A 70,804-nucleotide genomic window follows, 5' to 3' on the forward strand; every position below is an offset into this window, starting at 1 on the left:
TTGGGAATGCTAAAGTCACAGAGAAGACTAGTGGGCAGAAGAATGTTAAAACGCAAAGGACTGGGCTGGGAGAAAACCACTTACGGAGGAAGCGTGAGGATCCAAGTTCAAATCCCCAGCACCTGTGTAAAAAGTCTGCCATGGCTGTGCACATGCTTGTGATGCCAGCACTGTGGGACTAGACACAGGAGCATCATCGGGACCCACTGGCCGTCAACCTATTTCCAGCTTCAATGAGAGACTTTGTCTCCAGGGAATAATGTTGTGGAATGTTATTGTAACTAGGTAAAAATGTGTAACATTTGTTTATGCTGCTGCAGAATGTTACTTTAACTGTGTAAAGGTCTGTTACTCTTGTTTATTCTCCATTTGTTTAACGATGTAAGGATGTGTGTTAATTATGTAAAGATGTGCTGTGTCTGTTTCATCTTGCCTGCCTAAGGCCCCTGATTGGTCTAATAAAAAGCTGAGCAGCCAGTAGCTAGGCAGGAGAAAGGATAGGCGGGGCTCCCAGGCAGAGAGAATAAATAGGAGGAGAAATCTAAGTTCAAGAGGAAGAGAAAAGGGAAATGAGAGGAGAGGATTGAGAGAAGAAGGAGGAGAGAACGGGGACAAGCCCAGGGCAAGAGACCAGGCAGCAGCCAGCCAGCCAGACACAGAGAAGCAGTGAAAGTGAGATATCAGAAGTAAGAAAGGTAACAAGCCCCTAGGCAAAGGGTAGATATAGAGAACCAGGTCAATTTAAGTAAAAAGAGCTAGCCAGAAAAGAGCTAAGCTAAGGCCAAGCATTCAAAACTAGTAAGTCTCTGTGACGTGATTTGGGAGCTGGTTGGTAGCCCAGAAGAAAAGGCTGGGTACAGAATAAGGCATGGGGTGATAGAGAGGAACACCCAGTGGTCTTCTCTGGCCTCTGCGCACATGCACTGGTATGCACCCACACCCACACATGCACACAAACCACAGATTCACATTCTCACAAAACGCAAAGAATTGATTTATTCTCAAAAAGATCTGTATTTTCACAAAAATTATTGATTTTCAGCCTTGTGATTAATATTAAGTTGGTGTGTATGAGATGCCAGGTTTACCAGAAACACGGAGAACTGAACTGAGAGAGACCAGGCTAAAATCAGTGGGTGCATGTGCAGGTGTTTGTCAAGGGTGGGTGAGATATGGACCATTGGTGGTATCAAAAGATGCCAACAGACTTGGCAAGACTAGCTCTTAAGCTCATAATAGAATACTGATATAGGGGACGGCTCAGTGGTTAAGAGTGCATATTGGTCTTGCAGAGGACTGGAGTTCCATTCCCAGCACCCACAGCAGAGAATCTTCTGCCCTCTTCTGGTCTCATGTGGTACTGCATGCATGTATTCATAACCCATAAACAAGGTAATTATTTGTCAATTAAAATACCAACAAAATTGTCTCTAGAATTAAAATCCAAGACACTAACTTCAAAAGGACAGAGGATATAAAATGTTCCCACCACGCCAGCAAGAAGAAAAATAGAAGGAAGAGTAAAGAATGGAAGAAATACAAAGAATATGAAGTTAAGAAGTAAGCAGCAGTTTATCAACTGGGGATTTTTAAATGGTGTGATACCCATGGTGCACAAAACCCACGTATGTTACCTACAAGGTAAATCCGCCCCCCCAAAGCTGACTCTAAAAGGCTGATGATCCAACTTGGTTCTCATCACCTGAGATTCCCTTTGTAAATCTGGTGTTTTGCATTTCCATGTACATTTTAGCATCAGCTTGTCGGTTCCTGAAACAGTAATCATGCCAGAGTTTTACTTAGGATCCAGGTGAACCCACACATCAGTTGGAGAGAATGTAGCTTTTTCTAGTCCCTGGAGATGATATGCCCCTCCTGGTTTGCCCCTTTACATGTAAAGATCGCACACATGGCCACGGCTAGCTTTAACGGTCAACTCGACACAGTCTAGAGTCACCTGGGAAGGATGTTTCATGGAGGAGCTGTCTAGAACAGGCCCTGGGCGTGTCTACGGAGGAGTGTCTTGATGACTGTGAAGAATGCCCCAGTGAGAGTGTCCGTTCCCTGGGCGGGGGATCCTGGCTTTTTTAAGAAGGGAGAGCGCACACTTGGCACAGGCGTGCGTTCATTTATAGCTTTCTGCTTCTTGGCTGTGGTTTCATGTGTCATCTTCTTCAAGTTCCTGTCCCGTGACTTCCCTCCTACGGTGGACGTCTTGGGACTCTGAGCTGACATAAGCGCTTTCTCTCTTCAGTTGCTTTTGTGTGAGTGTTGTGCAACAGCAACAGAAAAGATATTCAGATACTTCTCAATTTTTGAGATTAGTAGATCATTTCCCCTTTCCCTTTCCTCTCTCCAGAATCTGCCACATACTCCTCCTCACTCACTTTCAAGTTCATGGTCTCTCTTTTTAATTCATTGTTGTTTCATACATATTTGTATATGCATTTGTGTTCCTAAATACATAAGTACAACATACTCAGTCTGTATAGTGTTACTTGTATGCGTGTTTTCAAGACTGACCATTTGGTATTGGGTAACCAATTGTGTGGTGGTATTGTGTTCCCTAAAATATTGTGCATCCTAATAAACTTATCTGGGGTCAGAGAACAGAACAGCCACTAAATATAGAGGCCAGAAAATTGGGGCACACACACCTTTAATCTTAGCATTCTAAAGGCAGAGATCTGTCTGGATCTCTGTGAGTGCAAGGCCACACTGGAAACAGCCAGGCATGGTAACTCATGCCTTTAATCCCAGGAAGTGATGGCAGGAAGCAGAAAGGTATATAAGGCATGAGGACCAGGAACTAGGCCTGGTTAAGCTCTTAGGCTTTTGAGCAGCAGTTCAGCTAAGATTCATTCAGATGAGAACTCAGAGGCTTCCAGTTTGAGGAAATAGGATCAGCTGAGGAACTGGCAAAGTGAGCAAGCTGTGGCTTGTTCTGCTTCTCTGATCTTTCAGCGTTCACCCCATACCTGGCTCTGAGTTTGTTTTTATTGATAAGACCTTTTAAGATTTATGCTACACAATTGGTATTGCTCTTCCCTGGGGAAGACTATTTCTTCTGCTCTCAGTATTCCTTAGTTCCTGTAGTTCTTTGTGTAGGGCTGAAGCCTGGTACATAGTTTTTTAAGGTTTGTTTTTAATTATGTGTATGTGAAAGCGAGTGCAGTAGTCCAGGAGTCCTGAGAAGTCTGATCTCCCTGGAGGAGGAACCACAGGCAGCCATAAGCCACCTGACATGGGTGCTGGAAGCCAAACTCTGGTCTTCTGTAAGAGCAGTGTGCTCTTTCAATCACTGAGCCATGTCTCCAGCTCAAGGCACACATTTTGATATATGTATTTCTAGGTGTTCTATTTTTATGCTAATTTCAGTGTGTTTTTACTAAGGTCATACTTTGACAATTTTATATATGTATATAGTGCATTCAGGTTATTCTTTCCCCATACTCTCTCATCTCCCACATACCCCTATCACATCCCCCCACACCCCTACCACATCCCCCCACACACTAGTCCCTTTAACAGATTCATGGCTTTAATTTTGTTGTAGAACCCATTTAGTGTTAGACATTTAAGCTTCACATTCTCCTTCTTTACCATTTGTTTATAGAAATTGTTGAGGTCTGGATGAGAATGTCCCCCCAGCCCCCATAGGCTCATATATTTGAATGCTTGGGCGCCAGTTGGTGGAGATGTTTGGGAAGGATTAGGAAGTGTGGCTTTGTTGGAGAAAGTGTGTCACTGGGGGTAGGATTTGAGGTTTTAAAAGCCCAAGACATTCCCAGTTAGCTCTCTTTGCCTTCTACTTGAGAAACAAGTAGTTTCTCAGCTATTGCTCCAGCACCATACCTGCCTGCCTGCTGCTCTGCTCTCCACCATGATGGTCATGAACTCTACCCCTCTGCAACTGTGAGCCCCAAATCAAGCATTTTATTTTACAAGTTACCTTGGTCATTTTGTTTTGTCATGGTGTGGTGGTTTGAAAGAAAATGGTCCCCCAAACAAAGTGGCACTATTAGGAAGTGTGGCCTTGTTGGAGGAAGTGTGACACTGTGGGGTTGGCTTTGAAGTCTCCTTGGCTCAAGCTTCCCTCAGTGTGACACTCAGACCACTTCCTGTTGTCTTTGAGTCAATGTGTTGAAGCTCCTTCTCCAACACTGTGCCTGCCTGCACGCTGCCATGCTCCCCACCTTGGTGCTAATGGACTAAACTTCTGAAACTGTAAGCCACCACCTCAATTAAATGTTTTCCTTTATAAGAGTTGCCTTGGTCATGGTGTCTCTTCACAGACATAGAAACCCTAACTAAGACACATGGTAATAGAGTGGTAACTAAGACAGAAGTTGGTACCAGGAGTGGGGCATTGCTGTGACAGGCCTGACCATGCTGCTTTCTGGAGGATTGTGGGAGACCTTTGGACTTTGGACTGGAAAAGTGGCTGGATGCTGTTAGTGGGTCCTAATGGGAGATCCTGATAGGAGCTTGGAGGACATTAGTGATGACAGCGTGGTGCACTACAGAGACACAGCTTAGGGTTTCAGAGGGAAACACATTAGCAACTGGGCTAGAGACCAGGGGCATATTTTGGCAAAGAATTTGGCTTTTGTCCTTATCTTAATAATCTGGCTGAGACTAAATTGAAGAGTGTTGGACTAATTTCATTGGCATAAAAGATTTAAAGAGCCTCACATTGACTCTGTCATGTGGTTATTAGTGATCACTCTTGTGCAGCTTTACAATGAGAAAAGATTAATAGTCAACTTTGCCCATAAGCCATGTTGCTGGTCCTGTTCTATAATTCTTGAATCAATAAATAGGCCAAGGATAAAAGGATGTAAGATATGACAGTAGACATGAAAAAATATCTGATACTCATTTCTATATTTTAAGAAAGCTTCTAGAACAAGGCTGAGAATGTCATTTTCTTAATAATCAAATAGCTTATTAAAAATCAATAAAGTATATTTAACAATGAAAAAAATGGAGTACTTTTATTAAAATCAAGAGAAGAAAGTGTCTACTCTACCATCACTAGTAGATTCATCATTGATCTGAAACTTTTAGATGGTAGTATTAGATAAGAAAAACATGGTGGAGATGGCTCAGTGGTTAAGAACACTGGCTGTTCTTCCAGAGTACCCAGGTTCAATTCCCAGCACCAATACGGCAACCCACAATTGTCTGTAATTCCATTTCCAGGGGATCTGACACCTTCACACCAATGCACATAAAATAAAGTTAAATAAGTTATTTTTTAAAAAAGAAATAAATTTAAAAAGAAAAAACAACATGGCACTGTATGTCATGAAGAGGAGAGTGGTTTATTATCCGTCTGAAGAGCACAAGGGAATCAATCCATTAAAATTACTTAGTAATGAATTTCAGATTAGTCTGGTAACTAATCAAATACTCAGAAACTAATAACTTTCTAACATGGCAGCAATAACTATTAAAGTGGAAAAACTACATGTTTTCCTTTTTCTTGAAGATCTAAATACAACATAGGCATTTATTTTATAATATGTATAATTACAGAACTTATCATCAACATGATGTATATTAACAGCAGTCACTTCTCGGCTTGATAATTACTTTAAATACAGCAGTGTTTGACTGCATACAAACTTCCTTCACTCTCTGACTCTAGCTCACTAGAACAGACTGGACATTCACCCTCTGAAGCACTTCTTTAGGCATGCAAAAGATAGGACTAACAGGTTTAATCTGCTCCTCTCCCAGAAGTGACAATCCACCAAAGCCAAATAGGTATGAAAAGGATCCACTGTATCTCCTGGCCTCTCTGCCAAACCTTCAGTCTTGCCATCTTGAAAAAAAACACACGCCTTTCCTCCATCAATCCAATGCAGCTTCCCAATTGTCTTCAGGGAAGCCAAACCCCACCATGGATAGCATGGATCTGGTAACTTTTCTGGTCTTCCATTGAATCCACCTGGGGCAACTGTCATTCACAAAGCTACTAACCACGTAAGTCAGAATTCGCTTGATGCAACTGACTAATTATTATTGCCAGGAATCTTATGCAACAAAAGATCTTCCCAGTATGAGATTCAGAGCCCGGTCTGCACCTAAATCCATCATCAAAGTTATATAGGACAAAACAAATTCAATTGCCTTCCCCACACTCATAGCTTCAAGCTTGACCAAGAGAGCCAAAGTTACCACTGTAGAAAATGAGAATCTTGTATCACTTTCTCCCCAAATGTCTCCAGCAAAAGAATGATTTCCTTTCTGTGGACTTTGAACATCCACCACAACTTTATTTACATCAATAACATTAACGCTTTGGTACACAGTAAGAGTCAGGACAACACTAAGAGTGTACAGAAGAAGTGGATCATGTCCAATTTCAGCACTTACTCCCTAACACTCATGTTGGCATGACTTGATAAATACCAGTATTTCTTCTCAGTTCATGCAATGAAGCTGTCCATTAGACCCATCACAGTCAGCAGACAGTGGTGGTACATGTCTTTAATCCCAGCACTCAGGAGGCAGAGGCAGGCAGATGTGTGAGTTCGAGGCCAGCCTGGTCAACAAAGTGAGTTCCAGGATAGTCAGAGCTACACACAGAGAAACGATGTCTCAAAAAACAAAAACCGACCAAACAAAAAGATCCATCATGGTCAGGGCCCAATAAATGCCACTAGTTTTCAAATACTCAGATGCACAGTATTCATAATCAGCTTTCTTTTTTTAAGGTATAGGAGGCAAAATAATCAGCATGCTTCTCCAGGAACACCCTTCTGCAGTGTGCCCATGCCTACCTGCCAAAAGCCTATGTATTTTCAATAATAAAATTAGCAATACACTTAAGGAGAATGTGCAGTCACTGTGAAGTAATGGACATTATTGCAAGATAGTTTTTGAACAAGTGAAGACAATGTTCATTTCTGTAGTAGACTTACATTAATCCTTAGATACTCAGTTACAGTTAAACAAAATTAAGTTATAGATATTAAAATGTCATATAATCCAATATATTTTAATTTATAAAACTATTGGAATTTTGTTTTTGAACTTATATTAATAATATAAATATTATTAATTTTATAATTATATATTATTATATATAATATAATATTACATATTATATTTATTATAATTATATATTAATAATATATAGTTATATATTATATATAATATATAGTTATATATTATTAATATTATAAAATTTAATTAATATGACTATAGATAAAATTAGTATTAATTATTATAACATTATTGTGCATTCTATCTGGAATAACACACTTGCCAGGATGTATAATTTTAAAAGATAATGTTCAATTTTGGGGTTTTTCCAGTTAGTAAATATAGAAAAAAAGACTGATTTAAAATGTATTTTTCTGGTCAAGAAGTACATAAGCAAGTCACTGGGGCAGAACGGAACCTTCAAGCCCCATTCCATGTCCAGTAGAATTCACTATCACAACCTCGGTCACAAGAGAAATGTCGGGACAAATGGCTGACTCTTCAGAAAAATAAGATTTCCTTATATCTTCCATCTTGTTTTCCTTATGTTTCCACATGTTTTCCATCCAGTATAATTTAAATGCATTGAAGTTTTGAATGTAAGACACAAAAGCTGATGTTGGAAATGAACATGTGTCCTCAGCAGGTGAGGAGATGCTAAGTATGACTTAATGAGGAAAAGTGGTCCACGGATAGCCTCTCCCAACAACTCCTTCCCCTTAGGTCAACCTTCATTTTTAAAATACTTGAAAGCTGTCAGCATCAAAATGGATTACTTGTGTTGATTCAAACAGAAAACAAATAAAGCTGGGCGCTTGTGAAGGAAGGGCTCTTCTTGATTGTCTGAGAGCTAACACACCACTTGGTCACATGCAAAGCCTTACAGATGGCCCCAATCCTTACCCACAAACTGGCTGATCCCTGCTGGAAGGGCACCACCTTTGTGATTGATCCTTGCAATCAAGAATGATTGTTTCAAACTGTCTTGTGTAATCCTCGTTTTTCCTTGAAAAGCTTCCTCTTGACTGGACCGCTGAATATACAGGACACACAGGAAGCCTAGTCACACTGCAGCAGACCTCACCCATAAACTAAATTTGCATTTGGAGCGTGTGTCTTTGTGTAGCTGGAGAGTTTCTCTCCAGGTCCTGCCAAGCCCCCGCATTCCCACAGCCCAGTTATAAAATAAATACACAGACACTTATATTAATTTAACTATTTGGCCTAATGGCTCAGGCTTCTAGCTAGCTGTTCTTATATCTTAAATCAACCCATTTCTATTAATCTATAAGTTGCCGTGTGGCTTGTGGCTTACCAGTATCTTAACATCTCGTGGTGGCGGCTGGCAGCATCTCTCTGCCTCAGCCTTCCATTTCCCACACCTCTTTTCTCTCTTTGCCTCACCTATACTTCCTCTCTGGCTACTGGCTGATCAGCATTTTATTTATCAATCAATCACCCACAGCGCTTCCCCCCCCCTTTTTTTTTAAAAGGAAGGTTTTAACTTTAACATAGTAAAATTACATATAAAAAAACAATTATCAAGCAAGAATTACAGTTACAATATTTATTTAGTCTATTTATAATATCTAGTCTATTTGTATTTGGCAAAATTAAAGATGATAGCCTATCTATCTTATATTTGTGAGTCTAAGGTTTCATATCTAACTTATATTTTATCATAACTAAGGAAATTATAACTATCTAGTCTTCAACTACATCAAAGACCTGAGAAATAGGAGAAGGATGCAAGCAACTTTCGGGAGTCTTGCAAGAGTAGACAGAGAGACAGCTGGCAGCCTGGACAGTCATCCAAAGTTTCTCTGTAAAGTTGGGGCCTCTGTCTTCAGCCCACAGGCCTAGAGTCTCTCAGTCACTTCTCTCTGTGTCCTGTAGAATGTCTGGCAGTTTGCTCTGAGAAGCAGGAACCTGAAGGACCATTATGCCAAGCAAAGTTCAGTGGTCACCTTCCTATGGGTCTTGCATGTCCAGTCGATCAAGCAGTCCAGACAAGAACAGTTTCTTGCCCAAATGGCTATTTTTGCCAAGAAGAAGACAAACTCCATATAGAGTGTCTTTGATGGCCATCCTCCTCTCTGAAGTAAATCGGTGCTGCCAGGAGCAGACATGTCTCATTGTCCAGAAAGTCTAAATTTTTTAAAACATTTTAAATGCCATATTCTGTAGGTCTTTGAAGTATTTGAAGATTACCTATCTATCTGAAATATATCTATGTATACCTAGAAAACTTAACAGGACTATAAGTTTGACTATCATAGAAGACTAATTGTTCCATTACAATTTAAATGAGTTGTATAAACATAATACCTTAAACAAGAATAAAAGCATACATACAGTATAATAAAATTAACTTTAAATTTGTATCAATAAACTAAAATCCATAGCAATGTAAAACATTTTTAAACAAGTTGCTCTTTAAAAGTAGGTTCAACAATCTACCCTTTTATCCTGTCATATCTATATCCTATATATCTATATCATATTCCCCTTTCTTCTTTTAGAAAGACATTGTATTTATAGTTAACATGATTTAAATAAAAATATTGGTTTTTCTCTGTCCCACACCACAGGGCTCTTACGATATGGGACACAAGAATCTCTCAACCTTTTCTTTTAGGAATATGTTTGGGTTTAGAGAAGGAGTGAGCCAATTTTATCCCTAAAGCCAGCTTGGTATATTTGGGGATTTTGGGCGTAGTTTTTTATACTACTTCCTGCTGGATGGGGGTGCTGTATTCTTATGGGGACATAAAGAAAATTTTAGGATTTATGGAGTAGTCCATGAGGGTGTATTGTCTGAGCCAGTTGCCTTGAAACCATTTTGGATGTTGGATCATCTGGGCCATGGTGTCATTGGAAACCTTTCAGGGCGTCTTGGCTCGTCAAACCTGATGTATCTTAATCTGGAACAAATCCATAGCCTCTGGCTTCCTGTGGAAACAAAAGCTGAGCCTCCTTTCCAAAGCAACATATCCTTAGATTCAAATTTTGAAGTCAAGGTATCTTTAAAACATACATATTGGCTTAACTCAACAGCTTTCACAATCAAATGTCTTTCTGCAGTTAAGAATATCAAAGACAGGGGGCTGGGGAGATGGCTCAGAGGTTAAGAGCACTGGCTGCTCTTCCAGAGGTCCGGAGTTCAATTCCCAGCAACCACATGGTGGCTCACAACCATCTATAATGAGATCTGGTGCCCTCTTCTGGCCTGCAGGTGTACATGCAGGCAGAACATGGTATGCACAATAAATAAATAAATCTTTAAAAAAAAAAAAAAAAAAAAGAATATCAAAGACAACATAATCCTGTTGATTTTCTGTGTGATATCTATCTTTATGTGGCTTATTTTTTATATTAATTTTACTGTCTCTTTAAAGACTTTATTTTTTAAAACTATGTATTTTTTATATAACTGTATATATTACTTTTTTTGTCTCTTTCAAGCCTACACATATTTTACACACATTGTAAACCATTTAAAGTCTTGTTCCATCTCAATCTGCCTTATTGATTTAAACTGTAGCATTACTAGGGCTAAAATAGCAGCTTTGGCTGGTGGCTCCACCCACCTCAGCTTTCCAACATGAAGATGTTACATTTACCCCCATCTTAGGAGGAACCATGCTCACTGCTGGAGGCAGTGGGTCTATGACTGTATCAAAGCAGGGTGTAGTTTTTTTTGTTTTGTTTTTTTTTTTGTTTTTTTTTTTTTTTTGTACTAGCAAAGGCTAAATCCACCATGCAGTGTAATATGCCGCTTGCAAACGCCTCATTCCAGCCATACTGTAGGTCAAGTGTGCACACCAGGAACCCGCCATAGTAGCTCAAACCCGCAGGCTGCCGCTAACTTGAGAGAGACAACTAGGAACTGTTTTTAGCTCCATTTTAGAATCTTCTTTCTCAGGTTTTAGGTGGAAACGCTTGCCAACCCATTGGGCGCCATTTGTAGCTGGAGTTCTCTCCAGTTTTGCCCAGCCCCACAGACCACACAACTGCTTATAAAATTGTGGTGATATTATGTTCCCCAAAATATTGTGCACCCTAATAAACTTATCTGGGATCAGAGAACAGAACAGCCACTAGATATCAAGGCCAGAAAATGGTGGCACACACACCTTTAATCTTAGCATTCTGGAGGCAGAGATCCATCTGGATCTCTGTGAGTTCAAGGCCACACTGGAAACAGCCAGGCATGGTGACTCATGCCTTTAATCCCAGGAAGTGATGGCAGGAAGCAGAAAGGTATTTAAGGCATGAGGATGAGGAACTAGGATCTGATTAAGCTTTGAGGCTTTTGAGCAGGAGTTCAGCTGAGATCCATTTGGATGAGGGCACAGAAGCTTCCAATCTGAGGAAACAGGATCAGCTGAGGAATTGGTGAAGTGAGGTGGCTGTGGCTTGTTCTGCTTCTCTGATCTTCCAGTATTCACCCCAATACCTGGCCCTGGGTTTTTTTTTTATTAATAAGAACTTTTAAGATTCGTACTACATAAAATAATCACTCAGAAGCTCATATTAACTAAACTGCTTGGCCATTAGCACAGGCCTCCCATTGTCTAGCTCTTACACTTAAACTTGGCCCATTTCTGTTAATCTATATGTCACCATGTGTTCCATGGCTTTACCTGTTGTCTTTACTTGTTGCTCCCTGGATCGCAGGCTGGCATCTCCTCACTCAGGCTTCCACCTCCCAGCCTCTCTTCTTTCTGCTTGTCCTGCCTATCCTATACTTCCTGCCTAGCTACTGGCCAATCAGCATTTTATTTATCAATCAATCAATAGCAACATATATTCACAGCATACAGGACATCCCACAGCACTTCCCCTTTTCTGTTTTTCCAAAAAAAAAAAACCGTGAAGTTGCCTTAATATTTCAACCAATATCTTTGCTATCATTTAACTTGACAATACTAATCCATAAAACCTTTTATGTTTCATACCTACAGGCTGAGAACCATATGCACATTTATCCTCAGTTCTCTAGTAAAGCCAAGCAAAATCATAAAACAAAAGACAACCACAGTAAGTTAAAAGATGTTTTCCCCCAGAAATGGGCTCAAGTTGAGCATAATTTTTTTATTTTTCTCCCACGGAATTATACTGGATTTTAAACATCAGAAGAGTTTAGGTCATAAGGGGCTGCAGCTCAGATTTAATCCTGTCCAGTTTTTAAAAAATATTAACCAGTGGAATATAAATAATGTGCAAGTGTTGGCAACACTCACTTGAAGTTATTCTCAAATCTTGCATTCTGGATGGGCTTCTCCCAGGGCAGCACGCTGCATCCTCTGGGGGCTTTGCAGGTTCCATGCTTTCGGAATGGGCTTTCTCTCTCCCCTGAAATAATTTGTGAGCCACCCCAGGGTTTGTCCTTCATTGTTTAGACTGTCACTCATCAAGCCTTCATTAACTACTAGCTTGTCACAACATTTGTGCATACATTTCCTCCAGCACTCCAGGCTCACAAGCTCCTCCTTTGAAATGAGGTACAGGCGGCGAGGGTGGCTTTCTGTTCTCTGCCACAGCCTGTGCCTTCTGGCAGCCATGTGCCAGGGCCCGAATCTCTGAAATGTGCAAAGAGCATTTCCTGAAAAGAAATAGCTTCTATGGAGACAAAAAAAGAAAAACAACTCAGACACAGTTACTCTGTAACTTGATGATAAAACCAACCAATCAACAGACACATTGTTGTTGAAATGCACACATCCCGCTGCAAAAGAAGTAAGTGGATTTTAAATGGTGTTGCAGATGGAGCTGGAAACAACAAAAATGAAATGCATCTTTTTACTGTTTCCTTGAAAGCTTAAAACACATGGATTTGGTTTTCTTCCTCAGCAACCCAGTTCTGCCTACTGATTTGCACTTACTAACTGATCGTCATTTCAGATGTGTGAACACCTGCCCCTCTTCCAGGCTGGCCTCCATCTCATGGTGGGGTTAGCTCAGAGCCTGCCAGCCTTGCTTCCAGGGGGTATGCATTCAAGGGCTAAGGGCTCGAAGGGGTTTCTGGTCCCACAGTCTCAGCCTTTCCACATGAGTGTTGCCTCTCTTGCTCTACTTTAGGGCTTTATCCTAGCTTTTCTCTAGAACCCAACCACTGCTAGGGAACTTTCTGCTCTGGGACCACTCCTCGGGATGACTGTTGCAATCCCAGAAGGACCCTGTTCCCCGCCTCCATATGAATGACAAAGACAGAGAAGTACATGGGCAAATCCAAATCACGTGTTAATTGAGTGCAGGACCCAGAGGTGGGGCTGATGAAGGGCTCAGATTCCCACAGGCAAGGCTCTTGCTATGACAAAGCCTGGTAGTGCATGTTGTATATTCAGTAAGAAAGTGAAACATTAAATATTGCATTTATGACTTAAGTCATTTTTTAGGCAATAAAAGAATAAACTAATATAATTAAGGTAGCAACTGGAGTCCTAGCACTCATTTTCAAATCGTGTCAGTTGCTGTCATGGTGACCACAGATCTCTGTCTCCATTGTTTTAGGGGCATGTAACCAGGAGACCCTTATGAAGGCTTCAGAGATAGACCTGGGTCCAGAAGGCTTGGGCTGTACTGAGGACGGCAAAGACAGAGGCGAGGGGCATTCCCGTGGCTTGCATGGTGGGATGGCTGTGAGCATCTGATGCCACTAAATTCCAGACTCCAGCAAGTGGGTGTGTGGCTCTAACAAGGCTGGTCTGGAGCTTGAGAGCCAGATAGGGAGGGTCTCGGATGCTAGTTCATTCATTCAGTTGACACAAAACACAGCTCCTGCTCCAAAGGAGGTTGTCTGAGTCTAACATGAGGGACCCCAGCCTAGGAAGATAAGATGGCTTTTGTTGCTCTGAATGACATGTTCCTTTGTGGAAGAGCTTACATGAACATCTACAGTCGTAGAGCTATAGAACAAGAGAAAGCCATAATTAGCACATTCACTAGATCCATGGTGCAGACAAGACTCAGGACACTTCTTTCACACTTTTCAGATGTTAGGATATTCCTTCTTTGCTTTTGAGTTGGTGTGGGGTAGTGATCTGCTAAGGTAAAACATGTCCAAGTTTTACCCGATAGGCATAGATGTTAGGTCAGACAAAGAGAGGTTCATGCCAAGTGGCTAAGAAGGGAACTAACGATTGACTGTAATCTTCCATCTTTACATAATCATGATGTTCTTATCAGTGAATCAGCCTGCAGGACTGATTCCAGGATTTCTTTCTAGATGCGGCTTTCTCAGGGAACTTCAGATTGTAGTCAACAGAGACGTTTGGGGAGGGGGGGGGTCTCCTCCAGACTCTTGTTTGAGTTTGAACATGCAAGGACAGTGTTGGTTGGCAGTGTTCCTGCTACTGACCCCAGGTACAGGCAGCCGATGTAGAAACGGAGGTGAGTGAACTCAAAGAAAAGTTGCTGTAGGTCAGGACCACGGACAAAAAAGATGGCTTCCCAATGGCTTAGCTAGGCCAGATATTAGGTGTGAGTGGGACCAAAGGAGACTAGCAGCTCACAGGCAGGAAGGACAACACTGACGCCTTGCAGTGTGGAAGCAGGATGAAGAGAGGTGATGGCAAGTCCACACGCTGGAGAGGGGTCCACAGAGATGGCGAGTGTGGGGTCTGAGCAAAGACATTCTAGAAAGGGCTGCAGCCAGATGCTGGACCATGGACAGTGAGGAAGGAGCTGTGCAAACACATACCCACTCTGACAGGATGCAGGGTCCTTACATGGTACAAATGACAGCCTCGGCCAACAGGGCACTTCTCTGCTTCTAGTCTTTAGAAACTCTTGCTACAGAGAATTGGAAAAGAACCTGAGTTGGCTCACAGTCTCTTCACTGCCCACATTGTAGGCAGAGTGGAAACTCAGCACAGCCTTGAAGGATTTGCTTTGTTTGAGCTCACAGACACAGGCTTAGTGTTAGAGACCACTGGGGGTATCGGACTTGAGTCCTCATCTAACTTTCTGATGGAAAGTGCCACAGGGGTGGATTCCTGCCCTCCCTTGCTGGATACCCAGCACCTACCACATGGCAGAAACACCATGTGGATTTGTTGCCTGAATAATAAGTCATAGATGGATGAATTTATTTAAGATCAGATAATAATCCACAAAGACAAGGTGAGATTTTGAGTCTTATTTTTCCCCTTTTCCCCAAACAACTTGGGGTCAAAACATCCATTAATTTTAAATGCTTTTATGATAAAAGGCCACAGACCTGTTAATGGCTGTTTTTAAAGTTAGCCAGATTGAGGCATGAAAGACCAGTGAAGCACTGACTTGGAGCACTATTTGTGGATTAGGTCAGTGGAGAGACAGACAGCCACGGGGATGCAGTACTCGGTGGAGGTCTTTTATGTCAGGGAGAGCACTTCCTGCTGCTCCTTCTTGATCTCTGCCAGTGAATTGCACACCCCACCCCACATCATGGGGTTCACCGTGCTTCCCCGTGAGATGTGATCTGAGTGACATCACCACATCCCTGCGGCATCAGCAGGGCCTTTCCCTGACCACCACAGCCATGAGACTGAGACTGAGGAAGGCTGCTAATCTGGCCTCTGATCCCGAATGGAAGTATGTGGAGTGGAACCAGAGAGAAGAGCCACCATTCTGTGTCACGTTTTTCTGATCGGCCACCAAGACCTGGGGGTTGTTGCTCTTTACAGCAGAAATGAGCAAAAGCCAATTTATGAAGATATTCACATTTAGAGAACCTTAGTGACACAGTACAGGGATTTTGACTCATGAGATTCCTCCCAGTTGTGCTCCATCAAATACACTGACCACCCTCCAGAAAGGAACAACTCTTATGACAGGTGTCATCCACACGCCAGCCCACGTCCTACTCGGGTGTTTGTGTGTGTGTGTGTGTGTGTGTGTGTGTGTGTGTGTGTGTGTGTGTGTAGGAGGGGCTAGTGGAGAGCCCTTGGAAGCCACACCAACCCCTGTCCTTTTTTTGGGGGGTTGTCTTCCTGGCCATCTGACTAGATTACTGAGATATTAGAATACTGCTGTAAACCAGACCCCACATGCAGGTGAGGCCTAGAGCCCCTCTGTGGGATCGCCACCCTCCTAAAGGCGAGGATGCCTCTCAAAGCTAGACTGAACTCTGACAACTCGAGGCACAGGAGTGGCAGCAGCAGGTACCACTGTCCTCTCTTGGACGTTTGCCCGCACCATCCCTGTGTCACTTCTCTGCCGGGGGTCAGATGACATTTTTCCAGAGAGTGTCTATGAGGGAGGCCCTGAAATGAACAAAACTGACCGCTCTTCAAACCTTGGGTCCTGTGGTAGGGGGCACCACACATGTTCAATGTGCCTGCTCTCTATTGGCTTACCGGCCGTCCTTGGTGGCGCGTGGGCGCTGGCCACCATCGGTCCGATGACTAAGGTTAAAAAAGGAGGTGAAATTCTGAAGACCAATCCAGAAGGAAGGAGCCCTGCCGGCAACAGGCAGCCTGTGCCTGGACCAGAGAGAGTGCTAGTCATGGCCAAGCTTTTGCAGCATGCAGTGTCCCCTGGAACACCCCAGCAGGCAAGGCTTTGAGCCCAGCCTTGGTCTGTCTGTGTCTGGAGCTGGGGCGGGGCGGCGGGGGGGTGCCTCCCGGGCAGCCAGCAAGCTCGCCAGGCCTCTCTGTCATGAGGAAAGAATCTGCAGGTCTGTAAACTCGCTATTTTTAGGCCTTTGTGGGGCCGAGCCAGTTCCCCAGTGTGGTAGGACCCACATATTTTACTGAATAGAACCTCGAAAAGTTATAACACATGCCTCCGGCCGACTCAGAAACTTCAGGGGGTTGAAATGCTGTACAACTAATTCCTGAGGACAAAGGGGCAAGCCCCCAAGCCCCCAAGCCCCTTTGTTCTCTGGTTGCTCCCCTGGTCCACACCCACCTCAGTGTGCAGCTCACCCAGTGCCACCCACTAACTATGAGTCTTCCTGCATGTGCTCCTGACCAATCCTGGCCAGGCAACAATCCTTGCTCAATGCCAGCTCGTGTCAACTAGCTCAAGGTGCCTCCCACATAGGGGGCATTTCCTGCTCTCCCTGGTGTCCCCAAAAACAGGAAAACAGGACCTCCAGCCATTGTTAAACCCAGATCCCAGAAACTACTCTCTGCCCAACTCTTTCAAGAGACCTGGTGGCTCTCTTTAAGATGTATGCTGTCTGTGGTTACCTGTCCCCATTGCCACTCTACAGAGTCCTTCCCAGGGCTTGGCATGATCCCCAGCCTGCTCCTGTGCACGGAGTATACTGGATGGCCTTCTAGAGAAGGCCTTAAAGATTCAATCTAAGACCCTGGCTCAGAATTCTCCAGGCCTAATGTGTGACTGTGGGGTGAGAAAACCTAGTCTGGCACAGGTACTCAAGGTGGCTTCCCTCTAGAGGCTTACTTAGCTATTCCTGTCTCCCCTTGGTAAATGCCATGGATGAAGGTTAATAACTCAGCTGGATGTGGTGGCTCACACCTATAAACACACTTAGGAGGCAGAGGTAGGAGACTGTCCCAAGTCTGAGGCAAGTTTGGGCTGAGAGTGAACTCTAGGCCAGCCAAAGGGGTGGGCAGAGAATATAGAACAACTTGAGAAACAGAGATGAAGAGCAGCTCTCTATAGCTGGTGAAAGAGAACCAGCCTGATCCGAGAGTGGGAGGCAGGGTGTGGGTTCTTGTGTCGTCTTCCTACCTCACTTAGAGGAAAAGGCCCAGAGATGCCTGGAAGGCTTGGAGGAAATCCTAGCTTCTTACAGAATCTCAGAGTAGAGCTGCCTGTTTCCAGGGTCTGTGAATGGTCACCCTTGAAATCCAGCTGCAGTGTGAATCCCTTTAGTTTTCATATAATCCTAAGTGTAAGTGACCAGGGCCAACCACTCCTTCCTGAAGGTGCGGTGTGTGAGGTCAGAGGTTTACCAGATGGCCCAAGGCTGTACGACCAAGCACAGAGATGGCAGCTGGGAAACTAGGCCCATAGGCCTTGGTCTTCACTGAAACAGGAGAGGTTGTTTGACCTGTTTACAGTCTTGGTTCCCATAAAAGTTCTGCACATTTTCCCTGGGTTAGACAGGCTGGGTTTACTCACCTAGGCTTCCTACCTGGGTGGAGCCTCTACTTACTGACTGCTGGCCCCTGAGGTGGTGAGGTGTGGCGCTGGGTTGTCCTGAGACGTGACCTCAGCTAGGAAACACAGCCAACTTGGCTGTTTTGGCTGCAGGAAGTGTCCTAGGGTGGCCTGTGGTGTGCAACACTGGCACTCAGCAATCACTTCTTGTTGTCCCTTCAGACTACAACCGGGAGAGACAGAGAGGGGATGTGGAAGAAATACGGAAAAGCATGGATGGTCCTGTCTTACTTTTAAGTTATAGGTCTTCTGTACTATAGATTCTGGTCAGTTCCAAAAAAATAAAAGGAGCATCCTGTAAACTGAATACAAGCCAGAGACACCAGTGTTTAATGTCCAGTGCTCCACGGTGCTTCTGCCACCACCCATGTGGTCTTGCACCAGCGGCGGCTCCCGTGTCCACATCTGAGCCCCGCTGCCACAGTCTCTTCAGCAGGAACCCGTAGCTCTTGACACTTCTCTCTCCTGCTTCCACACACTAAGCCAGTCATGGGTCCTGTGACTTTACCTCCCCAACAGTTCACGGCAGAGTCAGCACTGCACACCTGCCAGTTCCAGTGCTCATGTTCCGGGCATGGCTAGACTAACTTCCAGCCTTTCTTGGGAAAGCATATCTGAGCTCTGCATGCAGAGGTACAGACCACCCCAGGCCTGGCCATTCAACCTCCTTCAGGACTTCCTCCATCTCCTGCTGGCTCTCCACAGGGAAGCAGAGGACTCTCAGGTCCAAGGAAATGGCAATGCTGGGAAGTCTCCTGGATGGCACTGAGCCACATCTCACACACTCAGTTCCCTATTGGCCAGCTGAGACCTCTTTGACCCCACCTGGATGGGGTCACAGATAGGAAAGAAGCTTTTCAAAGGCTAGTTTCTAGCACCTTTTGTTTCCTTCAGTACTTGACAGCAGCCGGTTGGTGCAACAGGCAGGAAGCAGGCAGCCCCCTCTGATGTTGCCATTCCCACACAAGCCTCAGGTCTTGGGACCCGTGGGCCTTGGACACAGCCGGTGTTAGAGCTGTCAGCCTTGGGTCTGAGCTCCTTGGACTTGGAAGATTTGGCAGTTCTCTGGAGGTCTTCTGGTGACTAGGGTCGCAAGCTCCCTTCTCTGGCAGTTTATAACCTGCTCTGTCATTGTCTTTCTATTTCCCATTGTCCTATGGTCTTGGCGTTCTTGAACTGTTCAGGTCTCTTTTAACTGTCAGCGGCTGCTGCTGGGACTCAACTTCACTCACCGTCTCTGCTGGAAAACATACCAGAGCCAGGATGCAGCGGAGGCACCCTGAAGGCCAGACAAGAATTGGATATTGGGTGTAGTTGGGATCAGTCAAGTGCAATCATTTCCTCCTGTAAGAGGTGGGATGCCAGTGGGTCGATGGATTGCCCAGGTGGGTGCTGTGGGAATTTGTTCAGTTCAGCCAATGACCTTTGGGGTGTCTGGCCTGATAGGCATGGTCTTCTTTGGGTATGTGACTGGTTAAAACTGAGGAGGGTACAGGTGCTCTCTCTTGGGTGGCAAGGACCAGTCAGGCGGCATGAAGCAGCTTGTGGTTGGTCTTCTCCCCTGGGCAGGGCAGGACAACGGCTGGACCAGCAGGATCAGCAGTGGCGTCTTCCTTATTCTGTATCAGTGAGTGTATTACCCCCAGTCTATACCTTGAAAAATTCTTGAGATCCCTTAACAGAGTCTTGTGGGTTCATATTACAGGTGGGCCTCAGTAGCACTGCCGCACTGGTACTACTGCTATGTAGATTCAGGCTTGGGGGGTCTGACTGTGGGGATGCCCCAAGCCACTCGATGGGTAGCCACTTCAGCTGACTGGAGACACATCCAGGCCAGCTGTCAGTCAGCACCCTCGGTCCTCACCCATCCTCTGCTGATTCTGTCAACTACTGGAAGCAGGACAGACTGGTCAAGGGAAGTCTTCATTGGGTCTGATGTTGCAACGTCATGAGAGGTAGTAGGAAGAGATCTCCCAGCCAACTCACTAGGAATCTAAGCAGTCTTCTGACGCATTCTGGAAAAGGGGTGTTTGAACCAATCCCAGCCATTTGTTTTGGACCAATTATGGTTATTAAGAATTGTGTCTTTGGCCAATCATAAACTTGCTGCAAATCATAGTCACCCCTCTAGTAGGGGACATGTTTCCTCTCTCCTTGGGATCACAAGAGGAGGCTTGTGATCCCAAGCCTGGTGCAGACTGACAGCCCTGTCTGGGTCTGTGCCTCCGAGGGCCAGGGCAATCATCATCTGCAGTCCTTCACAGTTGTCTCGAGGTGTTCATGGCATGTTCAAAATGGCTGATGTTGGCACAAGCATTGTCCTGCTGGCAGTTAAGGGGATAGGCCTTTTGCTCAAGGCAGCTAGGGCAACAAGAGAGAGATTTATATCTCATTAGGAGTCAAGTTGCCCCATCCTAGTATCTTGCTTATTTACAGAAAATACACACTAGAAGGAATGCTTACAAACTTAAAGGACTCATTCTTCACACTAATGCTTAACCCCTGCCCAGTGCCCAGAGAGAGTGTACCTGTTCTGTCTAGCTGAGCCCTATACATGGCACTCAAATCCTTGTCTGACTGGGTAGAGCTGAGCCCCCTCCCCACCCACGTCCTGAATGACTGAATGGAGCAAAACCCCCTTTCCCACATCCCAGATCCCTGGATAACAAAGGTACAGTTGAAGTCCCTTCTCTTTCACCCAGATTTCTGGATATTCAAATCCCTGGATGGCTGGGTGGGGAGCTGAGTCCTCCAGCCTATACTCCCTGCCCATCTGGGGCCCACACTGTCATGGCTGTGTCAAAAACAAGCTCTCAATATGTTATCCCATTCCGGCTTGAGATTACTTCCTACAGTGGCCGTGGTTACTGACCCTCACTCTCTCCTCCTGAATGATCTCCACACTAAAGCCTGCACCCACCACTGGTTTCCTACTTCTGGCAAAGGGCATCATCCTTCCCTTCACATGCAGCCAGCAAGGCAGAGTGTGCTTTTCTAACGCAGTCAGACTACACTGTTCTAGGAATAAACCTTTAAAGGGAGCCCAGCCTCCCCAGTGTCACAGCATGACGCCGTCATCCCACACCTGTCAGCAGGTGTGGCTCCAGCATTTTGGTCATCACCCTTCCCCAGGCCTCCACCTGGAATGCATCCACCCCTGATATTGGTCCAGAAGCTCTTCTCTCTTCTTGATCTCTACCCCCCACCCCCCATCATGCTTCTCTGTGCATTCAGGGCACATCTCCACTTTCTTCACTGATAATCTCTGGGCTCTCTCTCACACAGGGGCTGTGCAGGTCATCTGTCTGAACACACTGCAGGGACCGGAATCTCCCAGTTACAACAATCAAAGTGCCCTCTTGTGGAGACACAATCAGCCCTGTTGACAATTCCTGCCCTGGAGTGAGCTGGGGAGAAGGCCATCTAGGCCAGGAGGGTTGCATTCTCCTGGCAGAGTTACTCCCAAGGATGACCGGAAAACATCAGAACAGGCTTTTAGATTCAAGACTCGTACACTGGGTTTGGGGTCCCCTCCCCGACCTGGTTCCCCCTTGGCTAGCAGACCCCCTTTGTCCTTTGTCCCTTACTCATGCCCAGTACAAGCCATGACTCTATTGGTTTTTGTCTCATTTCTTAGCCTCCCTGGCAGTTAAAAATGGCTATAATTATGGTCAGTTCACCAATACAATTTAAGATTAAAAAAATGGAGAAAGGTTTTCTTGGAAAATTATTGCTGTTCTGACAAAAGAAGGCACATGCAATAGACACTGCCCTTTACTTCTCCTTCATGTTCCCAGTATGGACATGAGGGCTGGGTTGGGACAGCAAAGGTCTGGACAGCTTGCACAGGCTATGAAAACAATAGCCTGCATTGCGCTGTCCATTAACACAAGAAGACTATAATCAGACCTGTTGGTCTGTATCAAGATCGTATCTGTCACTTGGGCTCACAGTGTGGTGAGAAATGAGGACAGGCCTGCTCACAGGTCGTGCACACCTGCTTGCTTCTTGCCCTGCTTAGCCACACTAAGAACGAGCGGGACAGCTTGTTGCATGAGGAAACAGAGAAGGCCATCAGCCTTTGTGCCCCCGCTGCCTGCCAGCCAAATGTCAGCTGTGTGAAGGTGACCCTCTGGGAAAGACCAGCTTTGGCTGTCCTGCCAATCCACTACAGCAAGATCAGCCATGTCTGAGCTCAGTAGAACCACTCGGCCCATAGGCTGGCTTTGAGAAGTACTAAACACAAAGTACTAAAACTACTTTGCCATTGGGTTTGAGGGCAGCCAGCTACCCAGCAGTAGCTGAGTGATATGCCACTCAGCCTGGGAACTTGGGCCCTTCGAGCCCCAAAGAGAAAGTGCTGGGTTTTTTCTCTGTGGAAACTGATGACAAAAAGAATGATCTCCCTGCCCAGAGTTCCAAAGACTGAATTTTACTCTCAGCATCAGGAAATATATGGCTTCTGTGGCTGGAGAGATGGCTCAGCAGTTAAGAGCACCTGCTGTTCCTGAAAGAGGACTTGGGTTTGGTTTCCAGCACCCACAAGGTAGCTCATTATCATCTGTAGCTCTAGTTCCAGGGGATCTGGCACCCTTCTTTGGCTTCCATGGGCACCAGGCACACACGTAGTGCACATAAAATACATGTAGGCAAACACTTGTTTATACACATAAAATAAAAATAAGTAAATCTCAAAAGGAAGAAAGACATGGCTTCTAATTTACATAAAAACATTTGTGATCAAATATACAACAAAACCTTTGTTCTAACTACAAAACTTGTCTGGTGGCTGATTAATCAAAGGAAGGGGATTAGCTAAAGGCAACTATAAAGACAAGAGCATGAGACTATATGAAAAAAACCCACAGGAAAACACTGTAATAAAATAATGGCAGCACGGATGACAGACTCTGGAAGCTGGCAAGGGGACTATGGTGCTCATGTCCTTGGCTGTTCTGCCAACACTCAGGGAGGACTTATTCCCTGTGCCACACTGTCCTAGAGCTGATGTCCAGCAGAGAAGAGGACAAGCCATCTTCTCTTGGGGACCTGTCATTCTGATGCAGTAGAGGGGATACAGATAAACGATGTATTAGATGGTGTAGTGGGTGGCATCAAAAGGTGTTGAAGACTTTACCCTGGGTGCCTGAATGGCCTTATAGGGAAACAGATCTTTACAGATGTTCTCAGCCTGATCCAACATAACAGGTGTCCTAAGAGACAGACACAGGGGAAGTGCCATGGATGACGGAGACTGGGTAGTGCCGTGGCCAAAGGAGCAGTGCCAGGGATTGATGGGAAAGGAAACGCTTGGAGGAAAGCAGGAAGCAGGGACTGGGACACGGCCTGCTGATATCTTGATGCCAGATGTCCCAGTCTCCAGAACTGGGAAGCAACAAACTTGTTTTCTGGGCGCCTGATTGGTAAATCAGGGAAAGGAATGGGGGAAGTTGAGGACAAAGTTTGCAATTTAAGCAGAGCCATTTGGAAGTCCTGAAAATGTGAAAAGGGGATAGAAGGAATCCCGTGTATGTCTGGGGAAGAGCATGCCAAGTAGCTATAAGAGCCAACGCAAAAGCTCCGGGACAGGAGTGTACCCCACCCTCTGTGGCCGCTGCAAGCCAGGCTGTGGGGATAACCCGGAGAAAAGGTGTGAAGGGGGGCAGGATGACAAGGCAGAGTCTAGAAGGTTAGCAAGGCTGTTACGTTTTTGGTCATCGAAAAAGCAAGACACTGAGGAGATACATGATCTGATTTCTTAAAAGTAACAACTTAAATATGTATGAATACACGCGTGGACATACATGCATCTGAATCACTTAAAGAACCACCTGCTGTGTGGATAAGAACTGAAGGGGCAAGGACGGGATTCGGGAAACCATCTGGGAGTCACAACTTAAAAACAGGCTGAAGGTAGAGGTGATGGGAAGGACCGAGGAGAGGAAAGGTAATTGTTTGGTTTTGGATGCTCATGGCAGCAGCAGAGCCAATAGGGCAAAGGGATGGCGAAGGAAGAGGGCAAGGACTTGAAGCATTTCCCCTGAATCATTAAAACTGAGTTCCAAACTGAGGGCTCTTTTCTTTCCTGTAGTATTTAACATAACACCCCCTCTCTTTTGGGGACAAGGCTTCTTTGTTCGATCCAGGCTGGCTTGTACTGTTTGCAATTCTCCTGCCTCAGCCTCCCAAGTGGTGGAATTACAGGCATGCACCTCCGTACACAGCTTAATGCACAGGCTCTCATCATTGGCTGTGATCGGCCACATAGACAGGCGGTCAGAAAACGCCAGAGACGAAACATTCACTCATTTTCACGCCACGGAGGAAAGGAAGTAAGTCCGCACTACGGCCCTTCCACGTTGGTGCCATATTAGAAGCGTCAAGCACTCAGTAGGGTCTGCTCCTCCCTGGTACAGATCAGCAGCAGAGCCGCTCCCTTATGTTCAAAAAAAAAAAAAAAAAAAAAAAAAAAAAAAGCGGAGCCCAGGTACAGCGGGCCCAAGCGCAGCCGGAGCAGAGAGCCAGCATCTGCTCGCGCTGCCCAGACTCGCCCGGCACATCACATGCACAGGACACTGGGACTGCTTCCGACTTCGCCGGCCGCGTGGCCCCGTGGCGCATCCCAAACCAGGCGGGGCGCTCACGACTGCGGCGAGCCACGCGGGTCTCGGAGGCCAGGCTCTGCCCGGTCACTTGACTGCACCGCACCGAACGCGCGAGCAGACAGACGTCCGGAGGGCGGGCGGGGAGACCCGCACGCAACCCTTGCCGGGCGGCGCCGTCGCAGCGGTTTCGTTTTCCCAGCCGACCGGCCGGCCGGCCGGCGCGGAAACTTCCACCCGGCCGCCCTGCGGGCCTCTGCGCACGCGCGGCGCGGCCCACACGGCGCTGGCCCGCACCCCGCCCCCTCCGGCCCCGCCCTGTCTGTCTGGTCTGCAGGCGCCCGCGCCGCCCGTCTCTCCGCCGCCGCCCAGGGCGCGGAGTGCGCAGGCGCGGTAACCAAGGCGGCGCAGCCGAGTGAGGATTTGAAATCCCCCGCGCGTGCGCACTGCGCCGCGGCCCGCGAGGGAGGCCGCGCCTCCGCCCCGCCGCCCCCGCGCCGCCTCCCCGCCCCTCCTTGGAGCGGAGGCGGCGGCCCCCCCCAAACCCCCCCGGTCCCTCCCCGCGCCCGGGCGCCGCCGCCCGCCGCCGCCGCCGAGGGCGTCTTGCCGCCGCCACAGCGCCGCAGGAGCACCGTGACTGACTGACGGACGGACGGCCCGGCACTCTGGGCCCGCCCCCTCGGCCGGTCGCCGCCCCTCCGATGGCCTCTCCCCGCCGCCCGCACGCAACGCCGCCGCCGCCACGGCCCCCTCGCCCTCCCCGCGCCTCCTGAGCCGCCCGGGGACCGCAGCTGCGCCGCGCGCCCCACCGAGCGCCGCCCGCGCCCACCCGCGCGCACCGGAGCGCGGCTCAGGCCGGTCCCCGTCCCTCCCTCCCTCCGTCCGTCCGTCCGTCCGCGCGCGGCCGGCCCGGGGCGCGGCGGGGGCGGGGCGGGGCGCGGCGCGGGCCCCGCGGGGGCGGCGCGTGGATGGATCCGCGCGTGGCCTGGATCCAGCCCGAGCAGAAGGGGCCGGCCAATGCCCTGTGGATGCAGATCTGGGAGACCTCGCAGGGCGTGGGCCGCGGCGGCTCCGGCTTCGCGTCCTACTTCTGCCTCAACTCGCCGGCTCTGGACACGGCGGCCGCGCCCGGGGCTGCGGGACGCGCAGCAGCAGCAGCAGCAGCGGCAGCAGCAGCGGGAGGAGGAGGAGGAGGAGGCCCGGGGCCGGCGCCCGCCGCGTCGCCCCCACCGCCTGCACCCGGTCCCGCCGCCGCGCTGCCCCCGGCTCTGCTGACGGCGCTCGGGCCCGCGGCGGACGGCGCGCGGCGCCTGCACAAGTCCCCGTCGCTGTCGTCGTCCTCGTCCTCGTCGTCGTCGTCCAACGCCGAGTCGGGCACCGAGAGCCCCGGCTGCTCGTCGTCGTCGTCCTCCAGCAGCACCTCGCTCAGCCGCGCGAGCGGCGGCCGCACCTTCTTCAGCTTCGCCGACGGCGCGGCCCACGCGCACCCGGGCCCACGCGGCCCCGCGCCCGCCGGCTCGCCGCCGCCGCCGCCGCCGCAGCAGCAGCAGCACCAGTTCCACCCGGGCCGGCGGAAACGCGAGAACAAGGCCAGCACGTACGGCCTCAACTACCTGCTGTCCGGCAGCCGCGCGGCCACGCTGAGCGGAGGGGGCGGCCCCGGGGCCCAGGCGGCAAGGCCCGGCACGCCGTGGAAGAGCCGCGCGTACAGCCCGGGCATCCAGGGGTGAGTGCGGCCGGGCCGCCGAGCACGCCGGCACTTTAAAAACTCCCGTTAGGACGAGATTGACAGTTCGGGATGGAGGCCTGGGGACCGACTGGAGCGCCATTCCCAGCTTCCTCCCCTCCAGGGCTGGGAAGCCAGGGGAGCTTGCTGGTTCAGACTGGGGAGCTCAGGAGCTTGTTCTTCCCTATAAGTTAAATCGTGTATTGTAGTATAGTCAGGTTGAAGGTAATTTTTTCTTCTTCCTTTTTCTGAGACAGTAGGTTTTTGATAGTGATACAGCTTAGCCATCAGGTGAGATTTGAGAAGTGGGGTGTTGTGTGTGTTGAGCTTACCTAGTACGTTTTAATTCTGGGCAGACGTTAGCAGAGCATCACCTGGGGATTCTAAAAAGCTGCTTAATGGCACGCAGAATTCTTTCCTGTGTACTCACGGGAAGGTGTCATTTTCATTTAAAAATTTTCCACACATCCCAGAGGACCTTTAGGGTTTAATGTCCCCAATGACAGCAAGGTGGGGGCGTTGGTTTGGAATTGCCCCAAGTGTGATTGCTCTTGTGTGAAGCTATTCATTCAACCCGTTGGCTTTTCTGAGCATCTAGAACACAATATTCGTTTATACTTTGTGCATTTCAAGACTGGTGAGCCTGGCTTGCCTCAGTTCCTGCGGATCTAAAAGGCATCGAAACCCCCCTCCCCTCAGGCCTTCTCAGGGAGCTGGATCTGCTGACAACCCAGTTTATGTTGGCCCCAGGGCTTGCTAGACCCTGAGACTCGCGTGAGGTAACTTCTTAGGGGACCAATCCTCTTTAAGCCGAGTGTGTGGTACATTGTAACGGTTGCCCATGCTGCAACTTGTTTCACCTGGTTGGGGTGGGAGTCGTGAGCATGCACTACAGACCCAGGGGGGCCTAGTTTCTTCTGCCGTCTCTCCAGTGCTTGCTTGTAGAACTTTCTGAGGCAGGTGTCAAGGAACAGATTGTGTGTGTGGCAGAAACCTCCTGAGGGCGGTTTCTAGACTGTTACATAACTGTAATGGAACCAGTGTCTACTGTTAGTTGGGGCTTGACCCCTGACAGTTCCGCCTGTGCACCGTCTTAAGCATGAGCGGCGTTGTCTGCCCCTCTACCGTAACTGTGGCTCTCGAAGTGGTCTCCATGGTGGTTTGTAAGCTGGTCAGCCTCTGTATGTTCTTCTGGGCTTCTGTTAGTCTGGGTGCCACTGTGGGCCGGGTGTGTTTCTAGAGTCTGGGGTGGAGTTGGGGTGGGTGACATGTAGTCTATGGATCCCCCAGACCAGGTCCCTCCCTGGAGTGCCCCGTCCTGGTCTACTTGAACATTGCTACCTAGGTGTTCACACTCGTCTCCCGTCTTCCTTTCTCCCAAGTCCAGTCGTTGATCAGATGCTGTCCCCTGGGCCTGAGTGTCTCTTCAAGCACATCAGAATCATCTCTGGTGGAGGCTGTCGGAGTAGTCCTAGATTAGTGTCTGATTTAGTCACTGTGGCCTAGCCTGTGTCCTTGGTCAGCACTGTCAGTGGGATGAGGTGCTACCAGCTCCCAACTCCGGAAGACTCGCCTCCAAGAGAGATGAATGCCTGAACTCAGTGGTGCTTGGGCTCTGTTACTCAGCTTGCCATAGACCCTGCCTCAGTTTCCCATTTACTCACCTTTGGGCACTACGGTATAGGTCCTAAGACTCCAAACCAGCTGAGAACCTTGATCCTCTCTGGACCAGGAGCTGCCACCCACATCTCTTTCCTGTGCCTGGTGACTTGTCTGTCTCAGGTGGCTTGTATCTTGGTTTTGTTGGTGGGGGGGGGATGAATCCTGGAGGAGGAGTTTGCTAGCCAGCTTGGCCGGCCTGGGAGGGCAGGGTACCCTTGTCTGGTTCTTCCTGTGACTGACCTTTCAGAGGCAGGTAGGGAGAATTAGTAAACCAGGACAGCACAGCGGTAGAGTTGGGCCTGTGTGTTAGGAGTAAAGGTGGCCCCATGATGGTTTCCATGTGGCCAGTTGGTCTTATGTGAACTGACCTTGGGATGCCAAGAAAGAGACCTGTCTGAATCTTGTCTGTCTACCAGCTTGTCCAGAGGGATGTGTGGGCCAGCATCAAGCCTTTGTGACGTAGCGAGAGACAGAACTAAGGTCAAGTGTTGGCTTAAGTGTGGCCCAGTTAACAGTGAGGGGCTGCCAAGTGTTCTTTCTAGTCTCAGGGTATGCCTTTCAGGGGACACCCTGCAGACCTCAAGAAAGGTGGCGTGGTTTTCCAGTGGCTGAGAGTCCACAGCTCCTGCTGAGCCCAGCTGGGTCTCCGCCTGGTGGACACGTGGCACCTGCAGCACCCATCCTCGGGGAGGAGTCTGCCCTGGGAAGCTGCTTGCTGGCCTGGGTTCATAGACTGCTAGACTGCTTTCCACCTTGGGTAGGGGGAAGAAAAGGGGGGGTGAAAGGACAGGCTTAGAGCATGAGCTTGGAGAGGAAAGACGGTGAACCCCGGTGTGAGCGCTGCCCTGGGCTCAGGCCTAAGCTGAGTTCTGAGACCGTTGTTTAGGACATGGCCTACGTAGTGTCAGACATGCCCGCTACACGAGCTCCTCTCCTAGAGATGGAGGCCGGTGTGGGTGGGCTCTCTGGGGTCTCCCTTTCTGTGTTTAACCCACTTGGCCCTCTGAGTCCTCACCTCTGACGCACAGTTTGATTCCTTTGCCGTGGTCAGTCTCAGTGGCTTTAGAAGCTGCCTCAAGTTAAAGGTGAGGAGGAGTCCTTTCTTTAAGTGAGGGTGGGAGTGTGGGCTCATGCATCTAGCCAATCCCCACTGGTGTCTTCCAGCAGGAGTGCAGGTGGACATGGGAAGGCTTTGCACGCAGCTGCAGCACCGTGACCTGAGTTGGCTCTGAAGGTTGTGGCCTTCCAGGTGTGCCCGTAGTGGCAGCTGTCGTGAGCAGCTTCTTGGCAGCCCTCCTCGCCATGGTTAGTCTTTAATGTGTTCTGTGCCCTCGGTGATGGGATCCCGTTGTCTGTCTGAAGCCTCCAGGGTCCGCAGTCAGAGTGTGGTTGTGATCGGGGGTGCTCACAGGGCTCCTTGCATGCTTGTTGTGCTGTACTCTTGTGGGCCTTTCCGCAGAACATCCCCGGAGGCTCCACTGGGAAGGCACAGTTGAGGGCCCAGTGGGGTGTACTGTGGAACATAGTGTAGTCTCCGTGATCTCCTTCCCTGGGCTCCTGTGAGCATCGTGGTGCGTGGGAAGTTGTAAGCACTGCCTCTGCCAGTGACAGTGGTTCACGTGGTCTTGCTTCACAGAGATCGTCATAGTTGAGGAGGGAGGTGAGAATGGTCACCCCACACAGATGCCTGAGACATACTGACCACCTTAGCAACACTCCTGTGCAACACTCCTCCACACGGAGACGGAAAGGCTAGTGCAGATGCTGCTGCTAGGGTGCCTGAGGGAGTCTTGGAGGACCAACCGCTGAGCCCCGTGCCTGTCACTGGGAACCATGGCTTGCTCAGGTTGGAGAGCTGATTCCGGAGAAGGCTACCCAGGAGGACAAGGCCAGTCTATTTTTTGGACTAGAATATTAAACAGGCTGGCAAAACCCTTTGGAAAAATGAGAGGCCCTAGGGTTAGAGAGGCCCTGGGTTTGGTTCCTTACACCAAGGAGGAAAGAAATAGAAGGGGCTGGGTAGGGGGGAGGTGAGGAAGAAATGGAAGCCTAGAATGATTTTTAAACAGAAATATCTTATGGCCATGCTGTAGAAGTTAGAGAGGGTCTCGGTGTCTTGCTGTCGTGATCTTTGGATGAAAAAGCAGTACTGTTTTCACCTTAGGAACAACGTGCTTGTGGCTGAAAGTATTTTTTAAGTAAACTTTTATGTATTTTTTTTATTATATATTTACTTAGGATTTTTATGTATGTACCTGTGTGAGTTTATGTGGATCATGTGTGTAAGCATCCAAGTGTCCACATTTGCCAGAAGAGGCCATTGGATTCCCCTGGAACTGTAGTTACAGGCAATTGTGGGCAACCAGATGTGGGTGTTGGGAACAACCTGGATTCTCTGAATGAGTTAGTGTTGCTTTTCCTTTAAGCTAAGCTGGATGGGACACTAACTCCAGAAGGTTGCCCAGGAGAGTGCGGCCTGCAGCAAAGGCAAGCAGGTGATGCTCTATGTGAACATGCCCAAGTGGGGCAGCCATGTTTTTTCCCCAGTTGGTATGTGCACTGACTCAGCATTATGTTCTTTTTTTTTTTTTTTTTTCCTTCGGTTTTTCGAGACAGGGTTTCTCTGTGTAGCTCTGCGCCTTTCCTGGAACTCACTTGGTAGCCCAGGCTGGCCTCGAACTCACAGAGATCCGCCTGCCTCTGCCTCCCAAGTGCTGGGATTAAAGGCATGCGCCACCACCACCCGGCCAGCATTATGTTCTTGATTTTTCTGTGCTATCCTACTTTTCTGTGGTCAGGTAGCAAAGCACTGTGAACTGGGATTTGGAACAGTTATCTCGTTAGGCATGTTCTTTGAGTCACATTAGGAAAGCTTAGGTGGGTTCTTCGCTCAACTCCTACAAGGCAGGGGTCTGAGTATCAGCTGGCTGGTGTCACATCTGTCTCCAGGGCCCACTCTGAAGCACATTCCTGCCTTTGTGGCACATAGGCTCTCTTCTTTTCTAGGGGCTCCCTGTATTTTGTTTGGGCTTTTAGTCCATTCCATCTTCAAGCCCACATGATGCCTTAACCCTGATGTCTCCTGCCAGTTAGAGGAGGCCCCTTCCCTCCAAGGGCTCACATGACTGGGTAGACCATCCAGACACCCTATCTTCAGGGCATGTAATGCAGTGTGATTCAAGGATTGTGTCATAAGACGCACAGGTTCAGCCATTGGGCACTGACTGCCACACATGCAGGTGTTGTTCAGTGGGGAGTCGGCACTGCTATGGGAAGAGGAGGCCGTGGTGTCTTGTCCAGCACTATGTCCTTTGCTTGGACGTCAGCCCATTGGCAGTGACTCTTGCATATTGCCAGTTCTGTCCTTTGGCTTGATTGTCACTCCTGAAGTTGGGCTGGGAGATGACAAGAGCCATGTGACTTTCTGTGCCTCTTGAAGGTGTATCATTCTTTAGTCTCTTATTGTAAAAAAAGTTTACAGAAGAGCCGTTTGATCACACAGAAACTGACTGGGAAGTCCCACCATGTGGTGTCCTGCATTGGTCAGACTGTCTTGGTGACCCACTGGAGTTGCCACTTGGTAACTACGAAGTAGCCCATCACTGTTTTGTGTAAGATGTGGCAGCACCTGCTCTTCAGGTCAAGTTGATGGGAATGGTGGCTTCCCTAGGCCTCAGTTGCAGAGCAGGTGCTGCCTCCTGGAGGAGCCGAAGACGGCTCACAGTTCTTGCCTTGTCCCTTCCTGAGCCCCCTTCCGTGGTGAGTTCCTATAGAGTTAGCTCCCACTGCCCCAGCCTGCACTCTGTGGAGTTAGCGTCCACCTTTCTCTGTTGGCCTTTGTCTTGGCTTGTGACACTCCTTTCCCTTTCCACAGATGGTGCTTTGCACAACTCTGGGGCAGCAGTGGGTATAACCTTCCAGTTCTAGTCCTGGGAATGGCGGAGGTCCGTTACGGGAACACAAAGTTGAATTATTCCCATTCCTACCTGAATTTGTTTCCCATATTGGGAAGCATGCACTTGGCTTTGAGAACCTGCTGCTCACATATTTGGTCTGGTTCTAGCTGGTTTTACCTGGGTTCTAATTCCCACAGCTCAGTTTCCCCACCTGAGAAGTAGGACCTGTGACATCTGTCTCATAGCAGTCACAAGAAAACTCAGCCAGTTTGTGAGCTGGGCTGCATGTGTGGGAAAGGCTGCTCCTTCCCTCTTTTCTCCCCTCAGGAAATAGAAACCCAAAAGGGCTTCGTGTTGCCAACAGGAAAAGCCTTCCTCTTTTTTTTTTTTTTTTAAATAGGCAAAACTACAGACCCAAAGCTCCAAGTCTTAGAAAGAGGAGGAGGATGTTGGCTCAGCCGAGACCAGGATTGACACTGGGCAGTACTGGGATAGTCTTCACCCACCCCCACCCCCTCCCACCCAGATCTGCAGTTGTATTTTAACTGCAGACAGCACCTCAGTGAGTCTGTTCTGGGTTGTGAGTGTGTGTTGTGTAACTGGTGGTTGGTGAGTTATGAGATGCGTGTGTTGTGGTATTGGTCCATGGGTTATGAGTTCTTAATTTTGTGCTCAGAGTGAAGTGTGAGTGGCAGGAGATGACCTACTCTCAGGTCTTTGCTGCTTCCTACACCATGGTGAGTGGATTTGTAGGGAGGACACAGAGTGGGCTGGGGAGCCAGAACAGCCTCGGTGGCAGAGTCCTGTGCAGAGGAGGGCGTACTGTGTCTGTCTTGGGTAAAAGCCACTGGCCATGTGTACTAGCCAGCACTTTAGAGGGTGGCCAGTGCAGATGAAAAACTGAGTTGAAATTTAATTTATTGATTTGTTTTTGTGGAGTTGGGAATCAAGTGCTCAGCTTGAGTATGCCAGGCAGAGACTGCTCCTGAACACCCTCCTGAGCCCTTATTTAATGTTAGTTAAAATTTAAATGGCCGTGTGTTTGGACAGTGCTGACTTTGTGTAGCTGCGCGTTCTGTTTGAAATAGTTTGATTCAGTAAGTTGCTGAAATAAATTAAAACTCAACAGCAGTAAAAACTGTGTTGCTCAGCAAGTCGCTATGGATAAAGCTCTAGAAATCATGTTTCTGACTTTCCAATGCAAATCTTTTAGGAAAGGCTGATATTTTCATGACTCAAGCAGCATGGAATAGGAGAGTGCAACACGGAGCAGCTTTGAGGGGTGGAGCATGCAGAAGACTTGATGGCTGCTGGTGTTTCACACATGGGTTACTGATAGCTTTGGAGGTCTCTCCTAGTCTGTTTCCCCAGCCACCGTCTCCCAGCAGCTCTTGTGCACAGGATTCTTGGAGGCTAGTGAGCCCTGCTCCACTTGCCTCTTTGACTTCCTGGTTCACAGCCACAAATAAGCAATATTTCTTGTGTTTTACAGACACAAACCCAGTCTAGATTGGCTCCCATGCTCTGGCAGAGAGCTCTGCACTTGTACATGCTGACCAGTGCTGTTGATGAGGGAGCTAGCTACCACCAGACTAAGGCACTAGGCACACCCGAAGATACGTTCATAAGGGGCCTTTACTGCCCCTAGGATTCCCTTTCCTAATGAGAATGGGCAGATTCAGACCCTGCCTGTGGTTCCTCTTGTGTGGGTGCTTGGCTGGGTGGGGGGAGGGGGGCAGACAGAGGAAGACCTTTGGGATTGGATCTTACTTCCCAGGCAGTCTTAGAGGTTGAATTCTTGGCAAGATGGAGAAGTTGTGAGGTCCTGACTTGCAGACTCTTGACTCCCACTGGGAAAGCTGGGTACCCTGCACTCCTCCTCAACAGCTCATTTTAACCAGACGAGAGAAATTTTCGAGAGACCCTTAGATCTTGTCCAAGGGTCATGTAGGAAGTGGTAGAACTGGGCCCAGACTGGCTCCTTGCCTGGCAAGTGTATGTACTTCACCACTGCCTTCCAGAGAGGGCGTGGGAGCATTTGAGTTCAGAGCCAGAAGCATGATTTGGTGAAATGGCAGAGACAAGAGGTATGGTGAAGTGTAATGAAGAAGGAGTATTTTGGTCACAGGCATCTTCTCTAAATTTAAGTAGCATTTTAAAAAGTGAGAAACAACCATGACATGGTGTCTAAAAGTGAAAAGAGCACTTGGCCTGGTCTGGGAGAGTGTAGATACTAGTTTCTTCATGAATCAGTCACCAGGGACTCGTGTGTGCACAGGAGCAGGATGCTAGAAGGAAGGTCATAGTGCTCACATGACACACTGAACTACAGAGTGGGCTCCAACACCGTGTAGGGCTTGCAGGGAGCAGCTTGTGGAAGGAGGAGAGCTAGAGGGAGCTCACTGTGCAGAGAGCCTTCTTAGCTGGGGGCTCTGCCCGTCTTGGTTCCCACCCGGCAGTGGCCTGCTGTACTGGCCAGTTGGAATTGTTACTGGTCCTGATGAGTCACACCTGGCCATGCCTGCTGTCTGTCGTCCCTTTATGCAGTGTTTGCTGATGCCCTTCAGGATGCTCCCAGGAGGCATGGCGCTACGCGAAGCAGTCCACCCAGAGTAGCACAGCTGGTAGGGGCAGGCTGTCAGTGGAGCCCAGGCTCTGCAATTCCTGGCTCACTTGTTAACTAGGAGCCCTGCAAAGGGCCTTGCCCGAGAGGTGAGGTTGACGGGAGCAATACCTGTGAACCCTGGGCTCTGGCTCCTCTGGAGAGAGGCCAGATGCTGCCATGACTCCTTCCCTGGCTTCTGAGGACTAGCTTTGAGTACTCCCAGGAACGTGAGCGTAGCTTCTCACAAATCTAGCGGCAGGACCTGGAGCTGTGTTCTGCTAGCCAGAGAGTGGCCTCCTCCTGGCTACCTAGTTTACAAATGACCTTTCAGAGTATTATGCCCATTCATTTATTCGTTTTTTTTTTTTTTTTTTTTTGAGAATGGGGTAGCAGGCACTGCTGACCTCAAATTTGGGGCCATTCTCCTGCCTCAGCCTCCTGGCTGCTGGGATTACAAATCTCAGTCCCCATATCTGGCACCAGTTTTAAAATAATGATGTGTTTTTGAAGCTGGTTCATTTCCTTAGAAGTGGGAGCTTTGAAGTACCCCAGTCCCATCACCCAGGAGTCGCCGGGATCATTAGGTGACCACAACTATAGATTGCGTTCTCTGAGATCCTGTAGGTGCCGCTTGGAGCCGTCAACAACAGACTCACTAGAACCATCTTCATTTAAACTTCAGTGAATTATTTATTTTGCTTTAGTAAGAGATGTGCAGTTTCAGATAGAAACACGGGCTTCAAAGGGCTGCTGCCGAAGCTGAGGTTGTAAGCTGGTGAAAACCCAAGTCCAGAGATCATGTTAACCAGGCACTGATGCTCTCAGTGTGTAGGGTTCCCACCTCCTGATGGTATACAAGACATTGCTCTGACTTTACTGCGTTCACTAGCATTTGTTGAGCCCTTCCTGAGCCAGCATGCCAGGCCCTGTTCTCAGGACTACCTGTGTAGATTCTGGGCAGATTCCAAGTTGCTGTCCCATGTTCTCATTAGCTCAGCACGGTCAGCCCTGCTTCCCTGAGGCGTCATGACTTCGGGCTAGGTTCTGGGTTACCCTGCTCTGACCCTGTGTCTGTAGTTTTTGCCTGCGATGTGGCATGGTGGTTCTTCATGCTGCACAGCAGCCTCGGCCCATACCTTTTTGCAGAGGGACTAGATGGCACATTTTTTGAAGAGAGGATAAGGGTTGTGCTGTCTGAAGGGTCGCTTGGCTGGCTTTCCTCTCAGAACAGTGCCACCACCACCTGTCCTCCCGGGCAGGACCTTGTCTTCTCTGGTTTGAAGATAGTTACTAATCGCCCACCTGTCCAGAACACCTCTCGATCCAAGCAGGCCTCTGTGAGGCAGATTGTTCTGGACTCAAATGCTGTGCGCTGCAGGCTGAAGTTGGTCTGCAGAGCAGGGAGAGGCTCTGTCATGTTGCTGGCTTTACCTTCTTGTTTTGGCGGTGTCTGATACCTGTCTGTCTTTGGATGCCTTGTTCTGACCCCTGACTTTTCCTACATTAGGGACGTGTTCTCTCTGGTTTTTCTGTGGAGCTGGCAATGAGATGGCTTTCTCTTCATCTTTATTTTTTTCCCTTCTGGGTTTACTGTTCTTATGATGCCATCCCTCTTTCCCTGCCTGTGCACAGCACACTTTCCCTCACTGCTTGTCGTTATCCTGACTTGTGTGAATATGTTCCTATGGGAGCAGCCCCCGGCCCCAGTCCATCTGCAGTTCTGAAAGTCCGCCTGTGCCACGAGGATCACCAGATACTGGGCAGCTGAGGTGCAAACTGAGCTGGGGAGCCGTCTTGTTGGGACCTGGACTCTGCTTTGAGTTGCTTCAGCTTTCCAGGGCTCAGTGCTCTTGGCTTATCCCTGGACTTCCTAGAAGGCCTGGAGGCCTCTTGTTTTCAGTCAGCCCCTGGGGACAGAGATGCTCCTGGGCTCCAGCACTCAGTCTGCAGGGTAGGGATGCTCCTCCCCAGGGTTTCCTTGCCTGGGGCTGCTGTCCCTGTCTGGCTGCTGCTTCCCCTTCCAGCCCCAGCCTCAGCGCCAAACCCTTGGAAGGTGGTTCCTGGCAACTCCTCCTGAGCCACGCAGCATCAGTTTGTGTTTCTTCATAGCTCTGGTTGTTTATTCGTTTGCCCTCCATGAGGAAGCCCCTTCCAGTAGAGCAGTGAGAGCCTCCTTTTGTCCTGTCTTGCTCACTGGTCTCCAGTACCTGCCGCACAGTAGGTCCTCAGTAAATGACTGGAGCACGCAGGTCACTTCTGCTTCTGTACTAAGTACTGGCAGAAACCTCTGGGCCTCTTGGGTTATTTTCCTTTCCTCTCTTAATTCCTGCCCTTGCTTTCTACATTTTTGGTAATTTTCCATTCTGATGGAGTCCCTTTTTCTCATAAGGTTCTTTTTGTCCTCTTGTGTCTCGGCCAGGGGCATGACTGCAGTGGGGCGTGTGCATGGTGGATGACAGTGATGCGAGGCTCTCCTCAGTGACCAGTGTCACACAGGAGGGCCTGAGCACCTCTCATGTGCAGCCCAGGTCCGCAGGCAGCTGTAGAGCTAGTCTGCACAGTTTCTGGTCTTGCGCCTCTAAGGAGGCTGGGCAGCTGGGCTGTTGGGGTGGGGTCTGATCCGGTGCTTACTCCTACCCAGCTCCCTTTTCAGTGCGTGGAATTGTGGGATAGGTTTTTAGGGGCCCTGGCTTTGCAAGTGGGATGAGGACCACCTGGAGTGACTTCCTATAGTAGTGACCTGAGAGGAACCCAGTCCAAAGGACCTGCAGAACGTGTCTGCCAAGCCAGAGGGAACTACACTGAGCTAGCTTTATGATAGAGGCTATGAGAAGTGGGGTGCTGGTGGAGATGCAGGCCTAAGGGTGCCTTCTGCTTGACTTCAGTGTGCCACCGGCAAGAGTGCTAAAGCTAGGGTGTGTTAGTGTTTGGAGATCAGGTTATAAAAGCAAGAACTTACTGAAGAAGATTTAAAAGGCTTACAGAAAAGAAACTGCCCTCATTCCCCACTGCTGACCGGGTGTGTGTCTCTATTTTATGGTGGCTTACTCTTGTAACAAATGTATCATTCCGTATGTGCTTGTTACGGTCTAGTTCTGGGTAAGCGGTTCTTACCCTCATAGTTGTATGTTGTTTGCTTCCTAAACCACTGGGAATCACATACTGTATCCCTTTGTGTGGAAGGCTTGCCCTTAGGTGGTATTTCTAAGCAAGGTGGATGCCTGTTTCTTTGTCTGCTCCAGTAGCCCATGGCATGAAGTGAACCGAAGTATGTCCCTCAAATTTTGTGCAAAGTGGCCCAGTCATCATGCTGAGTGACAGTCCCACTGCTGCATTTCAGCGTGCTCAGTGGCTAAATGCTGGAGCTGGTTTCATCTGGTCCAGGGCTCACCCGACTTCCTCTGTAGAACAGGGGCTGTAGCCATGGCGGCTCTGCCAGCATTGGCGGAGTCTCTAGTGAAACACTTTCTCCGTGCTGTAACTGCTGTTGAAGCTAAGATCTTGCTCTGCTGTATGAGAAAGAACGTAGCCTGCTGAGTGGCTTCAGGACTTTTGCAGTGTCCTTGGGTATGCTCTGCCTGGGTGGCAGTCTTGGATCACTGAGGGTGCATATGGCCACCTCTCCTAACCCCTTGGGCTCTGGAAGGTTTTTGGACTTCTGTCTGTTTAAAGTTCATACTGACAAGGTTGATCACCAAGCTGCAGAGTGCTCCCTTTCTATCTCTTGTGTATACTAGTTGGTATTAACCTGTTGTAATTAGTCTCCTGATATGGGAACCTCAATTGAGAAGTTGCCTAGATCAGATTAGCCTGTGGGCATCTGGGTTGAAGATGGTCTCCTTGTTAATTATGTAGGAGGGGTGCCAACTGTGGACAGTGCCATTCCCTGGGCAGGTGGTCCTGGGCTATATGAGAATTCCAGCTAAGTGTGAGCCTGAGTGAACCTGCAAGCATCATTCCCTCGGGCTGTTGAATTCCTGCTGTGATGTCCCTCAGTGATAGGCTGTGACCTGGAAGTGCAGGTCACTTAATGATGGACTGTGACCTGGAAGTGCAGCCACCCCTTCGCTTTGGGTCGCTTTGGGTCAGTGTTTTATCACAGCAACACTTTAACCCTAGCCTCCCTTGGTGCCCCCAGGGAGTAGCTGCTGCTAGAGAGTCCTTTCTTCTTTCCTTGGCTTCCTGAGGCCAAGCCCTCACTCACCTCTGTAGTATAGCTGTCATGCCTCCTGTTTGTGCCTCCCCATTCCATTCAGCAGCCTATGTAGAAGATAGGTACCAGCAAGGTTCCTGCAGCTGCTCAGAGCAGCCAGTGGGAGTCCCACAAACACCCATGGCCAGCACCAGGCTGCTTCCTTCCACTTGTTTTGAGCCTGCAGTTAAAAAAAATGTGTGATAGTTTGGTTCAAGGTTTCCTAATTTGTTTCTAATTCAGACTTTTCTAATAGTTCAGATAGTTGCCTTGTGCCATAATTAAATAAGTGATTTATAATTAGTTTATTAACTATGCTAGTTAATGATGCTTTAAGGAAGATTATCTACCCTCAGAATAGTAGAAGCAGTTCTTTGATTCTCTCCTGGATACCTGTACTTGTCATTTGCTTAGCAGCCTGTTGCTTCTGGTTAGTAAAGAGGTAACTGCAGCTCAGTGCCCTTGTATCAAAGAAAGCTGCAAGACCCTCCCTGTCCTGGCTGCTCGGTGTGCACTAGTTGGTATTACCCTACTGTAGTTAGCTTTAATTGTCAGCTCCACAGGGGAGTGTGTGTGTGTGAATTGTATCAGTTAATTTCACATAATTTTACCAAGGTACTGTTTTCTGGCAAAAAAAGGTGCCTGAAGTAAAAGGTTCTGGTCTCTCAGAAACTACTGATTGTAAAGTTTTTTGAGGCAGGGCATGGTGGTTTTGCACACTGTTAATGCCAGTACTTGTGGACAAAAGCAGGTGGATCTGGGTGAGTTTGAGGCCAGCCTGGTCGGCATAGCAAGTTTCAGGTTAACGGAACCTGTGCAGTAAGACCGTGTCTGAAAACCAACAATGTAAACCCCAAAACAAAAGCTTTTGAAGAAAAAGTTGGAGGAAGAGAGAGAATCAATTGACAGTTGAGGACAGTTTTCAGTGATTTGGACTGGAAAAGACTGGAAAGGGAAAGCAGTACTTGAAGTCAAGTACAGGCCCGGTCATCACGTACCAATAGAATTGTGAGCTGATGAGATGAATGATGGGCTCTAGGTAAAGGAGGCAAGTGTTAACAGTTGGAGAGCTGTGGACCTGTGGGGCACAGGAGCTGTGTCTGGGCAAGTTGAGACGCTATGGTGCCAGCTGCTCACAGTTGGATCTGTTAAATGCTGTGGCCACATCCGAGGAGGGTCACCCATTCTTTCTGTGTGTGCTCTTTCTCACTTGCACACACACACATACACTCTCTCTCTCTCTGATTCACTTTTTGTGTTATGTACATGAGTGTTTCACCTGCACGTATGTCTGTGCACCACCTGGGTCCAGAAGAAGGCATTGGGTTTCCTGGACCTGGAGTCCAAATGGTTAGGAGCCTCCATGTGATGCTGGGGACAGAACCTGAATCCTCTGCAAGAGCAACAGATGCTTTTAGCTCGGTTGTCTCTGTCGGTGTCCCCATCATAATCTTGATGGCCCTTGCTCATAGAATCCCTCTTCCCTCTCTTCAACTGGACTTGTGGAGCTTGGCCTGGTGCTTGGCTGTGTATCTCTGTATCTGCTTCCATCAGTTACTGGATGAAGGCTCATGTTTGTTTTTCTGAGTCTGGGTTACCTCACTCAGGATATTTTCTAGTTCCATCCATTTGCCTATCCAGTCGAAGAGAATTGGAAGAAGGATTCTATGAGCAAGGGGCATCAAGATCATGATGGGGCAGCTACAGAGACAACCAAACCAAGCTAGTGGGAACTCATGAACTTTAGACCAACAGCTGTGGAGCCTCCATGGGACTGGACTAGGCCCTCTGCATAAGTGAGACAGTTGTGTAGTTTAGTGTGCTTAAGGGGCCCCCTGGCAGTAGGATCAGGATCCATCCCTGGTGCATGAGCTGGCTTTTTGGAGACCACTACCTATCATGGGACACCTTGCACAGCCTTGATGCAGGGGGAGGGGCTTGGTCCTGCCTTAACTGAATGTACCAGGCTTTGCTAAATCCCCATGGGAGGCCGTGACTTGGAGGAGGTGGAAATGAAGGATGTGTATTGGGGTGGGGGAGAGGGAGGAGGGAAGAGAGGGGGGTCTGCGGTTGGTATGTAAAATGAATAAAGAATTCCCCTGAACCGTGGCTTCAGCTCCAACTCCGCTTCCTTCAGTAGACACTGCTGTCACTCTTGCCCACTCTCCCTGTGGCTGTCGTGTCTAAGCTGTCCCTGCTGCAGGCTGTGGCTCTGCTCTGCTGCTCATTTCCTTGTGTTCTCTACTGGGGGCAGTGCACCTGCTGGCCCAGGGTTGAGAAGAAGGAAGGGCAGCACCTCTGGACAGCTTCGAAGTTGTGCTGGTTGGGGGTGGGGAGTGGAGGAGCCAGCTCTGCCCAGGCAGGAGCAGGAGGAAGGGTAGGAACCGGGACTTTTGCGTAGACTGGGTGCAGCACTTCCACAGTGGGAACCCCCTCCCTCCCAGGATGGCCACCGCTTTCCGTGGTAGCTGGATTTGCTATGCAGTGATTTGGTTTGGCTTTGTAGCTGTGGTCTTTTCTTCTTAAAACTAGCCCAGTGATCCAGGCTCCGTGCCCCTGATTTGGGTATGAAGGGTAGAAACTGATGGAACGCACAGAAGAGACGTGAGAAAATCTGTTCTATTTCCCTCTGGTGTTCTAAGATGGTCTCATGTAGTCCAGGCCGCTGTCAGCTCTCCATTCTCATGCCTCTATTTCCAAGTGCTGGGATTATAGAGTGGGTCACCACACTCAGTCTGCCATTACCCTTGAATGGACTTGGACTTCCAGGAAAGTGATTATAGAGGAAAATACCTTGTTTTTCTATGAACTTTAATTTTCAGTAGAAAAATATACTAGAAAAGTCAGCTCTCTAGTATTCTCATGGTGAAAACTAAAGCTCACCAAGAAGCCCCTGGTCTGGCCATCTTCATCCTCAGAATAATCACAGAGTCCCTAGTTCAGGCACTGCAATGCTCAGCGCAGTCCCTGTCCCCATGGAATTGGAGCTAGGCCTGGCCTGTGGGCCAAAAGCCATCCTCAGTATCTCAGAGACAAGCATGGTCCCCTTGGTTACAATGTTCCGTTTCTACACTGTAGCAAGAGCAAATGGAGTATAAAACTCAGGATGCTCAGGGAATCCAGCACTACAAGGTGGTGGCAAGCATTGCCCCAGAGGCTGGTGATAAAGGCTGAGCACAGCTGGGCTGCTTTCCCAGGGCACACAGCCTGGCAGTTGGTGAGTGGCAGGCCCTAGTGTATGAAGACAAGGTTCTGACGGAGTGAACACACAGGCCTCTAGCACATCTCTTTGTGTTCTTCCTTCTCCGCACCCGGTGGAGGCCCCAGGAGGAGTGGAAGCAGGGCTCCCACCAGGCTTCTAGGCCACCAGAAACCTGTCCCTTAGCCGGCAGCTGCCTACATGCACAGCCGTCGGTGGCTTTTCTCACTGGGGCAGTGCTGGCCACAGCAGGATTAGCATCAGCTCCCACTAGCTATGGGATGTTGCCTCTGTGGCCCATGAGAGCTGGAACGTGAGGCAGCCACAGGCTCTTGAGGTCTGCCCAGACATGACAGTAATGCTCTGATTGCCCATGTCTGTTAACAGCTGTCATCAATCATCAGACATCCTGTCCTCACTGACTCAGTTTTGTGGTGCCTTGGTGACCCTGCTTTCTTCCAGGAAAGACCAACAGGAGCCTTGGCTTTTTGTCTCACCCCCTTGTCTTAGTTAGGGTTTCTCTTGCTGTGAGGAGACAGCATGACCATGACAACTCTTATAAAGGAAAACATTTATTTGGGGCTGGCTTACAGGTTCAGAGGTTTAGTCTATTATTGTCATGGCAGGAATCATGTCGGTCTGCAGGCAGACATGGTGCTGGAGAAGGAGCTGAGAGTTCTACATCTATATCTTCAGGCAGCCAGAGGTGAATTGGCTTGAACTCCTGAGACCTCAAAGCCCACCCCCTAGTGACACACTCCCTCCAACAAGGTCACAGCTCCTAATAGCACCGCTTCCTATGGACCAAGTATCCAAACACATGAGTCTATGGGGGCCATTTCTGTTCAGACCACCACACCCCTCATCTCAGAGGCACCAAGGCAGTCTAGCAGCAGCAGTATTCTGTTCTGAGAACACAAGGCACATGTTCTTAACTGAGTTTTTCCCAGAACAGTGGTAACGTTTACATTCCATTTATCATGATTTCAGACAGACGAGTGCCTGTCCTGCCCTGCTGATAGGACCATAGCACTGGAGTGAGGGCACCTGTGTTCTGATGGGTACCTCTTCTTGCTCTGCGCACCTGGGTAGGCTAAGCCTTATTTACTTTGAGGGTCGGTCGGTGTCCCCCCCCCTCTCTCTTCCCCCCTCCCTCCCTCCCTCCCTCCTCTCTCTCTCTCTCTCTCTCTCTCTCTCTCTCTCTCTCTCTCTCTCTCTCTCTCTCTCTCTCTCGGCCCTGAGTGAAGAGCCATCTGAGCGCATGCTGTGTTTTACTGGTGGGTGTTTGCTGTGGACCAGAGGACTTGTCACCTCCCAGGTGTCCTCCTGGTGACTTCCCCTGAGGCCTGGGGACCGGGAAAGCAACTCTTTCATACTGTTGGTGTTTCAGACATAGCCTCAAAGAAGGTGGTTTGCTTTGCTAATGTAAAGGTGCTGCTTTGCTAGTGTGGAGTCACATTTGGCCAACGGACCTCTCTGTCTGTAAGATGTGTGGTGTGGCCAGTCTGTGAGCTATGCATGAGACTTTAGTGAGCTGGCCTCAGTGTTGTGCTGTGGTTTGGGCCGGTTGTTTAATTATCTTCCCTGTCTCTGTGTTGGCCTATTTCTGAACCCTGCTCTCGGGCTGTGAACTCTACTGTTCTCATCCTGAGCTGCTGAGACCTGGGGTTGTTAGGCTCCTGTGGATGTTCATGTATCTCTCCTGTTTCAGGCTGTGCGTATTGCCTGTCATGCATCCAGTGGAGGTACCTGTGTGATTCAGGAGGCCTTGATGGGGCCTGCACCTTTGGCTGGCTGCTGTACTGCATGGTGGTCATCAGAAAACGTCTTTGTTATGAGTGCAGCTCTCAAACTGACATTGTTTTGAATGTATCTTTAAAGGCTAGTCAGAAATACACTAATGTTTGGAATTGACAAGAGTTCACCTGTGCAGCTAAACCATACTGTGAGATTTCATGTACTACAAAGTTTTCATTATGTATTTTCATAGAAAAGAAACTCGGGGCTAGAAAGATGCCTCAGTAGTAAAGAGCACTGGCTGTTCCTCCAGAGCACCTAGGCTTGATTCTCAGTGCCCACATGGCAACTCACTGCTGTCTGTAACTCTAGTTCCAGGAGCTCTGATGCCCTCTTAGGGCCTCTGAGAGTACCATGTGTACAAGTGGTGCACAGGCATGCATGCAAGCAAAACTCCCATACACATAAAATAATTCATAATAAAAATTAAATAAGCTGGATTTTTTTGTAAGTTTAATTTTTATTTTATGTGTATGGTTGTTTGCTGTGTGTCTGTGTACCATGTATGTACAGTGCCTTTGGATCCAGAAGAGGGCATCAGGTCCTCTAGAACTAGAATTACAAAGAGTTGTGAGCCACCCTGCTGGTGCTAGAAATCGAACCTGGGTCCTCTGGAAGAGCAGCCAGTGCTCTTAACCACTGAGACATCACTCCAGTCCCAGAAGCTGGGTTCTGAGTGGCTCCAAATGTATTTTAATCTATAGGAAAAGGAAGGATTCTGCTTAATTGTAGCTCTTGTTTTTCTCTTTTGTCCACCAGGCTTCATGAGGAAATAATTGACTTTTATAACTTCATGTCCCCTTGTCCTGAAGAGGCAGCCATGAGAAGGGAGGTGGTGAAACGGATCGAAACGGTGGTGAAAGACCTCTGGCCGACAGCTGAGGTGGGTATCTGTCAGGGCCTCACCACCCCGTCATGGTGGATCCCTGTGATTGTCTTGTCAGCTGCAGCCACACTCTCCAGGCACAGTCTGGGCAGCCTGGGAGCTGCTTAGAAAAGCACTCTCCACGCTGCATTGCTGAATCAAACTCTGGAGTGGTTCAGCCACTGGCCAGCTCCCCAGTGCTCTGTTGGGTGAGGACCTAACTTAGCCGAAGGATTCATTCATATTGATATTCTCATATTCATTTATTCATCCGCCCGCCCCTCCCCCTTTCCCTTCCTCTCTCATTCTTGTTTTAAATTCTCCTAAAGGTTAGAAATCTCACTCCTGCCCCACCCCCACTTCAGTCCTGCACTTCATAGCATGCAACACGTTTGTTCCATTAAAAATTGCAAATGCAAGTGGAGCACGGTGGTGCTGCATGCCTTTAGTCCCAGCACTCAGGAGGCAGAGGCTGTGAGTTCAAGGCTAGCCTGGTCTACATAGTAAGTTCCAGGATAGCCAGAGCTACATAGAGAGAGAGAAAATTGCAGTGTTTCATAGGACCTCACTTTCACACGGATGAGTAAGTGTCTGTGGAAATGAGGTACTTGGGTATTTGTAGTTCTTATGCAGGTACCCTGCAGTATGCCAACTGTGACCAGGTAGCTAATAGCCTGGCCTGGATTTTGATGTAAACATACAAGGAATTTTCTAGTTTGTTGTAGCATTTCACCTGCTTCCTCCCCTAACTTCCAAACTGGTTTTGTTGTTTACTCATGTTTTGCAAGGCATAATGGGAGTCTGCTGACCTGACCTGTGGGGCATTTTCTTTCAGGTGCAGATATTTGGCAGCTTTAGTACAGGTCTCTATCTTCCAACAAGGTGAGTGCCACTCAGATGACTGTGTGCTTTAGTGTTTGTTTATGGAGTAGGTGGTGTGTGTGCATCCGAGGCTCGAATAGCCAGCTAACGGGAAGGATTGTGGAGCACAGTGGGACGATAGGCAGAAAGGGGAATTTAGGTTAGTATTAAGGCACCCAATTGCTTGCTTGGCACTTTTTGTCTTGCATTTAATTTCTTATGGAACAGAAATGTTGGACATTAGAGACAGAAGATGAATGGGAACTGTCTTAGTCTCCCTCTCCTGTAACACAGTTCCACAGGCTGGCTGAATTGTAAACTCTGTCTTAGTCTCCTGTAACACAGTTCCACAGGCTGGCTGAATTGTAAACCATAGAAGCTTTTTTGGCTCTCAGTTCTGGGGACTGAAAAGTCAAAGATTCAGAGGCCACAATTGGATAAAATGCTTCCTTTATGTAACTAACCCACCTATGTGTCTGTGGTTTTGATCCACTAACTTGGTCACTAAGACAGTGCCCCCAGAATCTGCTCACCTCACAAAGGCGTTGGTGATGTTTGTTGGCAGCCACATTTCAGTGGGGGTCTTTGAGGAAGGGATGAACATTGGTTTTACAACAAGCACTGGGGCATGGGGATGTGGTTGCAGTAGTGAATAGAAAGCTTTAATGAATAGTCAAGCACAATTCTGTTTGAACAGTATTTCATGAAGATCTTTATGTGGAAGAAGTGTCAGATTTACATCCTAAAATTGTCTTCTGGGTTTTCATGTGCATAATGTGTAGGTGGTTTTTGTTGTACAAGCTATTTAGCATTTGGAGGTTAAAGTGGTTATGATGTCAGAACTTATGGGCCCTAGAAGCTGAGCAGATTCAAAGTCCTCAGGGATGCCTGGGCCATCAGGGGGCACCAGTAACAGTACCATAGCTGTCTGGAAAGTGGTATATTCATTTCACCCCTTTGATTATGGGGGCTTTGAGGACCTTTTCACACTTGCTTTGCATAGTTACATGGCTCAAGAGGTGCATTCAGTGCCCAGCGCTTAGGTGCTTGATGGGATTCTGCTCTTACCTTGTGGTATAGAGGCAGCGTGCTGTGGTGCTGGCCTCCCACATGGGAAGTCACCTCCTGGTGAAGTGTGTTGTGACTGATGTGTATTTTTCTCTGACCAGTGACATAGACCTGGTTGTCTTTGGAAAGTGGGAGCGTCCTCCATTACAGCTGTTGGAACAAGCCCTTCGGAAGCACAACGTGGCTGAGCCGTGCTCCATCAAAGTCCTTGACAAAGCTACAGTGAGTATGGGGCCTGACAGCTCACCTGAGTAGGAGTCCCACATGGTGCCAGTGTCCTCTGATCTTCCTGACAGTGGTTACTGCCTACCTTTTGAAGATTGTCCTCTTGTGGTGTAAACATGCAAGTGACCATCTTCGTGCTTAGCCAGCTGAGGAGCTGTTTGGTGAGAGTTGGACTTCTTGAGATTTGTGAGATCTTCTTACTTGGCCCTAAGAGACAGAATTGTGTCCATGTACACCCAGGGAGTGGGAGGAAGAGGAAGAGAGCTAGGGAGACTCCTGCGTTCCTGGTGCTGTTGACCAGGAGTGCAGCGTCGGGGTCTGTGTTACTGTGCTTTTTATATGGGAAAGACAGCATGCTAGCTTACATTGAAGGGGGAGCACCTAGAGTTCCCTCTGCTGCCCAGAGCTGTGTCTGCATAGGAAAGGGCCCCATCTCAGGGTGGAAGGTGTTCCTGTGGGGTTTCTTACAGTGGCTCACTCAGTCCCTGGCCCTGGTACGCAGCAGTTACCAGCTCTGCCACCATGGGCTGCTGTTTCAGCTTTGACTTAGGGTGTCACCTTGTCTGCAGGGTTTGCATGGGGGAAGTGTGAGCTTCCTTTCCCTTCTGTGAGCTTCTCTCTGGTGCCTGGTGCTCTGCTGGTACTTTGGCCTGTTTAGATGGTAAGCATGCCCATCAAGGAGTGGGCATCGTCACAAAGTACCTGTACCTTTCCAGCAGCAGTCCCTCCAGGCATGGCTCCCCACCCTGCCTTTTGTGTACCTGGGCTCTGCTCTTGTGTACCCTTGGCCACTCCTAAGCTGCAGAGGGCCATGCTGCACTCAGTCCTTCAGCTGACAGGCAGGCACTATCACCTTTCACATTTGACACCTGAGGAAACACCCACAATGAATAGCAAGGAGACTGACTGAGCTCCATTAAACACCTGGGCAGAAGTGGCACCTTCCTGTAGCCGGGTCCTTGCCATGGTCCGTCATCTTGGCCGTGTTTATTCTCTTTGATTTCTCACCCAGGGAGAAATCCAGCTGTCTCAGACACTCGGGCCCTCTCCTCTCATTGGCCCCTCATGTCTGTGCGGTTGATGAAAATGAGGCCCTTTGATGGTGCAGGAAGCACGAGGGACGTTCTGTTGATTGGTTATTTAGATGTAAACTCACTCTGGCCTGAAGTTCCTGAGCCCTTGAACTTTTCAAGGTCCAGACAGTAACTTGGAGGAATGGTAGGTGTAGCCTCTTGGTCCTCCTGCCCTCCCTGCCTCAGTGTACCCTGCCCTCAGTCACTTGAAGAGGCCATCCCACCTCTGAGGGGGTGTGCTCTCTATCGAGTATCCTCCATGATGTCCATGGATTCAGATCTTGGGGTACAAAGGGATTTGTGTGTGGTGCACCCGTCTGTTTGCAACAGCTGCTCCAAAGTAAGTATGGTAGTGCTACTGCTTATTTCTCAGTGTATCTGACCCCTCGCCCCCAAGTCTGCCAAGCAGAAATGGGGCTTATCTTTGAGCATGTGTGATATGGTTTCTTAGGGTGCATATTGCAGGTCCCCCCCCTCCCCCCCAGTCCTCTTTCTCAGGCTCCTGTTCCCTTCTGGCTGTCCCACTTCAGAGTCAGCCTGTAGGAGCAAGTGCAGTGGGAATCCTGCTGTGAGGGAGGAGGGAGATGAGCATCATCCGGGTCTCTAGTGACCACTGAGATTAACTCTTGAGAGAACCCTTCTCTTTAATACTGCTGTGGAGGACTGCTAACTCCCATTGGTGGAGAGAGAAAGGGGAATGTGGATGTCAAAGCAGTTTTTTAAATCAAATCTTCATAGGTGCCAATCATAAAGCTCACAGACCAGGAGACTGAAGTCAAAGTCGACATTAGCTTTAACATGGAGACTGGTGTCCGGGCGGCCGAGTTCATCAAGAATTACATGAAGGTACTGCTGTCACAGGTCCACAGTAAAGACGGGGGATGGGAGATCTTGGTACTCATTTTTATCGTGAATGTTAAAAACTTTGGTATGATGGAATTATGAGTACCCTTTAATGGGGTTTCTAGAGGAACTCAGGAAGTGCATAGCTGTTTTTCTGATTTACTTGGAGTAACTACTTACTAACATTGAGCCTCATTTTAGAGAGCTTGGGAGAAATGTTCTTTCTGTCAGTGCACAGCCTTGTTCCCGGCTCAGGGCCACACTCACAAGTTGAGGCGGACATTCCTTCTGTGGGTCAGCTCCCTTTGGAGGCCTCAGGGCCTCTGCCTCTGAGAATTGGCTTGGTGCTTGAGCTGGTGCCTTCTGGAGCTCTGACCAGGCTGTTGGCAGTCAGGCAGGCGGCTCCCTCCTGAACAGAGCCCTGGGGTCTCCTGTCTGTTGTCGGATCTGCAGCCTTTGCACCGCAGAGGACACTGGATCAGCCTCTCCCCATGTCCTAGCCTCTCTGCTTTCCTTCTGCTCACAGCCCGAGTGCACCTGCTTACTCCCTCTGAGTGCTCAGGACTCTTGTGGCAGGGACCTCCTGTGTCCCACTGAGTCACTACTGGGGGAGAGAGGACCTTTTCATCCTCCCTCAGCTAGTGTGAATCCTTAAGCCTAAAACTGGAGACCAATCTTGTTTGGAGGTGGGGGCAAGGATGGATGAGCAGTTCTCTCTCTCATGTCAAGCTTGCTGTCTAGAGTCCCTGTAGAAGCATGTCAGCTGACCGGTACGTGTTTGCTTGGCTTTACAGAAGTACTCGCTACTGCCGTACTTGATTTTAGTGTTGAAGCAGTTCCTCCTGCAGAGGGATCTGAACGAAGTCTTCACGGGAGGCATCAGCTCCTACAGCCTCATCTTAATGGCCATCAGCTTCCTGCAGGTGAGTGGGCCTCCTCTGAACTGCTTCTCTTGACGTACATGATGACCCTCACCACGGGCGGAGCAGCTCCCTTCCTGCTGCTGCGCTGGCTGGCTCAGGGCATGGTGTCTTGGTCAGTGTGGTTCCTGAAGCTTGATTCTGTGGCTGACTTCTGTCAGGTGATGTCCTGACATCATCTGAGCTCCAGGAAGCTTTTGTATGTTGAGAACACATATATTGTGCATTCAGAGCGAGAGAGAGCAAGAGTTAGTTGGTTTATTTATATATTAATCATAAAAAGCCTTTTTCATTGGTGCTTATCTGCAGTTTGTCCCCAAACACTTTCAGAATAAAGGGGCGGGTACCAACATGGGTGAAAGATGGAGAAAGTTCCTTCTATGTTTTTCTCGTTTGGTTTTGGAGATAAAGTCGCTCTAGTCCTAGATGGCCTGAGACTTACTGTGTAGCCCAGGCTGACTGGACTTGTAGCAGGAATCTTAGAGAGTCTTATTAATAAAATCAAACCCGGGGCCAGTTATTGGCGTGAAATGCTGGATGGTCAGAGAGACAGAACAAGCCACAGCCAACCTCACCTGGCCAACTTCTCAGCCGGTCTTGTTTCCTCAGACTGGAGGCTTCTGTGTCCTCATCCCAATGGCTCTCAGCTGAACTGCTGCCTGAAAGCCAAACCAGCTTAACACTTAACCAGCCAAAATGCTTAACCAGCCAATGCCTCTAGTTTCTGGTCCTCATGCCTTATATACCTTTCTGCTTTCTACCATCACTCCCTGGGATTAAAGGCTTGCTTTCTGGGATTAGAGGCGTGATGAGTCACTATGCCTGTCTGTATCCTTGAACACATGGATTTCTGTCTCTGGAGTGCTGGGATTAAAGGCGTGTGCTACCACTGCCTATCCTTTATGTTTAATATTGTGGCTGCTCTGTCTCTGACCTCAGATAAATTTATTAGCATGTACAATATTTGGGGGAGTGTAATACCACATGGACCCACGACAGTCCTCTGGACAGCTTCCCTGGGGCTGAGCTTACATGTGTGAGCCACTTTGCTTGGCAAGCCTTCTGGGATTGATGGTCTTGAGTTAGGTGTCATCTTTGTTTACCTTGGTGAGTGAAGCACAGGGGAGGCCTGTTGGCATGGATCTCTCACTCTGCAGGCCAGACTGACCTGGAATTCACTAGGTAGTCCAGGCTGGCCTTGAGCTAGGAACAATTTTTTTGCCTTGGGCTCCCAAGTGCTGAGATTATAGATATGAGCTTTTTTTTGTCCCTGCTGACACTTTCACATATGTAAAATAGTACCTAAGTTAATTAAAATTCCATTACATTTACATTTGCTTGAGAAAAAAAAATTGCCTGTATATTTGAGCCACCCAAGTACATGTCCCCATGTATATCAGTGATTTTCCTTTGCATTTGGTGAGAGTTTATCATTTCCAGTGACATTGTTAGCCTGCAGGTTAAACTACAGCTCGCCAGGGCTGTGTGTGAGCTTTGGCTCCCAGACTTGTGCCCCTGAAGCTTGCGTCCTGGAGATGTGACAGCAGAGAAGCTTTTAGTGCTGAGCCGTGAGCTCCACCCAGCCCACCCTGTTCTAATCTAATGGTGCAGCCTCATAGCACACCAAGTGGGTGACATTACTGTGAGCTGAATGACTCTGTTTTTATTTCCTGAGTACCCCTGATTTGAGGTAACACATTTCAGTTATCTTGTAAGAACAGTTCACCTTGAGAGGGGGTTCCCAGGGCCTCCTGGTGTGCTTGTGACTGGGGTCCAGACCTCACAGGGCCGTATAGACAGGATGGGGTTGCTGTTTCCTCTCTACCTTCTGTGCCTGTGTTAGCGCCCAGCTGCCTGAGGGAAGGAGGCCAGGCCCTGGACTGGGCTGACTGGAGCATCCAATTTGACTCAAAGGCAGAATGCCCTCTTCTTTGGAAGAGGTTCGATCCAGGAACCCAGAGCTCCGATGTCACAAGGGGTCTCTCCTGGGGGAGCCATGCTTCATGCTTCACCCCCTGTGCTGCCAGACTGGTGTATTAGTGGGACTTGACCATCACCATCTAGAATTGTGCAAGGACAGGGTTCTGTGTGGCTAAGGAGACTGAGCCATACACAACCCTCGAGTGCTTGGAGTGTGGCCAGCGAGACTGACAGGGGCTGCTTACGCTCCTTCCTTAGTGCTGGCTGCACGTCACTGGCACTTAGGAATTGTCAGGGGACAGTGGGCGGGGTCAGAAGGAGCTTTGGCTTCTTGAAGAGAGTGTGGTGTGTATAAAAGCAGCATGTGAGATCCCTGTGCAGAGTTACGCTTAGTCCGCTCACAGTCTGGTTCACGTGCCCTGTGGTTCTGTTCAGTGTCATCCTGCCACCTATTGGTGGCATTTCAGGACGATGAGAGTAATCTGAGGGACAGTTGCACAGACTGGAAAACGTACCTACTGTTGGGCAGCATGAGGCCAGTTCCATGCCTGTGTTTGGAAGTCGTGGTCTGAGTGTCTGACGGGTGGCCTGGCGCTGTTGAGTGGGGACTCCTCTCACCCTGGAGAGGCTGCCAGGTGAGTGTCTGTAGAGTGTACCTTGAGCTCATACGGCTGTGCTGCTTTTACAGTTACATCCAAGAATTGACGCCCGGAGAGCTGACGAAAACCTTGGAATGCTTCTTGTAGAGTTTTTTGAACTTTATGGAAGAAATTTTAATTACTTGAAAACTGGTATTAGAATAAAAGAAGGAGGTGCCTATATCGCCAAAGAAGAGATTATGAAAGCCATGACCAGTGGGTACCGACCGTCGATGCTGTGCATTGAGGACCCCCTGTTGCCTGGTGAGCCTACTCCTCCGGCTGGAAGCGCAGTGCTGGTTTTTGTGTCTGCAGACTCAGTGGTGACACTTTCAGGAGTCCTTGTCTAGCTAGTTTACTGCCTTTTAAAGTGTTTACATTGTGTGAACCCCAGAATTAGGAAAGGTTAATCCCTATATTCTTACAGAAACCGTTCACTTCTGGGAAGAAGCTTGTGCCAGTAAGTGCAGAGTCTCCCCAGGTGTTTCTCCCGTTGCTTTCCTGTGTCCTGGTGAACGTTGCTTACTGGGTGGCCGAGCTAGAACTCTGCCAGCCTCACTCCCATTGGCTTGTGTCACCGTGGTAACAGTTGGTCTTTAAATCTTTGTCAATCTGATGAAGCCGTGCTGCAGATTCTTGTTTAGTTATGTTCTTGTCTGATGGTTACTGTTCAATTCTGCACATGGCTGTTGAGCGTCTCTGGGGTGAGATACCTACGCTGGTGAGAGACTCAGTGATGGGCAGCTGACAGGATGGCTGTGACGGCCACAGGTCCCTGCTGCTTTGTCCTTTTCTCATGGGATTGCATGAGCAGCAGCTGGGCTCTGCTGAGCAGGCTCCTCACAGGCTTTATATGTAGGGGACCTTATCCCCCACTGCACCCCCACACCCCTACATTAGGGACTGTCCCTCACTACACCCCCACACCCCTACGTTAGGGACTGTCCCTCACTACACCCCCACATCCCTACATTAGGGAACCTGTCCCTCACTATACCCCCACACCCCTACATTAGGGACTGTCCCTCACTACACCCCCACACCCCTCCGTTAGGGACTGTCCCTCACTGCACTCCCACACCCCTACGTTAGGGACTGTCCCTCACTACACCCCCACACCCCTCCGTTAGGGACTGTCCCTCACTACACCCCCACACCCCTACATTAGGGACTGTCCCTCACTACACCCCTACATTAGGGACTATCCCTCACTACACCCCCCACACCCCTACATTAGGGACTGTCCCTCACTACACCCCCACACCCCTACATTAGGGAACCTGTCCCTCAGTACACCCCCACACCCCTACGTTAGGGACTGTCCCTTACTATACCCCCACACCCCTACATTAGGGAACCTGTCCCTCACTACACCCTTACATTAGGGACTGTCCATCACTACACCCCCACACCCCTACATTAGGGAACCTGTCCCTCACTACACCCCTACATTAGGGACTGTCCCTCATTAGACTCCCACACCATTACATTAGGGACCCCTGTCCCACCCCACACCCCCACACCCTGGGTTGTGGTTTCATTTATGTTTGTTCCTGTTCATTATTTATTTATTTTATTATCCTAAAATGTAATGATCATTTTAATAGTGTTTCATTGCTTCTGGGGTGAGATTGATTTCTGTAAAAATCTGCTGAAAGAAAATGTACTGAGAGTTCTTCTCAGCTGTCTTTAAGTGGCATGACAGACTGCATAGATGGGGAGTGTGGTTGTCTGGGAGTGCGGTGTGGGAGTGTCTGTTGGACCCTCAAGTATAGACACCCTTGTCTTCAGGTGTTGGGTTCAGTGTGCCTGCATCACTACTGTTCTGTACCTGAATCTAGGAAATGAAATTCCAGTGTCCTCCCTAAACAGTCCAGACCTTCCCTGCCTGTGCGGAGTGAACGTTAAAGTTCACTCTTGGCTCTAGTGATGGCTTCATTGGTTTGCTCTGGGAGATTCCCCCTGCCCTCTTCCTTGAAGAGCATACTTCCACCAGTTCTGATAGTGTGCTCAAGTGAACTACCCCTGTCATGCTGTGGGACACTGTCAGGAGTTATCCGTGAGGTGGTTGATCATGGCAGGTCCACACTGCTGGGTGGTGGTTAGGATGTCGCGGATTTCCTTGTGGTGTGGTGGGTTTCCATGTGGGTGTTTTCTTTTTCTGCCCCTGGGGACTTAGCAGAGCTCATGAACTGTCAGGATACCATTTGTGGTAGTAGACTGGTCATGTGGAGTCTGATGCACATGGAGCCTGTCTGCACTTGCATACCATGAGCTATGGGCTGCAGTCAGCAGCAGCTCAGTGCTGCATCACATGCCTGTTGCCTGAGCTGCTGAAGTTGGAGGCATTTAGTGATGAGAAGTTGGGAACGGCAGGTGATGTTCAGCTCTGAAGCAGTCTGACTGGCCTTTCATTGCAGGAAACGATGTCGGGCGGAGTTCCTACGGGGCCATGCAGGTGAAGCAGGTGTTTGACTATGCGTATATCGTGCTCAGCCACGCTGTGTCACCGCTCGCCAGGTCTTACCCCAACAGGGATTCTGAAAGGTAATGGGTCTTGTGCCAGGGTTCTGGGCTTCTCTCCTGCGGAGTGGCAGCTGTACGTTCTCTAGTCATGTGTTTCTGTGGCATTGGTGGGTACACTGCCATAGTTGAGTGGACCTTGGTGATAAAGAAAGCCTGTTGGGATTCAGGATGACTTTTGGGTGGCCCGTGGTCCAGGGCCCACGAACATTTCTTGTGGGGTGGTATTTATTAACGTTTACTAATAGGGTGTTCTGTACTGGGGCAGACTCCTGACTTGTAAAGCCTTGGGATGGTTCTTGTCCAGCAGCCGTCAGGTGTGCACGATTAGCGTGTGAGCAGTTCTCTGAGCACACTGCTCTGTCCTCCAGTCAGACATGTTTATCTCTGACTCCAGGTCAGCTGCTCTGTAGTATGTTGGGGGTGGAGAGCAGACGGCTGGCAGGGGATGGGAGCGAAGGGAAGGAAAGAAGTCTGTTCCGGGGTGGGCTCTCCCAGGAAGCTGTTCGGAATGACACTGGCTTTATGTCCATTGGCTGTACACAGTGTTGCAGGCCAGCCTTAGCCCTGTGATGGGCACTTGGGGTCTCTCCTACCTGTGCAGTGGGAAACGAAATCAGAACTTCATAACTGCTGTGAACGGGAGTCTGGGCCCCCTAAGAAATGGATTGAAGCCATCATCTTTTGTAGACAGATCTTGGTTAAGGACATCTACATAGTGAACCTCCTTTTGTCCTACCATGATCTCAGGGTACACTTAAATGTGAACATGTCAGAACTCACGGATGTTTTGTAAAGTTCACTCAGCTCAGTTTCTTTTGTCCTTAATGAGCCTCACACCTGACACCTGATGTCGGTGTCCAACCTTGTTCTTTGCAGTACTTTAGGAAGAATCATCAAAGTCACCCAGGAAGTGATTGACTACCGGAGGTGGATCAAAGAAAAGTGGGGCAGCAGAATCCTTCCATCTCCAGAGCTGGGTGAGAGGCTGACACAGTGTGAGGCCTGGCCCTCTGTCCCGTTAGCACAGAAGCATCTCTTACCCTCTTGTAGGTTGCTCAAGCCAAGAAAGTGGCTCCTTTTTCTGCTTTTCTGATAGGCCGTTCATCCCATAGCTCTGACCTTAGAAACAGAAGTTGCAGTTGGCATGGGGGAAGGGGCAGGGGAGAGTAGCTGTTATGTGCATTTGATTCGGCCAAGACACTTGCATTCCAACATGTAAATTGAGATAGGTTTTTTTTTTTCGTGTCAAATCTTAGAATTCTAGTGTGTCTCTGTATCTCAGAATTCTACATTTCTATTGGAAATACATGCTTTATGTTATAGTTTATAAAAGCTACAGGTAAGATTTATATACCCAGTGTTGGACAAATATTATAATGTTTTCTGATAACTAGTTTAATGCACATTTAAAATTAGATTAATTCAGATTTAAGGTTTGGTTTGTTAGTCACACATGCAGCATTTCAGAGCTCAGTAGCCCTTGTGCTGCCCGCACATTGCACTAATTACTGAGCCAGGCTTTGCTTTCCTGCCCCAGACAACAGGATTAAGATAAAGGAGAGAATCAACACTTGCAATGGAGAGCAGATGAAGAGCCGGGAGCCCAGCTCCCCTTACAGCCAGCGCCTGACTCTGTCCCTGTCCAGTCCCCAGCTGCTCTCCTCAGGCTCTTCTGCTTCTTCCGTGTCCTCACTCTCTGGAAGTGATATTGTGAGTAGGCTTTTGCTCTTGATTGTCTCCCTCATCTGTGGGGTGGTGTCGGTGTCCTTTTTATCTCTAGCAGGGATGTGCTCCTCCATCTTAGTCCCTTCCTGGATGTTCATGGGTGCGTGCGTGCGTGCGTGCGTGCGTGCGTGCGTGCGTGCGTGCGTGCGAAGTCTGTGCTCAGCCTTCTTTGGCATAAGCCTTAACCCCAGGCTGTGTTGCTTACATGACCCATTGACCAAGGTAGTAATAGCACTCAGCCAAGCTGTGGACTTTTTTTAGTGTTTTTTTTTTTTTTTTTTTTTTTTTTAAATCTGGTTTAGAGATTTATAAACTGAAGCCCACGTGTCTCATCTGTATTTCCTATAGCCTAGTCTTCCTCAGTTTTGAAGGGACCGAGGAAGCGGGCTACACTTGGACCACCTGTCACTCAGCTGGGTTTGCTCTCATGACCTCTCCTGCTAGCCTCCCTGAGTCACACTGTGCTTACAGCTCTCCTTGTTTCTGTGCTGGACTCTAGGACTCAGATGCACCAGCCTGCACCACACCCAGTGTTTGTCAGTTCAGCCTACAAGCACCCACCACCCTAATGGCCAGCCTGCCCACAGCCTTGCCAATGCCCAGCAGCAAACCTCAGCCTGCTGCTTCCAGAACATTGATCATGACAACGAACAATCAGGTACAGCATCCTCCCCAGGGACAGCCTCCGAGCCAAGCAGTACACGAGAATAGATCAGTGTTTACTGTGAATTGAGTCTCCTGTAGGCACTTTGGACCCTAGGAGTTGATGTGTTTTGGTGGCTGCAGAATGAACCCTGGTCATTCTGTAAGACGGTCTCTAATTTGCTGGAATGTGATGCAGGTCTTGAGAACTGAATGCCTCTGATGAGTGCTATCTCAGTGTCCTCAACACATTGTCTGGGCATTACCCAGCATTACCCATTGCTAGCTGAAGTAGACACTTTCTTTCTTTCCCTCAGAGTTTAGTGTACAGACCATTGACGTGTTAGCATGGATTTGGACTCTGTGCTAATTACACATTGTTTGGGAACTTAATTCTTTCTAAAATTTATATAAAATCAATATAAAATATAAATACTCAATTTTGTTATACATACCAATTATATATCAATTGGATTTGTATACACTCAATACATTATTTACTTGAAAGTGAAAGTAAGCTTGGAGATGGGGGTGCATGCCTTTAATCCCAGCATGTGGGAGGCAGAGGCAGGTGGATCTCTGTGAGTTTGATGCCAGCCTGGTCTACAGAGTGAGTTCTAGGACAGGCAGAGCTACACAGAGAAACCCTGTCTCAAGAGGGGGAAAAAAAATGAAAAAGCAGCTTTTTGAAATGGAGGGCGAGTGTAAAGCAGCACAGGACATACAGATAGATGTGTTTCCTAGAGTTACTTGGCCCTGCTGAGATCCAGCCTACAGCCCTGCTTTGAAGCTGTGAGCTGCTAAAGCACAGGACTCCTGTGGGGGCGTGTTTGCACAGTTCACCCCAACAGAACAGCCCAGACCCTCAACTCGTGCACACATGGAGCTTCAGTTGGTTAAGCTGTTGAATTGTGTCCCAGATCAGCTTGTCTTCTGGTAGGGACCTTGGTCCCCACCTCCCACTCTGAGGCCTTTGTTTCTCTTTCCTTCTAGACCAGGTTTACTATCCCCCCGCCGACCCTCGGAGTTGCCCCTGTTCCTTGCAGACAGGCTGGTGTTGAAGGAACCACATCTCTGAAGGCTGTTCACCATGTGACTTCCCCGGCCATCCCCTCGGCGTCCCCCAATGCACTGTCCAGTCCTCACCTGTATCACAAGGTGAGTGCCGGCTGCTGTTCCATTGCAGCCGCTCCAGCTGGGCCCGGGCCCGCCCCCTCGAAGAGAATTCCAGAAAGTTTTAAACGGGCCTTAGTGTCTTGGCTGTACAGACTCATACTTGTTTTTCTTTTGTAAACAGTGTTTAAAATGGTCTAGCCTGACAGTTTAAATAGTAGCACACTCAGTTCTTCACTGATACTACAGTATAAAGGAGAGCAGGGGTCAAAGTTGAAGACTTACTTGGTGTTCAGTGTACTCAAGTTCATTTTACCACATAGTTTGGTTTTTTGGTTTTTTTTATCCAAAGGTAAAGCCAAGCATAGTGTGTGGCACTGTGTCATCCTGTCGTCTACCCAGTCATTGGCTTCCCTGCCAGGAGTGGGGAACTTTGTGCTGGACCATGCTGGGATGTCTTGCCAAGTCTCTTTAGCCCTGGGAGTGCCTCATGCCCTGAGGTCCTGCTCCGTCCTCTAAGGCATTGGATAGAGTCTGTACCATTTCGTGTGCAGGGCTGTGGCCACACAGGGCTGGATGCTGTCTGGGATTCAGTGCAGTTTGGGCAACAGTCAGTGCTGGCAGGCCTCACTCTGGGGGCTCCTCTTTGCTCACCCCACCCCAGTGTGCAGTGCACTTCCGTTCTCTCTGGCGCTGTCACTCATTCCTGACCGTGGTGTCCTGGCAGTGGGTGGGAGAGCTCTCCGGCCCTCAGCTCTGCTGCCTTTCCTTTCCTCCTGGGCCTCCTGGGCCTCCTGGGCCTGGTGGGTCCGCCTGACTCCCAGAGCAGCTCATCTTGCTCTTGTGCACTTTTCAGTTGCTTTGGAAATAGCCCAAAGCTTTGCTGCTGCCTGTAAAGATGCTGAGGCGTAGGCAGGCGTGCGTGACTCCAGACAGGGCCCAGGTTTATAGGACCGTCTCATACCTGTGGAGAAGCAGAACAAGTTAGAAGTCTGTGGAGGACACGGACTGAACTGACGTTCTTGTCAGTGAAGGTTCCCTCCTGCCACTGCATATCCCAGCAGTGACGACGCGGCCGTGAGGTTCTTGTCATCCATGGTCGCGTGCTGCACTCCAGCCCTGTTCTCTGTCTTTCCAGCAGCACAGTGGCATGAAACTGTCCATGAAAGGCTCCCACAACCACACCCAGGGTGGAGGCTACAGCTCTGTGGGCAGTGGAACCGTGAGGCCTCCTGTTGGCAACCGAGGACACCACCAGTACAACCGCACTGGCTGGAGGAGGAAAAAGCACGCGCACACGAGGGACAGCCTGCCTGTGAGTCTCAGCAGATAATGGCTCCTGGCTGCTCCCACCCCAGACTGCCCATCGGCCTCGGGTCCCGCAGGGAACTGAGACCAGCATCCAGCACCTCCACCGTGGCTGCCGAGTGCCGCCCAGCACTGGTCACTCTGCATGTTTGTGTGGTGGCCGCATCCATCTTACAGAGCAGCTCCATGTGCTCATCTGTGAAGCCTTACTACACGTGGATGTGCGTCTGCCTGCCTAGAAGTCTTCGTCCGTGCCCACCAGGGCGGCTCAGGAGTGGCAGGGACCGGATGTGCTCGTGCGGGGGTTCTGCAGCCCGTGTCTGCCTGTCCCGGGCAGAGCAGTCAAGCCCTGTACGTGTCTGTCCCATGGGAGTGCGCAGGCTGCCGTTTTACTGCCCTCATGTCTTGTTTGAAACTTCGGGACTGTTTTTCTATGTAAATATTGAAAACTTATGATTTGTGCAATAACTCAGATATTTTTTATTTAATTTCATATTTTCACATAAGTTATATTTAAGGGAGGAGGGAATTTTTTTTAAACATGCTTAGATCCTTTCCCAGTTTGCATTTTCTAAGTTGGGTTCCTCGTGTTGGCTGGTTGTCTGTTAAGCGTCATTACATGAACACCGTGAGGAGGGGCTTGTGGGCTTTATTTTTTACGTCTTTTCTTTTGGTCAGATGCAGTGAAGGGGCCAAGTCACCTTGATGGTTTTGTGAGGCGCTCAGCTCCCAGGCCTCCGGTATATACCTTGCTGTCGGCCTTGGGCTGTGTCCTGCTCTGACCACAAGTTCTGACATTTTGGTTTGGGTTTTTAAAAACTAGACAGCAAATCCAGCATTTAAAGTGCCAGAAGTAAAAACCTCTAAGGGGAGAAGAGGTTGTCACATCGTACAAATCGTAAAGTATTGTGACTGTGGACGTGCTTCGGTCCGTTAAGTGATGCGGTCTAAAGCCGTGGGCCTGGTGAGTATCATCACAGACAATGGCACCCAGATTAGGAATGTGGAGAAAGGAATTTCCTTGATTCCGTTGAGGAATCTGCATAGCGGTATGCACTCGTTCTGTTAAGAGCAAATATCTGAAAAGTACCTCCGCTGTTCTGGGCATGCGGGGAGTCTGTTAATGTATCACAGGAGAGCACAGCCCAGCGTGGGCCCGGGAGCCTGGCATCGGAAGCATACAGGTGTACTATGCAAGTAGTCTGCCACAACAACCACTGTCTTTGTCACTGTTTTTGGACAAGAATCTATCCATCGCCTAACCCTGAGTCTCCGGAGCACCACAGCTGTCCTGGGAGTGCTTGCATCTTGTGGGCCCTCCGGCTTCCGTTTCTAAAATGGGGTTCTGGCCCTGCGAAACACTACAGGTAGGTCGGTCTTTAGGTCCACTAGTGGAGAATGTCAAGACAAGAAGCTGATTGCCGGGACTTGTGATTGACACGCAGCAGTGGGGGTTGTAGATTGATGTCTGAATGTGATGGACACCTAGCCAAGGACAAATTCTGCGTGTCTGGGTCTGCCTCTCGCCGCTGTGGTGGGGCCACTGTCTATGGGAGACAGTCCAGAGCAGAGTAGCACATGGGGTCTGCAGCTCATGAGGATTGGAATCATCCAAAATATTTAAAACTATTTAAATTGTGAAACCTGTTGCTAAAGAATATTTATGAACACTGGTCCATAGGCCTGTACTAATTACACATTAGCAATATTGACTGTATCTGCATTAAGGAGCCACCGTGGGGCCGTGTGAGTGACCCGCAGATGTGCGTTTTAAAGTACTATCCCAGGCACAGGTATGTGTCCATCCCCCTAATGGTGAACCAGATGAATTGGCCTGGCTACCACTGTGGCCACATGCTACAGTTTGACAAAAAGATCATGTTTCAATTTTGTGTGTGGACAACAATGTGGACACTAAAATTGACATATTTTTATGTAAAGTTTTTTCTATTCTTTGATTTTTAATAAACTTTAGAAACCAGCTTTGTGTTGACTAGATGCTTCCCTCTGAAGGGTGGGTGGTTTCTGCATTTGCTGCTTGCTGGGTTAAATACGGTTCTGAGATCATCCCCACGGCCAGAGTGGTGATGGGTCATTTTACTGTTAGTTCATTAGATGGGGTTGTGCCTAGGTACTGTGAAAGGCCACTGTGACTGTTCCAGCCCCACGTGTGGGTACTTGGAAGACTTCTGGAGGACTTTGCACACCGTATTATACCATGCTCCGAACTTAGGCGTTCCAGTGAAATGTGCAAATCAACACTGTCACAATTCAAGCCCTCAAACATGATGCACCTTCAGTTTGTGATTTGTAGGGATTTTGGTAAGCATGACTGTAAGTGACAGGACACATTTAATGTGTATAGTGGGCTACTGTAATGCCTATGGACGAGTGTGAACAAAAACGCTCATCCATTCTAACACAATAGTTCTTTCCCCAGTGACTGAGTCAGAGAAAGACCAAGTCATGACCTTAGAAGCCTGAGTGAATTCCAGGCAAGATAGAAAACCCATACGAGGCTTTTTTCCCTGGAAGCTGGTATTCTGACCTCAGGAGTGTGAGGCTGGTCTTGAAGTGTGGGCTGTTTCCATTTTTGCTGAGCAGTACATTGCTGTTATTCTGACCTGTTAGTTTTCAAGTCCTGAGTGTGTGTCCAGGCAGTGGGTGCAGATGTGAACCCCTCCCTCATAACTGTTGGCTCAGGTGTATGTGGGGGGAGTCTTCGGGAGTGCGGTTGTGGAGGTGTGCGCAGTTCTAAAGGTGAGAAGCAGGCCGGATGCTGTGGTGACATTTGCTGCCTCTCAAGGCCACATGGCAGATGAGAGGAGCCACAGGCCTGCTCCATACATACACACAGCCCTTCCCCTGGTGGTGGCAACCGCTTCACATTATGACAGAATCCTTTCGAGTAAGTGTCAGAGGGGAGCCCTTGGGCTTCAGGCCTTCATGCTTCTAGGCAGCCCTTCCCCTTCCAGTGACAGCTTGAGACTTCACTTGGTCAGCTTGATCGGTGCCGTCCGTTCCACCAGCCCCGTCTCAATATCCCGAAAGACCACGTCTCTCTCGGGGCTGCTGCCTCTCGCCACTCTTCAGCTGGGGTCCCCATCCTTCCTCCACGGCCTCCAGCTCCTGCTGACTCCAGCTGGTGCTGCCTGACCCGCTCAGCTTGCTGCAGTATTTGTGCTCAACCTGATTTGGCCCGTGCAAATCCTCTTCATGGGCTTCTCCACATACTTTCCGGAGCACTCCTAGCCCGCTGGCCAGTTTCCATGAGCACTTCTGGCCTGGGCCTGTCTTCTGATCATATAACCTAGATGGGGTTTCTGTACAGTTGCCCCCCAGGCTGCCAACTCAGCGGGTCTCCAAGCACGTCCCCTCTTGCTCCCCCAGCTTTGCAGCCACATGTTGTGGGTGGAGCCTCCTGGTCAGGCAGGGTGGCCCTGAGATCCACTTTTACTGGCCGGTCGTCAGCCTCTGCCGATCACCTGACTGCATTCCTTCACCACTTAGAAGCTGCCATCCCGGTGTTCCCACTCTCCCTTCTGGGTCTCTCATACCTCCTCTCCAGGCTGCATGCCCCCAGCCCTTTCTCCCATATCACCACGAGAGCCATCTTGGAAAGACACGGTGTGGTAGCCCATGTCGGGCGGTAGATGAAGAGCAGTCCAATTGAGGACGTTACCCTGGTACACAACCCTACCAGCTGACAGCCCCAGCCAAGGCCAGAGGGTGAGGTGTGGAGTTGTTGGGGACCCAGAGCAGGCAGAGAGGGACTGAGTCTCTAGAAGGACAGTGTTCTTTAATTGCTTGTGTTCTCACTACTGGGGAAGTATCCCTGCAGTCATCGGGCCACCCACCCAGGCTTCTGTTTGTCAGTCTTCTGTCCCAGTTGACCTCCCTGCACCATGTCCTCAGGCTGTGAACTACTCCTTATACACACAGAGAGCTCTGAACTGTTACCCAGAGAGGCCCCTGATCAGCATAGACTGGTGTCAGACCTGAAGGGATTGCTACATGAAGCTGGGCCATCAGTTTAAAGGGTCTAATTGGCACGAGGAATTAATTTACTATAACAGGCCAAACAAACATTTTAATGCCTGCCTCTCCCCTTTCTTGCATTCATTTAGTCTTAGTGTTCTTTCATATTTAAGGTTCTTAGGGTCTTGGACAATTTGGAAGAGAGTCGTTAATACAGGTTTGAAAATGTCTTTTGACTTTGCGATGCAATGATTTATGAATGATTGGAGCACAACAGCACAGTAGACACTGCCAGTCACCCAATAGCTGTTTTCTTTGATCACTTAATAGGTTTACCAGTTTAAAGTGCAAAGGGAACTTACATTTAAGTAGAAAGTGAAGGATTTTGGGTGTGTTTTCTAGATATCAGATGGACAGTTTCATTGGGTACTCTGTATTGTGTTGCTTGGGGACATCAAATGCACAGTAAATATCTTTGTGCCCATGGGTGGCCGTGCAGATGGATCTACTCGGCGAGTTACATTCTGAGTTGAAGATGAACTGTTTCACAGCAGGTCAGGGCTGGTCACTCTCCAGGTCACTCTTCCCAGCTCCTCAAGGTGCTTCATCCAGACTTCTGCCCCATGCTGCCACCTCCTGGCACCCACCCCTGCTGATGGGACAGCTGTATGTGGCCTATTTGCCTGGCCATATTGAACCCACCCTTCAGGAACTGTGTGTGTATGCCACAAAGGCCCTTTCTCAACATGGGACCAGCTTGCTGGTAACCAGCAGACCAAACATTCATCCCTACCTTACATTCTAACTTCCATTGTTTTGGTACTGAGCCCACTTGACTTGTGCTAAGGAAGGCAGCTTTCACACACACACACACACACACACACACACACACACACACACACACACACTCTCTCTCTCTCTCTCTCTCTCTCCATCATGGGCCTGGAATTGGAGCCTTTGTCCTGGAAGGGACAGCTCCCATATTGATGCCTGCACACCTGGAATGTCTGGAGAGGGACAAAGCCCTATCCATCCTGGTTCCTTTCATGTCTGCCTCCTAACCTAGTGAAAGGCTGGGCCCATGATCTCGGTCGGGGGACTTCCTCCTCTGACCATTCGGGGCTGGTTTCTTCCGTGAAGCTCCACATTACAGCTTAACCTGAGCACATAACCAGCAACCATGTGGACAGCTGTGTTTGTGGCTCTGGGATGCTGTCCTGTAGGATCCTGTGGCCCCTACAGGTGCAAGCGTCCGTTCATCCCCTCACCCACACCACACCCACGGCCTGCCATTCAGAGAGTTTGCTGTTCCTGCTTCGGAAGCAGTGTCCCTGAGAGAAGAGAGATGGCACCCTTGTTCCAATCTTGCAGATGTTCTGCGCTGCCAAACCACCGTCAGAACTCTGGAGCTCCCCTCTTGCCAGGCTGTGTGGCCTTCGACCTCCAGGCAAAGGTGTTCCCTACGGTATTCTCAGTTCTATTTAATAAGAAACCACACAGGGCAGTCAGGATTTCAGTCCCTGGGAAATGGGGCTGAGTTTTTCTCTGTTGAGGAACAGAGAGGTCTGTGACATCTGACAATGAGGACTGCCTGGGGATGCTGCCTCTTGGGAGCTATGGGGCCTTTTTTGCTGCCCCAGGACTGCCTAGGGACCAGTTGTGGGTGTTTCCAGATTTTCATCAGATGAATCCCCTTTCCAGGACCCGCTGTGGATTTCTCATTCTGAGTTCTAGTGTGACCAGGGCATTGGTGGACTTCTGGTCATCATGGTCCCCCACATGCTGGGAGGGGGATCCCCAAATGGTGCCGTGTTATGCTGCTATGTCTTTCTGAGGAGGATGGTTTCCTCACACTCGAGGGCCCAAAGGGCTGTGATGAGAAGCAGGGACTACATAGAGTTGAGGGTGGTATCTAGGATCCCTGTCTTATTACTGTGAGCTCTGGCAGAGGATTCTCTGCCTTTTACCTGTGTGAAGAAGAGGCATCCCACTGTCTGGGTGTGTTGGAGAAGGGCAGAACACACCACGCTGGAGTCAACACCACGCACAGCCACCCTCCCCTTTAGACTAATGTACGTGGCCATCAGATGTGGCCCCTCGGCCCCCTCTCTCTCTTTCTCTCTGGTGCTCTCGGCCTGGCCACCGTGACACAGGCTCTCTGGAAGGTCTGAAGCCTTTCTAGCCACAGACACACTGCTGTGGGTAGGCAATGTGGGCAGGGCAAGTCAAGTTGCAGCCTGGGGGCAGGGAGGGCTCCCGACCAGGCCTGCTTCCCACCAGGTCCGGTCCAGGAAGGGATTCTGTGCTCTGGCTGTTTTGGTGAATATGCTTGTGGCCACATTAAGGGAATAGCAACTTGATGAATGGCCTATAAACAGACACAACCTAAGTTATTGGTGATTAAATATTCCATATTTCATCCGTGAATGAACTCCAAACATGCTTTTCTGTAACATCTGCCTGTGGTGGTATTGTGTTCCCCAAAATATTGTGTACCCTAATAAACTTATCTGGGGTCAGAGAGCAGAACAGCCACTAGATACAGAGGCTAGAAAATGGTGGCACACACGCCTTTAAACCTAGCATTCCAGAGGCAGAGATCTACCTGGATCTCTGTGTGTTCAAGGCCACGCTGGAAACAGCTAGGCATGGTGACTCACACCTTTAATCCCAGAAAGCCTTTAATCCCAGGAAGTGATGGTAGAAAGCGGAAAGGTATATAAGGTGTGAGGACCAGAAACTAGAAGCTTTTGGCTGGTTAAGTTTTCAGGCTTTCGAGCAGCAGTTCAGCTGAGATCCATTTAGATGAGGACTCAGAGGCTTCCAGTCTGAGGAAACAGGATCAGCTGAGGAATTGGCGAGGTGAGGAAGCTGTGGCTTGTTCTGCTTCTCTGATCTTCCAGCATTTACCACAATAACTGTCCTTAGGTTTGATTTAATTAATAAGACCTTTTAAGATTCCTGCTACATCTGCCTCCTTTCTGGTCATCATGTTCCATCCTGAGGCACCTGACAGTCTGAATGGGTCTGAGCTACCTCTGACCATTAGGGATCGCCCACCGTTAGGTGTCTGTGTCCTTCACAGTCTGGCAGCTGCCTCTCCTCTCCAGTGGGTGTGGCCCATGCAGCCCCAGTGAGGATTCTGTAAAGTCCAGCTGCTTCTTCCTCAGAACATGGCTCCCTATTCTCTGGGTCCAATGTTTGATATATCTGATGGCATACAACCCACATGTCTAACCCATGGCCCATGGGCCCCATTCACCCCAGAGGTCTATGAGTGCAGCCCAACAAAAAAACATTTTAGTGGCCTTTTGCAACTTGTTTTTTGGTAACTTGATTGCATGGTTCTCCAATGTGAACTTTTTGGATGGCACCATGTCCTGATGTCATAAGGTCGGACGTACCTCAAGCCAAATGACCACGGGAAACATTTCACTTCCTTTCCCGCGTCTCCTTGCATTGGGGGACATTATCAAGTCACAAGTCCTGTGTGCTCCCCATTATCCATGTTCCTCCTGCCTTTCTTTCTGCTTGTTCAGTACAGGGAGCCTCAGGTCAGGGAGTCAAGTTGGAAGGGTGATACCAGGACATTGACACCCACTGTGCCATAACACAGGGCATAACTCAGGACGGGACAGGCCAGGTCGCCCAGGTGACACATTGGGATGGCCAGGGGGCATAACACTGGAGCCTAGTCTGCACTGGGATGTGCCCTGGAGAGTCAAGGCAGGAGCGTGGCCAGCTGCTTGAGGTAAGTCCAGGGTTCTGGGCTGTAGAGGTGGCCTCTAACGGCCTAGCACTGCACTGGGAGAATATAGGCAGGGGGTGTTGGCTTGGGTATGAGTGTCAGGCAGGAAGTTGGACAGCTGGTTCACATGTGGGAGGGGATCCTACCTGCCTTGCAGGAGGGGCTGCACGTGTAGGCTGATAGTTCTGTCTTGTGATTGATGGAGGCCAGGGGACACACATCCAGACAGACAGACAGACAGAGACAGACAGGAGAAGGCTGTTTGGACAGGAGTGGGCTTTGCCTTTTTAGGGAATGGGGAGCTGAGGAGAGATTTTGAGAGGAGATGCAGATTTCTAAGTTCTCAGGCCTTGTAAGTGCATGGGGAAGTGTGTGTATCCTGATCACGTTGCTTTTAAGCACCTTGAATGGATGAGGATGCTAGAGGACTCAGCGCTCTTGGCCTAGGGACTTCAGGAACAGGGACGTTCAGCTCATTGGTAGCTTCTCAAATAGGATGGCATCTGACTGGGTACCCCAGAGCCTCCAAGGACAGTGACCTCAAGGGACCCTAGAATCCACATGGGACAGACCCATGCAGTCAGGTGTGCCCCAAAGAGGACAGCGGAGGCTGATAGGCCAGAGAAAGAAAGTGCTGAAATGAGGCTGCTTAAGGCTAAACTCCGTTATGTCCTGAAGGGTAAGAAAGCCACCTGGGTGGGGGTGACGCTTCAGCAGTGGAGAGATTGCTTAGCGTAGCAGGAGGCCTTAGAGCCAACATCCAACACTTTAAAAACAAACAAACAAACAAACAAACAAACAAACTGGCTGTATCTACAAAAGAAACCTTTCTTACCTTGGAGAAACACTTAGCCAGCACTGTCTGGGCCTGGCTCCAGGCAGCCGGAAGGAGGAAGGAGACAAGGCCGAATCTCACAGAGCTGAGCTCTAGACAGTGGTCCCATGGGTCGAGATCTCTCTGGCCTGCGTATGTCACACACTTCCACTGTACGTCTTTGTAAAAATGTTACTTTATGTGTATGGCTGTTTTACCTGAGTATCTTGTGTGTCACATGCTTGCAGTACCTACAGAAGCCAGAAGAGGGCATTGGATCCCTATGAAATGGAGTTACAGACAGTGATGAGCTGCCAGTGGGCACTGGGATCAAATCCAGGTCTTGCAGAACAGCAGCCAAGCTATGAACCGATGGACCATCTCTTCAGCAGCGCTCCATCATACCTCTTGACCTGCTCCTGTCTCTTCAGTCTGAATGCTTGGCATTGCCTTGTGGGCAGAGGGCTTCCGGCTCTTGTGTAGGCAGACTTGTGTCCCAGGGAAGAGGGAGCCATGCTGTGCATTCCTGTGGTATCTTCCCAGAGACAGGGAACCTGTGTCCCTTGAATGGCTTTAGTCTTTGAAACGGTTTCACAAGCATAGTCACGGTGGGTGAGTGTAGCCTTATCTGGCAGCATCTGTGTTTCTCAACACATTCCCCCAGGAAGGGCACTCTTGCTGCCTCTGACTACCCTGCTGGGAACAGACAGATCTGCTTTGTCCCCCTCCCTTCCCTGGAGACCCCAGTACTCCAGCAGGGCACTTTCTGCTACAGCAGGTTTGGGCTATGCTTTCACCTGCAGGGTCTCAGCATAGTTGGAAGATTTGGGGGGAGGAGCCTGAGTTCTTCCATTCAACATGGATTTGGAGAGAGCTCCCAACCATAACAAACATGAACACTGGATTCTCAGCTGGCATGGATCTTTCCCACCTGATGTTTTCTTTGGGATGAGTTGAAATCACTGGCTTTGGGGCTGTATTGGGGCTCCAAAGGTCACCCCAATTTTCAGCGATTTTCTCAGAGGACTCAGGACATGATGTGTACCCATGCACCACTGGGTGTTGTTCCTCACAGTGAAAGGAAACACATGTGTATGGCAGGGAGCTGGGAAACCTTTCGAATGGAGTCCCTAGAAGAAGGATGAGGACAGGGGAGGACGCATCCTTCATGGGGAATAAAGGAATGGGAGAGCATGTTGGAGGCTGGCTGCCCCCTCCACTGATCTCTCTTAGGGAGAGGTTCTGCCTCACCACCTCACGGCACAAGTCAGTCCCCAAGCAACAGTGCTGGATCAAAGATATAAATAGTACTTATTCTCCACACTGAAGAGCACTTTGCATGTTTGACTCCTCAAGGCCGCTCAGGCATGGAGCTCGCTACTGCTTTGGATTAAACAATTCTGAGCCTCCTCAGGAGACAGGGAAGATGAAATGCATTCAGTGAAGGGCGGCAATTCAGTAAGAGAATTACTCCACAGACTGCTCGAGCTTCGTGTGAGAAACGACATCAAACCGTTCCTCCGGTGCTTTTTAAGTTAGCAGATAAAAATCTGTGTTGCTGGCTGCAGGGGATTTTCACACAGGCGGCTGGAATGACTTTTCTGAGACTCAACATGGACTCATGTCTCTGGTCTGCTTCAGGGGGAAAGAGAAACTGTTCACAAGTTCCTGTTAGCCTGCCTCTGGTAGCATAGAAGGAGCCCTGTGTGCTTCTCTGAGCCTGTGCCCAGGCTCAGGAAAGCCAACTCCACAGGCCACAGTGGTGCTGGCACCTCCAGCATGAGGGCTAAACCATGCTGAGGGGCGGGATCTGCAGGGGACCCTTAGCTGCTCCCTTTCTTCACACTGTCACCTGAATGTCAGCAACTTAACCCCGTATCAGAACACAAGTTTTTAAAGATCTATTTTACTCTTATTTATGTGTATTTGTGACTCTCTCTCTCTCTCTCTCTCTCTCTCTCTCTCTCTCTCTCTCTCTCTCTCTCTCTCTCTCTCTCTCTCTCTCTGTTTACAGGTGCCCTAGAGGGCATAGAGGGCACTGGATCCCTTGGAACTTGAATTATAAGTGGTCGAGGGCCACCTGACATGGAAGTTGGGAACTGAACTTGGGTCTCCTGGAAGAGCAGCAAATGCTCTTAAACAGTGACTATTTTAACTAGCAGGAGGTGCTTTAGACACCATGCTGGTCCCAGCACAGCCGACCTGACCTAATCCCCGCTCTAAGCCCTTATGGGTGTTGTTCACAGTCCACACTGCTGAATGACTCCCGTAGGTTCACCCAGAGGCTCCATTCTCTAGGATCCTGGAGTCGGACTGCTCCTGGGACTCTGCGGTTTCTTTAACGGCTGCTCCATTCCTATGAGTTAGGTTTGATTTCTAACTTGGGGACAATGTCCTGCCCGTGGCCCCCTGGAAAACGCCACTGAGGACTTCTTCCATTGGAAATTGTCAAGAATGTATCTTCATCGAAGGCAGTTTCTTCCCATTCTTCTGGAGAAGGAGGCCTGGCCCATCATTGGATTTTCTCGATCCTCTGTTCACCCCCTCACCACCATTGTGGCCTCATTGTGTGGCAGAGTTCAGAGGAGCTGATGGGCAGTTCTGGACGTCTGCTCTATCCCTCTTGTCAATTACGTAGATGTGAGAAGCAACACTGGACAAACTGACCCTCACCTGTTGGTCATGACTGGGCAGTCTTTCTCTCTCTGAGTTCAGGCCATGTTGGTAAGCTCCTGTTGGGT

General features: G+C 49.1%; 1 protein-coding gene and 1 pseudogene across 2 annotated transcripts; one reads left to right on the plus strand and one right to left on the minus strand.

Annotated features, from left to right (window-relative positions):
• Positions 1 to 5,447: 5,447 nt before the first annotated feature.
• LOC131921983 (geranylgeranyl transferase type-2 subunit beta-like) lies at positions 5,448 to 6,441 on the minus strand (annotated as a pseudogene).
• Positions 6,442 to 25,687: 19,246 nt separating this feature from the next.
• On the plus strand, positions 25,688 to 59,821 carry Tent4a (terminal nucleotidyltransferase 4A). Of its 2 annotated transcripts, none has more exons than XM_059276481.1 (13): positions 25,688 to 26,445; positions 44,556 to 44,679; positions 45,497 to 45,543; positions 46,692 to 46,812; positions 48,627 to 48,734; positions 49,526 to 49,654; positions 52,260 to 52,473; positions 54,630 to 54,756; positions 55,612 to 55,712; positions 56,273 to 56,445; positions 56,960 to 57,118; positions 58,096 to 58,260; positions 59,354 to 59,821. In XM_059276481.1, exons 1-13 carry the CDS (start codon positions 25,688 to 25,690, stop codon positions 59,546 to 59,548), a joined length of 2,421 nt encoding a protein of 806 aa, XP_059132464.1. In that variant the 3' UTR covers positions 59,549 to 59,821. The 2 variants fall into 2 exon arrangements, with proteins under 2 accessions (XP_059132464.1, XP_059132465.1); XM_059276482.1 differs by having other exon boundaries at positions 59,357 to 59,821.
• The last annotated feature ends 10,983 nt before the right edge of the window (positions 59,822 to 70,804 follow it).

The sequence above is a fragment of the Peromyscus eremicus genome, chromosome 11, assembly GCF_949786415.1.
Source record: "Peromyscus eremicus chromosome 11, PerEre_H2_v1, whole genome shotgun sequence".
NCBI classification, from domain to species: domain Eukaryota; kingdom Metazoa; phylum Chordata; class Mammalia; order Rodentia; family Cricetidae; genus Peromyscus; species Peromyscus eremicus.

Bases quoted from the DNA above. Each gene is read 5' to 3' on its own strand.
- Tent4a (XM_059276481.1), top strand. From the start codon at position 25,688: ATGGATCCGCGCGTGGCCTGGATCCAGCCCGAGCAGAAGGGGCCGGCC. The intron at 46,813-48,626 runs GTGAGTATGGGG...AAATCTTCATAG, and splicing joins AAGTCCTTGACAAAGCTACA to GTGCCAATCATAAAGCTCAC. The intron at 49,655-52,259 runs GTGAGTGGGCCT...CTGCTTTTACAG, and splicing joins TGGCCATCAGCTTCCTGCAG to TTACATCCAAGAATTGACGC.